We start from the raw sequence: 72,089 nt of genomic DNA on the forward strand, positions 1-72,089 counted from the left end.
CATATTGGATGCCGGGACTCGAACCCGGTTCAACCACGTACAAGGCAAATGCCCCTACCTGCTGTGCTATCGCTCCAGCCCACGGTCTGAAAAATCTTTAATTGCTACCACATTCTGGTGACCCCCCTTCTACATTCAGTGACATCACCATGTATTGAGGTCACACCCCATGAATTGAGCAGCTGTGTGTTCAATTGCTGGTAGAGAAAGTGCTGGAAAGGGAAATAAGTGGGAGTGTGTGTGCTTGTGGCTAAGTGGTGAAGCTAGTGACTCCATAATCCCTTCAGCCTCTCCCCAGTATGTGGACAGAACCTCTGAGGTTGGGCTCTCGGGGATATTGCTCTGGGGGGGAAGAGAGAGAGAAAGAGAGAGGGAGAGAGAAGGAAGAAGAAGAAGGAGAAGAAGAAGAAGAAGAAGAAGAAGAAGAAGAAGAAGAAGAAGAAGAAGAAGAAGAAGAAGAAGAAGAGAGACTTTGGAACAAAGACAATGCAAACATGTGTGTGTGGTTGGGACTATAGTGATAGTGCAGTGGGAGGGCACCCACCTTACATGTGGCCGACTTGGGTTCAATTCCCAGCATCTCATATTCCTGAGTATTGAGACAGACAGGAGTTACCCCTGAGCATTGCTTAGTGTGCCTCCCAAACGACCCCTTCCCTCAAAAACTAAGCAAACCAACCAACCAAATCAAACCAAAACTGAAACACATACCCCCCAAACCTGAGGTGGTTGTGGCTGAAAAACTGAAAGATGAGACAGAAGCCCAAGGGGAGAAAGGAGAAAATTTGGAAACTGATTCCCCCTCCTGCGGTTCTTGGATTAGAAGTTTGGGGTAGAGACACAGACCCCCTCCTTTTCCTCCAACACTGAGTATCTTCGAACACCCATAAAAAAGCTATGTAACAGCGCAAGTCATCAATCTGTACTGCACATGAAGCATACTATTGAATGATGGGGGAAAGAAGACCGTACAGGGGTCATGGCACATGCCCAGTGGGTTTGATTCCCACCACCAACACTTGCCCGGGCACAGCTGGATGTGCCTTCAGAGCCCCTGAGCTCCAATGAGTGGCTGGTCCTCCCCAAGAGCAGAGGGAACTGCTATCACTGGGTTCTAGGGGGTGCTCGGTTACCCAAATTTTCCTTCCAGGAGGTATGGTAGAAATTGGGGAGCACAGTGCAGCCAGTCCACCTGGCTTCCCTTCCCATGCACGGAGCTGCTCACACTCCTGAGCCCTGAGTGCCTGTGTCTATGGGAGAGGAGAGGAGAGGGAAAAAGAGGAGACAAGAGGGAGGAGAGGAGAGAAAAGAGAGGAAAGGAGAGGAGGGGAGAGAAGAGGAGAGAAAGGAGAGGCTAGGAGAGGAGGGCAGGGGAGAGGGGAGGAAAGAAGGAAGAGGAGGGGAGGGGGAGAGGAGGGAAGGGGAGGAGAGGAGGGATGGGGAAGAGAGGAAGGGGAGGGGAGGAGAGGAGAGGAGGGGAGAGGGGAAGAAAGAGGGAAAGGAAAGAGGAAAGAGGAAAAAGGGAAAGAGAGGAGAGGGGAAGAGAGTAAGGGAGGGGAACAGAGGGGAGAGAAGAGAGAAGGTGAAGGGAGGGGAGGAGGGGAGAGGATGGGAGGGGAAGGGAGAAGAGGGGAGGGGAGAGGAACAGGGTCCTCTGGTTCGAAGCTGAGCTTTGGGATTAAAAACTTGGGTATCGGGCCGGGCGGTGGCGCTAAAGATAAGGTGCCTGCCTTGCCTGCGCTAACCTTGGACGGACCGCGGTTCGATCCCCCGGTGTCCCATATGGTAAAAAAAAACTTGGGTATCGGGGCTGGAGATATAGTACAGCAGTGTTTGCCCTGCAAGTAGCCGATGCAGGACCTAAGGTGGTTGGTTCGAATCCCGGTGTCCCATATGGTCCCCCGTGCCTGCCAGGAGCTATTTCTGAGCAGATAGCCAGGAGCAACCCTTGAGCACAGCTGGGCATGGCCCAAAAACCAAAAACCACCACCACCACCACCAACAAAAAACTTGGGTATCCAATGCATGGCTTGTGGCCCTTGAAAGGGGAGCCTCGTGGGAGCCTCAGTGCACATTGTGAGTAGGGGAGGTGAGTGAGTGCAAAGAGAAGGATGTGAAAAGACACAGGATGCAGGAGAGAAATAGGAGAGGCTGGAGCATGGGCAAACCTGGGTCACTGGATGCATAAGGAAGAATAAACACATGAGGACACTGCATGTCTGACCCACAACTGACAGGCTGGGGGCATGAGCCCTGCATGGAGGGGGGCTGGGGGTGCAGAGAGGTGGAAGGGCTGGCAGGGAAGACCAGAAGTTCAACTGACCCAGGCTTGGGTGATTTATTAGTCATTTCAGCTCTGTGGGGACAGGACAATCTTTCTCATTACTCAGCAGAGTAGGCACATTCGCTGCTCTGATGGATAGTTCAGGATGTTGGTTCATGAATAAGAAGCAGAGCAGCCTGTGTTAGCACAGAGGGTCTGCATTTGTGTGTGTGTGTGTGTGTGTGTGTGTGTGTGTGTGTGTGTGTGTAGACCTCATTTAAACAGAGCCTGAACTATAGATTCTAGCTTAAGTCAGTTATTGCTGCCAAGAGGTGAAGGCAACTCAAAAGTTGGGGTTCTGCGTGTCTGCACTGTCACAGCTGGGGTGAGCAGCAAACCACTTTGTCCAGTATTGTGGAGTATGGCCGAGGTGTGACCTCCCCACCACCTAGAAAAAATATAAAGAAACTAATCTGGAGACTTGAGATAATACAGTGCCTTGCACATGGCAATCCCCGACATCCAGATGGTCCCGAGTATAACCAAGAGTGATTCCTGAGTACAGAGCTGGGAGTAACCCCTGAGCACTGCTGGGCATGGCCCAAAAGCCTCTCCCCAAAGGGAGACAAATATAATGGGTTAGGGTAGGAGAGATAATATAGCAGGTAGGGTGCTTGCCTTTTGTTGATCAAACCTAATTTGATCCTTGGATCTACAGATGGTTCCCAGACCCCTGCCTGGAGTGAGTCCTGAGCCCCGAGTCCTACTGGGGGTGTCTCCAAAACAAAATGATGAGTTACAGTGGTATCAGACCCATTCATTGTCTAGGTATGTAAGCATGCTGGGGTCCAGCTTACTGCTTTGAAACAGCATCTCTGTTTAGATACAGAATGTCCACTTTAAAAATAGGCTTCTGGAGCCCGAGAGACAGCACATCGGTAGGGCATTTACCTTGCATGTGGCCAACCCGGGAGAGACTCAATTTGATTCCTGGCATCCCATGTGGTCCCCCAGTTTGCCACGGGCAATTTCTGAATGCAGACCTAGGAGTGGCCCCTGAGTACCATTGGGTGTGGCCCAAGGGCCAATCAATCAATCAATAGTTTAAAAAAGTTTAAAATATAAATAAAATTAGGCTTCTATTAAGACTATTGAAATGTAAAATGCACATTCCTTCCTGGAATAAAGTGACAATAGTCAAGTTTATCAAGTTTTCTGCCCTCAAAGATTTAACTCTGGCTCATCAGAAAAGACAGTTGGGGTGCTGGTTGGCTGAGCCTGGGGAGAGTCTGATCAGAAAACTCACAGCAGTGTAAGGAGTCCCAAGTGCTAATGTTAAAAAATTATCCAGGGGTTGGAGTGATAGCACAGCAGGGAGGGCGTTTGCCTTGCATGAGGTCCGACCCTGGTTTGATCCCCGGCATCCTATGGATTCCCGTAGCATCACCAAGAGTGATTCCTGAATGCAGAGCCAGGAATTACCACTGAGCACTGCTAGATGTGATCTCCCCCCCGAAAAAAAAGTTCTCCAGTGACCAGAGTGGGGAGGGCACTTGCCTTGCAGCTGCCGATCCAGGTTCAAATCCCAGTATCCCATATGGTCCCCAGAGCCCCAGCAGGAGAGATCCCTGAACACAGCTGGGAGTGAGTCTGGAGTACTACCAGGTGAGGTACCAATAAATAAATAAAACAAAAATTAAAAAGACCCAAAGTGATGAGGAGCTCGATAGTTGGTTGCATGGGCATAGCAACGGGAAATGTGATGTCAACTCCCTTGTTTCCTCACCATCCCCACTGCAGAGGGTGCTGGCCATTGCCATGGTGGCAATCCCATCTTATATGCTCGATGTGCCCCAGATACACTGTCCTCACAGAAACAACAGGCACATACAAGGACGCATGTGTCATGAGAAACCTCCTCATTTTACAATGTTGTGATGGAAAAATATGGCCAGCTGGGGGCCTTGGCATCTTTCTCTCAAGGACTATTTTCCTGTCATAGCCACAGAAAACCCAGGTGTCTCTTGCTCCAAACTTATCCTTATACCATTGGCTCCAGTGGGTACTGGTTGGGCACTGGGTGACCGGTGTCAATACCAGTTTGAGCCCAAGTATGATGGCCAGGTGGGACTTGGGAGCAAGGAAGCGGGAGGAGGTGGCACTAGTGTCCCCAGAGTGAAGCCAGAGCCTTGTAAAAATATCTTTTCTCCCAACACCTCCTTGCAATGCATTGGGGTTAACATTTCAAGCATGACACCTCAGGCTACACCAAGGTAGCTGACATCATCTTGGAATCACAAGTGGACAGGTTCACTTGATCAGGGTGGGTTGGAGAAGAAGGAAGGAGTTGGCTGTGGGATGCTGGTGAGGTGGCTTCAGAGTTGTCCCCTTGTCCCTCTGCCCCCTCCCCAAGAGTTGGACACTGGCTAAGGGATGAGGCATAAGGTTCTAGAAGGAAAGTGGGGGCCTGTGGAATGAGGAGGGAACTTTAGAAATATTCATGGCATCTGTCGTGGTGGTGTTAGGGGAATCAAGTTGTAGTTTGGAGTCCAGTTGTGCTTTCACATCATCCTTCATGTTGGCCCAGTGGATAAAGTGATGTTCCACTGAGAGACAGAGGGTTTGTGTGTGGTAAGGTTCTACCCCATGCTTCCTTAAGCCTTTAAGCCTCTCACCTAGGTCTCATTTTTGGGATGGCCAGTGAATCTGTCATAGCTCACTGACACAGCTTACCAACACATCCCACCCAGATTTAACTCAGCACATTTCTTCTTCTTCTTTTTTTTTTTTTTTTGGTTTTTGGGCCACACCCAGCGGTGCTCAGGGGTTACTCCTGGCTGTCTGCTCAGAAATAGCTCCTGGCAGGCACGGGGGACCATATGGGACACCGGGATTCGAACCAACCACCTTTGGTCCTGGATCGGCTGCTTGCAAGGCAAACGCCGCTGTGCTATCTCTCTGGGCCCCTTCTTCTTTGCTTCTATTCATTCCACTTGTTGCTTATATACTTATGATATATATATATACTATATAATATTATAATGTAATACATATAATAACAATATTTATATACTCCACATATCTTACTTTTTGGTGGTTTCTACCCTGATAATCCTGTTTTTTTGTTTGGTTTTGGTTTTGGGTCAGACCAAGCAGTGCTCAGGCATTACTCCTGGTTCTGCGCTCAGAAATCGCTCCTGGCAGGCTCCGGGGACCATATGGGATGCCGGGATTCAAACCGGGGTTTGTCCTGTGTTGGCCACGTGCAAGGCAAATGCCTTACTGCTGTGCTATTGCTCCAGCCCCACCACCCTGATAATCTTAAATTTTTTTTTTCTTTATTCAGGCCCAGTAAATTCACAAAGCTGTTAAAGTGTTGGGTATTCAAGATTTCGACTCTAAACCCACCAGGATTAGTGTCGCTCCACTAAGGGCCCCAGGCTCACTCCTTCTCCCCACTCACCTCCTCAGCGAACTCATTCAAAATGTAGTTATTAAAGTTTAGGCCACATGGTAATACTAGTTGACTCTTTAGGGCTTGATAGAATAGATACCTCACCTTTAATCCATCAAAATGATCAAGACTTGAAGTGCCCTGAAGTTATCACCAGTCCACATCATCATTCCCACTCCCCTACTCCTCTCCTTCCTTTGATTTTCATTGTCTTAATCTGGGGTCAAGGTTTATCATCACTTATTAGCTTTCATTCCCTTGTTTTATATATACCAAAGACAAGTGAGATCACTTGGTATTTGATCTCCTTCCTCTGATTTAGTTAGCTACACAGAATGTCCTTCATTTCCATCAGAACTGTACCACTGTTGCAATAAACAGCATGATTCCATATTTTTTATGGCTGCATAATATCCTTTGAATACAAATAAGTATCACAACTTCTTTATCACCTTCTTTATTGACTTAAAATTGGTTTAAAATATTATTGACATGGGGCCGGAGAGATAGCATGGAGGTAGGACGTTTGCTTTGTATGTGGAAGGATGGTGGTTCGAATCCCGGCATCCCATATGGTCCCCCGAGTCTGCCAGGAGCGATTTCTGAGAGTAGAGCTAGGAGTAACCCCTGAATGTTGCCGAGTGTGACCCAAAAAACAATATATATATTATTGACATAACTTGAATCATCTTGTTCTGCGTCATAAATTGAGAGGAAAAATGGATGGTACCAGGACCAAACAGTCGTATGAACATTGAGTAGAAATAAAAAATGATCAGACTTAAACACCAAACCCAAAGTCAACAACAACAAAATTGATACCCAATCTTCAACAAGCTATATACAGAGGGGACTAGTTATACTAGCTTCCAGGGGACAAAAGAGGGGGATGCTGGGAACTGGGGTGGTGGAGAAAGGACAACACTGGTGGTGAGAATACCCTTGATTCCATGTTATTATGTACCTCCAATATTACTGTGGAAGATTTGTAATTCACGTTGGTCACAATGAAAATTATTTAAAAAATATTATTGACACTGGTATTATTGACACGTGTATATTTTCTTTTTTTTTTTTTTTTTTTTTTTTTTTGGTTTTTGGGCCACACCCGGTAACGCTCAGGGGTTACTCCTGGCTATGCGCTCAGAAGTCGCTCCTGGCTTGGGGGACCATATGGGACGCCGGGGGATCGAACCGTGGTCCGTCTCCTAGGCTAGCGCAGGTAAGGCAGGCACCTTACCTCCAGCGCCACCGCCCGGCCCCAACACGTGTATATTTTCACTTCCACCATCAAATGTCCAGGGCTGTACTTCCACTATAAAGGCCCTTCTGCCCATCCTTCACACACCACCCCCTTTCTGGCAGTAAGCATACTTTTCACTGGTAGCCTCCTATTTGTTCCTCCTGCTTATGTTTATTTTCACACTGGCCTTGGGGAAATGTTAGAAGTGTCTCTGGAATTAAGTCAGAACTCAATATTCATGAAGAAAGTTTTAAATTCAGCATTTTAAAGGAGAATCCAAAGCAAATTTTCCATTCTATGTAGAGTGGTAAAAACGTGGTAGTTGCACAACAAGACGAAAACAACACAAAAATTTGAAAGGACTAATGTGGTCTTGAATACTGGGAGAAAACTGAGTGGAAAGGAGGTCAGAGAGTCATTGCTCAAGGCAGGACTTCAGTCTTATGGCTCAGAGGCCTGTGGGCATTCCTGGGAGTTACAAGAGCCCACAGACTATGGGAAGCAAGGCCACTCTGTTGGGGTACATCTCAAGATACCCAGTAAATCCTTTCTACTATGAATCTGTGAAATAAAAACATTAGTCAGAAATCCCTCAAAGCAGGCTCTGTCACAGCTGGCCTGTCCACCAGACTGGAAGCAAAGTTAAGGTCTGTTTCTAAGCAGGTACAGCTTCAAATTGGGATTCAGAGAAAGACAGTAGAAGGGCACTCTATGGGGGCTTTGTTGCTCACAATTGCTTTGTGGCCAAGCATTAGAGAGCAGGAACAAGGACAACAAAGCCAGTTAATTCCAGCACGTGTTTTCTCATGGAGGTTCATCCGGAATCTTGTTCTCCCATGTGGTGTTGGAATCACTCAGGTATGAGAGACCTGGCCTTGCTGACATGTCCTTTTCTACCCCACTTCACCAGAGCAAGTGGGGGTTTATTTAACTGGCCAGTATGTCCTTTGACATGCTCCCATTGATCTTTAAGTGTTTCCTAGCTTTCTGGAATGACAAGATAGTCTAGTTTTACTTTCTTCACTCAGACTTGGGAGTCCATCTCTAAGGAAATGATCTTACAATGGAGAATAAGACTTAGATGCCAAGATATGGTACCTGTACTTTTTTTTTTTTTTTTATTTTGCCACACCCAATGGCACTCAGAGTTCTTCCTGGCTCTGTGCTCAAAAATCACTCCTGGATGGCTCAGGGGACCATATGGGATAATGGCAATTGAACCTAGGTCAGCTATGTGCAAGGCAAATGCTCTAACTACTGTGATATCACTCCAGCCCAATGCACTTGCTGTTTTTATGGTGTCCCAAAGGACTGTATTCAACCATACTGTGCAATAATACATGAAAGAACAGAAGAAAGGAGGAATGACCTTTTTCAGGCTCTAAATAGAGTACTGTGCCCTTCATTCTGGAACAATTTAGAAGACCAAGGACAGTCAGGCTTTCTCTAATATTTATATGTTATTATATATATTATTTATTTAACACTAAACAGTTAGTGTTTATTTGTGTATGTACTTGTATGTCTATACATGTTCAGTAGGTACAAGTCTGTGGGTCTCTGTGTGTTTGTAGGTTGGAAAAAACACACATGTATTCATGTTAATCTTAGTTTATGTTTTCAGTCTTAAAAAAGTTTTTTTTTTTTTTTTTTGCCCATACCCATTATTGCTTAAAGGTTACTCATGACTGCTCTCAGTAAACATTCCTGATGGTGCTCTGGGGACCTTATGAGATGCCAGGATTGAACTGGGGTCATACAAGTGTAAGACAAATGTACTACCTGCTGTGCTATTACTCCAACCCCTAAACAATTTTAATAGCTAATTTTTTTTGGGTTTTTTTTTTCCGGCCACACCGTTTGATGCTCAGGGGTTACTCCTGGCTAAGTGCTCAGAAATTGCCCCTGGCTTGGGGGGACCATATGGGACGCCGGGGGATCGAATTTCGGTCCTTCTTTGGCTTGAAAGGCAGATGACACCTTACCTCTAGCACCACCTCGCTGGCCCCTTAATAGCTAATTTTTAAATAATTTTTATTGTGACCAATGTGAATTACAAGTCTTTCACATTATATTTAAGATACATAGTGGCAGTGAATTAATACCTAAATCTTTCATTTTCCTGATTACAAAAGATCCTAAAATCATGTACATCCGTTCTTTTTATTTTTGTGTTTATATATACTTATTTACTTCAGTATCAATAATTATTATTTGTAACATTGGAATAACCAGGGCCATACACATGCAAAGAAAATGCTCTACCTTTAAACACCAGCCTTATTCTTATTTATTTGATATGTTGTGTTTTGGGGTCACACTTGGTGGTGCTCAGAGCTTATTCCTGGCACTATGCTCAAGAATCGCTCTTAGTGGTGCTCAAGGGACTCCATATGATTCCAGGGATCAAACCTGGGTTGGCTCCATTGTATGGCGACCACTTGACCTGCTATTCCATCTCCCCTATTTTTATTTTATTATTATTATTATTTTTTTTTTTGTTGCTTTTTGGGCCACACTGGTGATGCTCCGGGATTATGCCTGGCTATGCGCTCAGAAATCACTCCTGGCTTGGGGGACCATACGTCCCGCCAGGGGATAGAACCATGCTCTGTCCTGGGTCAGTCACATGCAAGACAAATGCCCTACTGCTGTGCCACCATTGCAGCCCCCAATTTTTTATTTATTTTTATTTTTTTATTTTTTTTATTTTTTTGTTTTTGGGCCACACCCGGCATTGCTCAGGGGTTACTCCTGGCTGTCTGCTCAGAAATAGCTCCTGGCAGGCACGGGGGACCATATGGGACTCCAGGATTCAAACCAACCACCTTAGGTCCTTGGTTGGCTGCTTGCAAGGCAAACGCCTCTGTGTTATCTCTCCGGAGGAGCCTATATTAACTATGATCTTGCCTCATTTCTGGTGGCCACTGCTGCTGACTCTAGAACCCCTGACCCACACTGTCATCCTGGCTTCAGGTTGTTCTGTATGAGCAAATACATCCTCAACCCTCCCAGCCCCCCAAATCTAATAAGCCTGGGTTTGATCCAGCACTGCATGGTCTCCTCAGCACCACCAGGAGCTACCCCAAATACTAGCTGGGATTAATTCCTGAGCACTGCCAGGTATGTTCTCCCAAAACATACCCTCCCCAAAATGTAATCTTGTAAATTATGGACCTCAAATAGGGCAAAAGTACATCTCCATATCATTTTTGGGGACAGTTCCACATCTGAAAGTGTGGCTCTTCACTCAGGGATCACTCATGATCGTGCTCAGAGGATCATGCTGGGGACTGAACCAGTGTCATCTTCGTGCAAGGCAGACATCCTGCCACTGTCCTATTGCTCTGGTCCTTCTATATAACTTTAGCTCATGAAGCTTCTGAAGCCACAGCAGCAGTATTGTTAGGTCATATGAAAGCTCAATTTCTAATTTTTTGAAGAATATTAATATTGATTTCCCAAAGCTGGATCAGTCAACTTTCCAACAAGCATTGAATGAGAATCTCTTTCTCCCCACATCCACACCAGCACTGTTTGTTCATGTTCTTCTTGATGTGTACACTTGAATTTTGTGCCACAAAGAAGACTCCACTTCTTCAAGTGAGACCAAGTGTCTGGAGTCAGCGAGAATCTATTCTATGCCAGAGGCCTATCTGAATGTTCAGATCTTACTTGCATGAATCTTGCTACAGAAGCCCCTTAGTGGCAATCGGTGAACCATCTGTCTTGCTACATCCCCCATCTGCGGGGCAGGGCCATGTTACTCCAGAGCATCTGGAAAGTTGGGTCAGGAGGGAGTGGGGCTGAAGATAAATGGTCTTTTTGACCTGTGTTACTGGTAATTGATTATCTGCTAGAAGAACCAAGGAGGGAGGACAGGTGAGAGCTGGCGAAACCATCCTTTGACCAGGAATTCGTAAATCCAAAGACTTTAGTGACCTGCAAGACCTCAACCTTTTGGGGTGGGGGTGTTGGAAGGCTCCTAAAATTAGACCATACTGGAATGACACACAGATGTTTTATAGCTCCATTAATCTATCCACAATGATATTAATTGAGCTGTCAGATTTCTAGGGTCCAGGCTGCTGGTCCAAATACTTGGAATTACAGAGAAGGAAACTCCCAGGAGGCCATGACAGCTGGGCTCCATGTGGGATGCAGAGCACACTCTGGGGGTGTGTCTTCCATTTATCTGAGATTCCAGGGCACGGCTGGGCCCATGCAGACTTGAATGATTCTATCAAGAAGCCTGGATGATGAGGAGGTGTAGCCGGCAAACGTATGTACAGCTGGTGCTGTGACCTCAAAATACCAGTTGGTCTTGAATTAAGGCTTTGATGAAAGATGTCAGTGTTGATTTTGGGAAATTCTTGACATATTAATTCAAGAGATGTGCTGAAGCCAGGATTTTGGGGCATAGATTTGGAGATGATTATGTATGTGGGGGAGGAAAAAAAGAGGGCTTGATTTGACACAGGATGGGCCTTGGAGAGGGAGAGGTGTTAGACTTTGCCACCACCTGACATTGGGGGTGGGGATTAAAACCTGCTACAATTGATTTCCAAGGATGTCTTCATTCACTCTGGAGTCCAGGATGGACTCTGTCTGTGGACACAAGGTTTTGGTAACTCTGTAAGAACAAAGTGAGTCCACAGTAAAGGATATGACTCCTGGTGTCTGCTCTGGGGACCAGTTGTTCATTTTGCAGACCCAGCTGCTCTGTGCAGGTTAGTGGTCTCTGCTCCATCAGGCTGTGGTATGGATGCAGAAGCCAATCCTTATGGTTGCAATAGCTCTGTGGCCCTGGGTTCAGGGCATTACTACTAGGAGAAAGGAGCCCTCTCCTGCTCTAGTACTGAAAATGTGGCCTCAAGAACGTGAGTCTTGTTTGCAAAGCTTTTTCATATAGTGTCTCATCTGAGGCCTGCTGCTCTCCCTTGGGACAGGCTGTTGGGCAGGCTGTTGGTGTGTGTGTGTGTGTGTGTGTGTGTGTGTGTGTGTGTGTGTGTGTGTGCGACAGTTGACTTTATGGCTCAGGCGGCTTCTGGGAGGCCTTCATTTAGCCTGGCCACCTTGCAGCTGGTCCAATCAGGTCTCTATTTCTACCCACTAGGGACAGTGGTGACTTTCTGGCTAGAATATGGCTGCCTGCCTGCAGGCCTTGGTGCTCTGAGCTCAGAGAGGAGTCATGTGGCGCCCTGACCCACAGAGGTGAGTAATGCGAATGCGTGTGTCCTATAACCCGGAAGGAGATGGCACTTCCGCTGAGCACCCAGAAGAGCAGCCATTAGCCTTTGCCACCAGCTCAAACCAGAGGGTGTAGCTGTCTCCTGAAGCCCAGGGGCCATCTCTCTCCACCTGGGAGAAGCATTGTGGAAACATACTGGCTGTAGCATGAATGCTGATGGGGGTGATGGGGAGTGAGCAGCTGAGTAAGACAAACACCCCTTTCCCCACAATAGTGAGGGGCTCTCTGAGTCTCTGTGCTGCTTGTGCCTTAGAGCCGAACTAGGATGCTCTGCTGTTTTTTGCTTCCTTTGCAGACCTGAGTAGGGTGGGGTGCTGCCCCCCACCCCCATCTGCTCTGTCCAGGCTGCCTGCTGCAAACCCGAATCTATCTGTTGGGTTGAGGCCCAGGCCTTGACAAGCCTGCCCAAAGCAAATGGTTAAAACGCAGCATTAGACTAGGCTTTGGGGAGGTGCGGGAGTGCTTGTGAAGTTGGATCTGGGGCCACCTCTTCCCTATGCGCCCCTCTGTGCCTTCTCCAGGGTTGGGTTCTGGAGGTGGAGCCTAGGCCCTGCCTCTCAGTTCTGCCACCCGAAGTGCTTGAAATGCTTTTTCTTTCCAAGCCTCACTTGCCCCTCACTGTGTACGCGTTTGCCCCCAATTGTGCCCTTTTCTCCAGAGCTCAGACCCTTAGCTAAAATACATTCTCACTGCGGAGGATCTGTGTGGTTTCTTTGGGGCCAGAGAGTTTCAGGCCAGGGGCTGCTCCCTAGGTCCCCTACCAGTGCTGGTTGGGCCCGCCAGCAGTTTGGTTGGACTTGACATGAAAGCTGGCTGCGGTTCCGCGGGAGGCAGGTTTGTGTTTCTTTAATAAATAAAGAGGAAGGATCCTGAGCAGGAATTAAAGTGAAAGCCTCTCCCCGGAGCCTTTCGCCTTCCAAAAATAGGCGTAGGCTCCGCTAAAGCTCATGCAGCCAGAATTTCCATGGAAAGGTCGCTGGTCAGGAGCAGGAGTGCCAGGGGCTTACACACAGACTGCGCCCCCTTCCCTTCCCCACTTTTCCCTCATCTTCCCCTTTATGCCTCTGGGAGCTTAGAAAACAGATCTGTGGGTGGGTTTTATAGCACTGTCAGGAGGGCGTTTGCCTTACGCGTGGCCGACCCGGGTTTGATTCCCTGGTTTGATTCCCTGGTTTGATTCCCTGGCGTCCCATATGGTCCCCTGAGCCTGCCAGGAGTAATTTCTGAGCCAAGAGCCAGGAAGATATCTGAGCGCCACTGGGTGCGGCCCAAAACAAAAACAAAAAGGAAAAAAGAAAACAGGTCCGTGAAATCTGTTCCTTTGGGGGCTTGAGATAAAGACAGCCAGCATAAAGACTTTTTAAGTAGCACTTTTTATCTTATATTTCTATTTGTAGGGGTCGGGGGCCCTCCGGGAGAGTTTTGGGATGATTTTAGGGTGGTTTTATGATGCAGGAGGGTGGAGAGGGAGAACTTGGTCCTTCTCTTATTGGTTCTGAAGAACATGGACTCAATGGAGTGAACTGGAGCAATTACATGGACCAAATCAGCCAACCTGAGGAAACCTGTCATAAGTAACCTTTTTTAGTTATTGGGGGCTTCAGGCTCAGGTGAACTCATTGCTGCAAAGTCCTGTCTTCCAGGTGTAACCAGAGTCCCATCTGCTGGGGGCTGCACCCATGTAAGGTGGCCCCCTGGATCTTTTCCCATGGCTACCTGCAGCCCTGGCCAGTGGATTTCTCTCCAGCTAAGCCTCCCTGGGGCCCAGCATCTTCTGCTAGTTGTGGCTTCAGGGAAATCCACTGGAGAAGCAAGAGAGAAGTGACCCAAATTGTTTGTGCTGTTTTCTCCTTTACTAGCTCTCAGGGACTTAGAATTTTGTGGAAAAAATAAAACAAAACAAAAACAAAACAAAAAACCAAACAAACCCAAAAAACAAAAACAAAACAAACAAACAAACACACACATAAACAAAAAATATCCCACCCTTTTAGCCTGGGAGGTCATGTTTTTGCTATGGAAACTGCAGTGCTACTTGGGAAAAAGTAGCTTGAAGATTTACACACACACACACACACACACACACACACACACACACACACACACGTTGTATTTGTGTGTGTGTTTTTGTTTATGTGTTGCACCTAGTGGTGCTCTGGGATTTCTCCTGGCTCTGTGCTCAGAAATCATTCTTCTTTGGGACTAGAAAAGTCTTGAGTGTTGTAGAAACTTGGAGAGGTTTGGTGAACGGCTGCTGTCCATGTTCCTTGTGTGTGGGCCCTTCCCTGCTCTCTTCTGGTTCTCCATATCAATGTGCTGAAGGGGTGACCATCCCTGTGTGTATGTCTTTTCTTCCCCCACCCCCAGCCCTGCAGTCCCTGCTTGCTTAGCTCCGTGGAAGGACTCTGGCCAAGCTCATGACTCTGTGGAATGGGGAGACACGTGGATTGAAGAGGCTGTCAGAATGAGGGAGGGAATCTCATGTGCCCGGATGCGAGAAGTTTGAACCCCTCTCCCAACTTGTTTCCTTTCGCCAGGAAAGGGTGAGTTTCTAGCCCAGGTGCCATAAAGGGTGAGTTGTCTGTGGGGATAAGGTTGATGTGGGGTGTGGCCCTACTGCAGCCTTGGGCCTCTCTTTGTGAGGCACACATGCCCCTTCTCCCCCAGATGCTGCCTAGCTCCCACTTCCGAGGGGAAGATGTTGCTGTGGGGACTCAGGCTTTCCCCACTGTGGGTGTGGACAGCTCTCCCCAACCTCCAGGCCCCTTGGTGTTCCGTGGTTCTGCTGCCACTCTCAGTGAACGCTGCATCTATGCTCACTATGCCAACTGCTCTGCCAGGTCCTATTTCTTACTCTTGCCCACTGCCGCTCTTCTCCCTGCTCCATACTGAACTGCCCTGACCCGAACTCCCAGAATGCTAGAGGACACTCACTCCTGCAAGGGGCGGGGGGCATCAGCCTGGTGCTGCAAGAGTAGAGGCCAATGGAGTCAGAGAGGCACCTGAGGAAAGGATCTGGCAGCTCCCAAAGTGGTCCCAGGCTGAAGGCTGAGGGGAATCAGAGGTTGAGGCATTTCTAGAAGATGAGGGGTTTCGGAGGCTTGGGGATATCAGAGGTTGAAGGGTATTTGAGACCGAGGGGCTTCCTGAAGCTCCCCGCAGGGAGTCCACAGCGAGAATCTCTCATGGTTTCCCTACAGGTTTCCCCATCTGCCCCCAGACTGCTCCCACACCCTGCACCCACCCTGCAGCCTCTACTCTTCACCCCTAGATGGCACCCTCCACTGCACACTCAATGCACCCTCCACTCTGCACCCCACACCATACCCCCATCTTGCACTTTTGCACTGCACCCCACACTAGCCCTACACTGCACCCCACACTGCCTGTTTTGGTTGGTTGCTGAGGCGCAATGGGGCCTGGGTCACCCCTTTATCTGTGCATGGAAACACCCCAGTAGGACCATTTGTGGCCCCAGAAGTGATTTTGGGGTGACAGCTCAGTATTTTTTGGTTTCTTTGGCTCCAGTTCAGTATTTCTGCCACATGATCTTCTTCTTGCCCATGCTTAAGTCAGGTCTGGGACCCAAATATTTCAGAACTGTCCCCCTTTTTCAGGGAGCTGGGCTGTCCTAAAGCTTTAAAAGGAGCCATGTCCCTCAGGGACCCTGGAAGCTTTGCCCCCGTACCCCGGAGACTATCCCTGCATCTAGTTCCCTGCAGGGCCTCCCACATTCTGGTCCCAGTTTTCAGGGAAATCCCCTTTTCACCCCAGAGAGTCTTCCGCACCCCAGCATAGGTCGTTTCCCCTTAGCCTGGTCCCTCTGCCATTTGTTTCTGTGGTTAAGGCCTTTCACCCCAAACCCCAGGGCTCCTTGGGTATCCTCAGATCTGAGTGTCACCTGGTGGCTGACTCCTGGGCAGGAACTTCCTCCACCCTCAGTGACTTCCTGCACCCACATGCTCAGCTGGACTGACCATAGCAACAGGGTTTATCTGTGCCCCCCCCCCAATCTCACATGTCTCTGAAAGAACAGAAACAGGACTCACCCCTGCATTTTTTTCCCCTGCACCCTCCCAGGCTCCCCTTCTTTTACCATAATGCTCTTGCTGGACCTTCCTCAGCTTTGCTGGCCTGGTGGGTGCCAGAGCCAGGGCTATTGATCTGTACATTGGGTAGCCAAAACTGGGTATTAGTCTATAAAGTGGGAGCCTGGCATAAGGGGGTGGGAAGCATGGAGAGAAAACGGGAGGGGGGGGGCTGCAGCCATTTGACCTTGAGCTTGTGCCCTAGCTTGAGCTGGGGCCTGGTTGGCAGGAGACTTCACAGATGAAGGCGTTGGCCTGGGCCCCCCCTCTTCCTCCTCCCAGTGCTTGTACTTTGTGGGGGGGAATGTAAGTAAACACCCTGGTGCTGGTGCAGACCCCAGGCCCTGGGCAGAAATGTAGCCCCCGGCCATAGGGGTGCTTGGATTTCTAGTGAAGTCATCTCTGTTTATTTCACTCCAAATACATATTTAAAAAAATTGAAATGAAAACGTCATGCTTAAAACACTCTACAGTAAACAGAGATCTTAAAGGAGGAACGGCTGCCAGCCTGCTTTTTGGGGGAAAGCTGCATCCAATTTCAAGTTTATTTTAGACCCAGGGCCCCAGTGCAGCTCCCTAGAAGGTGCAGTGCAGCTGGGCAGAGCTGAGTTGATGCTTTGGCAGGGCCAGGGCCCCTGCAAATTTGGGATGGGGGGAGCGCTCGGGGCACTGGTGGCAGACCGAGAGACTTGTCCTGGGCTATTTAACAGCCCTCATCTTCCCTGCTGCCCACCAGGGAGCTTGCTTTTAGGGGTCTTTCCTCATCCTGACTCTCCACCAATGAGAAAGTGTGTCCCAAGCCCCAGATAAATGGTTGTGCCCAACCACACAATGCATGTGGGAAGACTTGGGTTTGAGCCCAGGCAGAGCAATCTCTAAGGCAGCAGGTTTCATCTTGACTCCACTTCCCAGGAGGCTAAGGAGCTCACCCCATGCCTGATCTCGGCTCTTTTTACAGAGACTCATCCCCATATGAGGATTCTGGGCAGACTGGAGGGACGGGTACAGAGGAAGACACCCACTTCCTCTGTGCCTGTGACTATGTCCTATTACTGGCTGGAGGTTTTAGGTAACAGGTGTAGATTCTGGGTCCCCTGAGAAGGGAAGTGTCCCTGTTTCCTCACTGCTCTTAGGGTGAGGGAGGGAGCAGGAGGCTCCTTGTCCGAGTGCTGGGTTTAGGGGAGACTCACAACAGGCAGCCCTGGAGTGCTGGTAAAGTCTCCCTGTGAATCTGCAGCAAATGTAGCTCCCCAACTCTGCTCCCAGCCCTGTGAGAACTGGTCTCACCCATGCACCCCTGGGCTGAGGGATAATGCTCTGGCTTGATCTCCCATTGACTTGATTTCACACTCACCTGATCTCCCACTCACCAGATCTCCCACTGGCCCAATCTCTCATTCACCTGATCTCCCACTGACAATCATTCTCACTCTCCTGATCTCCTGCTGGCCCGATCTCCCTCTTACCTAAACCCCCCCACCCCCATCCATTCATACTCACCTGATTTCCCCGCTGACCTGATCTCCTACTCACCTGATCTTTGGCTGAACCCATCGGCTCACCCCATCTCCCACATGTCTGATCTGAAGCTACTGAGCTGGTGGAATTTGCTGTGGCAGCAGCAGGAAGTGAAGACGGTCTTGTGTGCACAAACGTACACGCAGGGCCATGCCTGCACACATGATATAAAGTGTGCGTGTACTTTCTGTGTATGCGCACATCCCATGTAGGGTCATGCCTACACACAGATCCGAAGTATATAGCCTTGTATGTGCATGTGTGTGCACAGTGCTAACAAACATATAGTGTGCCGTGTGTGTTGTCTTTGTGTTTTGTCCATAAAAGGCTGAAGCAGAATCTCTTCTTTGCATTTTCCCCTACTGGGGTCCTGTTACCCCAGCTGAGAAGGGAGCCCGGAGTACTGACTGCCTCAGATTCCACACTACTTGCACCCCACGCCACCCCCCGGCATAGCATCTGGCACCCAAGAGACTCCTGCGAGCTGCTGCTGGCTGAGTGAGGGGCCAATGAGAATTTGAGGTAGTTGCAGGGAGGGCCTGGGGATGTTGGCAGCATAGGGGGGGTGTTGGTGCAGCACTGCTGGGTGCCAATGGGGGGAGAACCTCACATCTGAGGAGAGGAGTCAGTCTCTGATCACTGCGGGAGCTGACAGTCCCTTTCCTACGCCACCCACCACCCGTGGACCATAGGCCTCATGTCTCTACTGGGGGGCCTAGGGTCTTGCTCATGGGGTGTCTGCTGCACTTTCCTGGCTGTGGGATCCCCAGAAGGCTGCTGTTCGCCCAGCCCATGGCTGCCTTGCCTTTCCCCTGGGTCAGAGCTCTGGAATACACTCTGCTGCAGCCCTCCTGTGTTATAGGGCGAAGCCCAGAGCAGTGGGGGGCAGAGCTGTCTCTGTCCCTGTCCAGGGCCCATGGGTAGGCATTTGGGAGATAGTTCCCAGGCATTTCCCAGGCTTGGGCATCTGTGGAAGACCATGCATCTTTGCAGGGGGTGGGGAGGAAAGGGGCTGGTGCTGGCTACTGACCTAGCTCTCAGATGCTGCGGGCCCCTCTTGGGCCTCCTCAGTGTCTGTGGCCTACGATGTTGGTCATCTCCAAGGTTCTTGGATGGTGGGCCCCGCTGGCTGGTGCTGGCCAGGGCTCCACATTTCTCTCTGAATCTCTGGGAGATATTGTGTGTGGCAGGCAGACAGAACCACCTGGTGGGAGGGCATACCTGGGAGCTCCACAAGGGGTCAGCCTAGAAGGATGATGGGGGAACATGCTGGGCTTGGCCCAGCCTCTGGGAGTCATTCTTCAGCCCTTTAGGGCGGATTTTTGAGTCTCACTTGCAGAGTCCTTTTGTCCCATCTCTGGATCTGAGTACATGACAGCGCTGGCTTGGGGCCCCACTGGGCTTACAAGGAACACTTGTCTGCTGCTGAGAACATTCCCAGGCACAAGGTGGGACTGCTTCCTGGGGGCCCCCTGTTCCCCCAAGCCCTCCATGAGGTGGCTGCTTTTCTTTTCTTCTTGTCTCAGTTGCAGTCCCCCTTGTCTACACCCTGCCAGACTAACACAAACACAGACACTTGGGTTGCACTCTTCCCTCAGCAAGGTTGGGGGGCGGGTGCCTGGCCCATCTCCGTTCTTAGGAATCACTCCTGGCTGGCTTGGGGGACCACATGGGATGCTGGAGATCAAATATGGGTTGGCTGTGTGCAGTGCAAACGCCATCCCTGCAGTACTATCTATCACTCTATCACTATCTATCTATCGCCCTCTTTTTTTATTTGAAAATTTTTTTACTCACCCTGAAATTATTCATGATTGAGTTTCAGGCATACAGTGTTTAAACACTGGTCCCTTTACCAGTGCCCACTACCCATCACCAATGCCTCCCACCCACCAGTGTGTTCTATGAGAAGTACTTTATTTTATTTATTTAAAATTTTTTTGCACTGTGGTTTCCAGTGATGATGAGATGATTTCATGTTTAAAACTTTCCCCCTTTTCTTTTTTTTTTTTTTTTTTTTTTTTTTAATTTTTTTTTTATTTAAACACCTTGATTACATACATGATTGTGTTTGGGTTTCAGTCATAAAAGGAACACCACCCATCACCAGTGCAACATTCCCATCACCCAAGTCCCAAATCACCCTCCTCCCCACCCAACCCCCGCCTGTACCCTAAACAGGCTCTACATTTCCCTCATACATTCTCAATATTAGGACAGTTCAAAATGTAGTTATTTCTCTAACTAAACTCATCACGCTTTGTGGTGAGCTTCCTGAGGTGAGCTGGAACTTCCAGCTCTTTTCTCTTTTGTGTCTGAAAATTATTATTACAAGGGTGTCTTTCATTTTTCTTAAAACCCATAGATGAGTGAGACCATTCTGCGTTTTTCTCTCTCTCTCTGACTTATTTCACTCAGCATAATAGATTCCATGTACATCCATGTATAGGAAAATTTCATGACTTCATCTCTCCTGACAGCTGCATAATATTCCATTGTGTATATGTACCACAGTTTCTTTAGCCATTCATCTGTTGAAGGGCATCTTGGTTGTTTCCAGAGTCTTGCTATGGTAAATAGAGCTGCAATGAATATAGGTGTAAGGAAGGGGTTTTTGTATTGTATTTTTGTGTTCCTAGGGTATATTCCTAGGAGTGGTATAGCTGGATCGTATGGGAGCTCGATTTCCAGTTTTTGGAGGAATCTCCATATCGCTTTCCATAAAGGTTGAACTAGACAGCATTCCCACCAGCAGTGGATAAGAGTTCCTTTCTCTCCACATCCCCGCCAACACTGTTTATTCTCATTCTTTGTGATGTGTGCCATTCGCTGGGGTGTGAGGTGGTATCTCATCGTTGTTTTGATTTGCATCTCCCTGATGATTAGTGATGTGGAACATTTTTTCATGTGTCTTTTGGCCATGCGTATTTCTTCTTTGTCAAAGTGTCTGTTCATTTCTTCTCCCCATTTTTTGATGGGGTTAGATGTTTTTTTCTTGTAAAGTTCTGTCAGTGCCTTGTATATTTTGGAGATTAGCCCCTTATCTGATGGGTATTGGGTGAATAGTTTCTCCCACTCAGTGGGTGGCTCTTGTATCCTGGGCACTATTTCCTTTGAGGTGCAGAAGCTTCTCAGCTTAATATATTCCCATCTGTTAATCTCTGCTTTCACTTGCTTGGAGAGTGCAGTTTCCTCCTTGAAGATGCCTGTAATGTCCTGTAGTGTTTTGCCTATGTGCTGTTCTATATATCTTATGGTTTTGGGGCTGATATCGAGGTCTTTAATCCATTTGGATTTTACCTTTGTACATGATGTTAGCTGGGGGTCTAAGTTTAATTTTTTGCAAGTGGCTATCCAATTGTGCCAACACCACTTGTTGAAGAGGCTTTCCCTGCTCCATTTAGGATTTCCTGCTCCTTTATCAAAAATTAGATGGTTGTATCTCTGGGGAACATTTTCTGAGTATTCAAGCCTATTCCACTGATCTGAGGACCTATCCTTATTCCAATACCATGCTGTTTTGATAACTGTTGCTTTGTAGTACAGTTTAAAGTTGGGAAAAGTAATTCCTCCCATATTCTTTTTCCCAATGATTGCTTTAGCTATTCGAGGGTGTTTATTGTTCCAAATGAATTTCAAAAGTGTCTGATCCACTTCTTTGAAGAATGTCATGGGTATCTTTAGAGGGATGGCATTAAATCTGTATAATGCCTTGACTTTCCCCCTTTTCAACATTCCTCCTCTTCCTAGTTGGATGTTTCCCTCTATGCTATTCATTGCTTCATCCCTGTCCTGTCCCCCAGGTCCCTCAAGTGCCCTGTTTCTTTTTTTTTTTTTTTTTGGTTTTTGGGCCACACCCGGTAATGCTCAGGGGTTACTCCTGGCTATGTGCTCAGAAGTTGCTCCTGGCTTGGGGGACCATATGGGACACCGGGGGATCGAACCGCGGTCCGTTCAAGGCTAGTGCAGGCAAGGCAGGCACCTTACCTTTAGCGCCACCGCCCGGCCCCAAGTGCCCTGTTTCTTAGTGAAGACCATTTCTCATGTTCTTGTTTTTATCGTCTTTGGGTATTCTTTATTTCTCCATTATGTTTCTTTATATCCCACGCATGAAAGAAGTTATTCTATGTTAGTTTCTGAAGTGATTAACTTCACTCAGAAGGATACTCTCCAGGTCCCTTCATGTAGCAACAAATTGCACAACACTATCTTTTCTTATGGCTGTGTAATATTCCACTGTGTGGAATCCATAGTCTCTTACTTTGGGGGGATTTGGGTCATACCCGGCAGCGCTCAGGGGTTCCTCTTGAGTCTGTGCTCAGAAATCGCTCCTGGCAGGCTCAGGGGACATATGGGATGCTTGGATTCAAACCACTGTCCTTCTGCATGCAAGGCAAACGCCTTACCTCTATGCTATCTCTCCGGCCCCTTCATAGACTGTTTATACAGTCATCTAGTCTTGGAAACTTGGGTTGTTTACAAAATTTGGCTATTATGAATAGTGTTGCCAGGAATATAGGGGAAAATGCTCCATTTTGCCTTTTTTTTTGTTTTTTGGGCCACACCCGGCAGTGTTCAGGGGTTACTCCTGGCTGTCTGCTCAGAAATAGCTCCTGGCAGGCATGGGGGACCATATGGGACACAGGGATTCGAACCAACCACCTTTGGTCCTGTATCGGCTGCTTGCAAGGCAAACGCCGCTGTGCTATCTCTCCGGGCACTCCATTTTGCTTTTGGACTCCTAGGGTCTATTCCAGAAGTGGAGTTGCTGAATCCAGTGGAAGCTCAATTCTTAGATTTTTTTTTTTTTTTTTAGAAATGTTCATATTGTTTTCCAGAAAGGCTGGATCAGTTTACATTCCCAGCAGTGAATGAAATTCCCTTTCTCCCCACATCCAAGCTGGCACTGGCTGTTTTTTTAGTGTGTGCCAATCTCTCTGTGGTCTGAGTTGATATTTTATTGTTGTTTTGCTTTGCACCTCCCTGATGATTAGTGATGTAGAGTATTTTTCATGTGCCTTTAGTAATTTGTATATCTTCTTTGAAGGTTTCTTTTTTTTTTTTTTATAAATAATTTCTTATTTAGGGGCCTGGCGGTGGCGCTAGAGGTAAGGTGTCTGCCTTGCTAGTGCTAGCCTGGGACGGACCGCGGTTTGATCCCCCGGTGTCCCATATGGTCCCCCAAGCCAGGAGCGACGTCTGAGTGCATAGCCAGAAGTAACCCCTGAGCGTCACCGGGTGTGGCCCAAAAACCAAAAAAAAAAAAAAAAAAAAAATTCTTATTTAAACACCATGACTACAAACATAATTGTAGTTGGGTTTCAGTCATAACAAGAACATCCCCCTTCACCGTGCAACCTTCCCATCACCAATGCCCACATCTCTTCCCTCCCCACCCCACCCCCTCTGGTATTCAAGACAGGCTTTCTACATCCCTCACTCACTGACATTGTTATGATAGTTCTCAGCATAGTTATTTCTCTAACTGCACCCACCACTCCTTGTGGTGAGCTGAAAAAGGTTTTTTTTTTTTTTTTTTTCATCTCCAATATTTTGATGGTTTTTTTTTTTTTTTTCGTCCTTTCTGGTAAAGTTCTAGCAGTGCCTTATATATTTTGGATACTAACCTCTTATCAAATCAGCATTGGGTGAATAATTTCTCCCAATCTTTGTGCTGTATTTGTATCATGATCATCATTTCCTTTGAGGTGCAGAAACTTCTCAGTTTAATGTAGTCTCATTGATTTATGTTGGTTCCATTTGCTTGGCCAGTGGTGTTTCCGCCTTGAAGATGCCTTTAGCTTCACTGTCACAGAGAGTTCTGCCTACATTTTCCTCTGTACATTTTATGAATTCAAACTTGAATTAATCCCGAGTTTCAAGGGATTTTATTTGCAAATCTGAATCTTAAGACAAAGGGCCGGGAGCTGTGCAGACCTGGGTTTGAGTCCCTGATCTACATCAGTGACACGACTCAAATCAGATGAATTTCTGAGGTGAAGTTGGGTTTCTTTCCATAGTCACAGTGTAGAGCGCAGGCACAGACTGTGAGGAGAGCACCAGTTCCAGCCATGGCAACATTCATGTCGAACCACATCCCTACAAGCTAGGAAAGAGCCATCCTATCTCTGTGCTATCTCTCTAGCCCCCATGAAGACCAACTTAAAGAAGTTTACTTCCTGGCCCCCCTCTCCCTACTTGGCAGCCCAATGAACTAACCCTCAAAATAGCTGGCATTTTCTTTTTCTTTCTTTCTTTCTTTCTTTCTTTCTTTCTTTCTTTCTTTCTTTCTTTCTTTCTTTCTTTCTTTCTTTCTTTCTTTCTTTCTTTCTTTCTTTCTTTCTTTCTTTCTTTCTTTCTTTCTTTCTTTCTTTCTTTCTTTCTTTCTTTCTTTCTTTCTTTCTTTCTTTCTTTCTTTCTTTCTCTCTCTCTCTCTCTCTCTCTCTCTCTCTCTCTCTCTTTCTTTCTTTCTTTCTTTCTTTCTTTCTTTCTTCTTTCTTTCTTTCTTTCTTTCTTTCTTTCTTTCTTTCTTTCTTTCTTTCTTTCTTTCTTTCTTTCTTTCTTTCTTTCTTTCTTTCTTCTTTCTTTTCCAGGAAAGGATGATCATGGCATTCGTGGCATTTTGTCTCCTCTTTCTTTATTAAATCAATTCCTAATACAGCATGGGGGGAGGGTGGGGGGAGAGAGGGACAGACAGACAGAAGAGAGAGAGAGAGACAGAGAGACAGAGAAACAGAGAGAGAGACACAGACAGAGAGAGAAGTACCTATCCAGTGGTCTTTTACATATCAAAGAAAGGAAGGAGGGAATTGGGGAAAGCCTTTGTTTTGGGTTAATAGCTGGGTTAAAAGCTTTGTTTTGGGTTAATAGCTGGGTTAATTTCTTTTCTTTTCTCTTCTCTTCTCTTCTTTCTTTTCTTTTTGTTTCTTTTTGGGTCACACCCGGCAGCACTCAGGGTTTATTCCTGGCTCTATGCTCAGAAATCGCTCCTGGCAGGTTGTGGGGATATCATATGGGAAGCCGGGATTCGAACCACCGTCCTTCTGCATGCAAGGCAAATGCCCTACCTCCATGCTATCTCTCCGGCCCAGCTGAGTATCATCTTACAATTCTACCCTTTCTGTTTAGAATGAAACAGAACAAAAAAAGACAAAAGTTACAAAAGTTTTGCTTTACTTTTCTCCACCAGAGGTGGGAACCCCAGATCAGAACTTATAAAAGTGGTTGTTATTTTGCATAGGCACAGAAAAAGTTGGCTGTAATAGCATCAAAGATTAAATTGTATATATCATTCTCAAAACAATCATCTTTTTCCATATCTTTATTTATACATATCACAAGTTTTTCATAGGCTTCTCTGAACATAAATGTTAGACTCTTATCTATAGATACACTTAATTTAAACATTTGTTTTTTGTTTTTTGGTTTCTGGGTCACACCTGGCAGTGCTCAAGGGTTACTCCTGGCTCTGTGCTCAGAAATAGATCCTTGCTGGCCTTGGGAACCATATGGGATGCTGAGATTTGAACCACCCGTCTATCATGGGTCAGCTGCATGTAAGGCAATTGCTCAATTGCTGTGCTATCTCTTCAGCCCTCTTAAACATTCTTACACCAAGCACTGTATTATGAGTCCAAAATATCTGAGTTCCTTTTCCATAAACTTCTCTAAAAAAATCACAAGACACGGGGCTGGAGTGGTGGCACAAAGCGGTAAGGCTTCTGCCTTGTGTGCACTAGCCTAGGACTGACCATGGTTCAATCCCCCATATCCCATATGGTCCCCCAAGCCAGGAGCGATTTATGAACGCATAGTCAGGAGTAACCCTTGAGCGTCATCGGGTATGGCTGAAAACAACAACAACAACAACAACAACAAAATTACAAGACAATTCTGCAGATAGATATATACAGTTTGAAAAAAAGTTTGCTAAAATATTTTTTTTTGGGCCACACCCGTTTGATGCTCAGGGGTTACTCCTGGCTAAGCGCTCAGAAATTGCCCCTGGCTTGGGGGGACCATATGGAACAACGGGGGATCAAACCAAGGTCCTTCCTTGGCTAGCTTGCAAGGCAGACACCTTACCTCTAGCGCCACCTCGCCGGCCCCTGCTAAAATATTCTTATAATGAGCACTGTAATAAGATTCTATAGTATCCAAATTCCTTTTCCAAAGACTCTGTGGACAAAGACATTAGAACATTTTAGCAAACATAGTTTGAGAATAAATTGCTGAATAACATATACAATAAAAAATTATAGCAATTAGAAACAGTCACTAGGGGCCCGGAGAGATAGCACAGCGGCGTTTGCCTGGCAATCAGCCGATCCAGGACCAAAGGTGGTTGGTTCGAATCCCGGTGTCCCATATGGTCCCCCGTGCCTGCCAGGAGCTACTTCTGAGCAGACAGCCAGGAGTAACCCCTGAGCACCGCCAGGTATGGCCCCCCCCAAAAAAACAAAACAAACAAACAAACAAACAAACAAAAAAAGAAACAGTCACTAGGATAATGGAGAACTATTAAAAAATCTAACAACATTATGCATTTCTACAGAACTGTGAAAACTAATATTAAACCACTAAAAATACCTGTTTGCAGTGAGGCATAGAACAAAAGAGTAGCATTAAGATGTTTACAGGTAGAACACACAGTTTAACCAAAACACACTGTTTAACCAGCAATATGACTGATGTAAATAGGATCGAGCACTTAACCTAGAAGAAAGTTGCAGGAGAGGTTAGAAAGAAAGCATAGGGCTTCTTCAGTTGGGCTTGGATCCTCCATCTTCTCCATCTTCTCCTTCTGTGGTAGATTGCTGAAGTTGCCTGGATGTAAAGGCTTTTAGTTCCCGAGCCAGAATCTGGATGGAGGGACCTGCTCATCTTACTGCTGTTGGTCCCCTCCGATAGAGCTTTCTATTTGGTTTCTACCTCAGTGACCTAGATAAGCTGCTGCAGGTTGGGGGTGGGAGAGCTGAGACCTTTGCACAAAGCACCTTTGGTAGAAGAAAAGCAGTGGGCCTTGGCCTCTGGGATGCTGCTCAGGGTCTTCAACTTTCCTCTTTCCTTCACTGTATGCTTCTCTCCTGCCTGAAGGGGTCTCTGCCACAGTCAGAACAGAGGCCATGTGCACCAATGTTCTGGTGATGGGCACTGAACACAGTACAGTTCAAGGAGGCTGCCATTGCGATTATACACCAGAGGATCAAGGCACTCACCATAATTGGGTCTCATTGGGTCCCTGGGTCCTGGGTTGCTATGTGAATGCCAGTTGTTAAATAAAACCCATAAGTTGTGAGATCACTTCAGGCACTGTGTTTCCAAAATCCCATGCAGATGTGTTTGAAGAAACAGGGTAGCGGCAAAGAAATAATTAGCCAAGCTAGTCAGGAAAGGATGATCATGGTGTCTGCGACCTTTTGCCCCATGTTCTTTGCTTAAGCCAAAAGCCAGATCTCCTCTTTCTTTATTTTCTAGCTGGAGTTTTTTTTTGGGGGGTGGGGCACACCCAGTGATGCTCAGGGGTTACTCCTGGCTACGCGCTCAGAAATTGCTCCTGGCTTGGGGGACCATATGGGATGCCAGGGGATCGAATCGTGGTTCGTCCTAGGTCAGCCTAGTACAAAGCAAGTACCCTACCACTGCGCTACTGCTCTGGCCTTTCTAGATGGAATTTTTAAATAAACTCCATTATCAAATGTAGCAATTTGGTATTGTTTTTGTTCTAAGAACACCATGAAAATTATTGAGACAGGGAAGAGTGGCTGGAGAAAACTTGAGAAACTGGGCTGAGCAGAGGGAGAGAGATCCCAGAGTTCTTTGTATGGCTGCCTTAGACTTTGGGTGGGTATCATATGCTTAATGTTGCCTGTTCTGCTGACGGCCCTTTGGGCTGGTGCCAGCCTTTGGCTGTTTCAGATGGTGCTAGAGCGAGCAGCAAGTATATGTGTGATTTGGTCTTATGGTCAGCATTTCTGCAGGAGAGATTTCTGCAAGTGGGATATCCCACTCAGAAAGCACATGATCAAGAAAGGCTTTGGGGAAGGGCCAGATTCCTCCTTCTGAGGTTCCCCATCATCAAACAATATGAATGACCCTTGCCCACAGACTTGCTACACAAATGCTGTCAGGGTTATGGGTACTGCCAGTGTGATAGGTAAAAAATGGTGTTGAGCTGTGGTTTCAGCTGTTGTTGTCCTTCCTGGGAGGTGTTGGGACATTTTTTCCATATGGCGAGAGTGGTTTGCTTTTCTGGAACTATCTTCTCAGTGTAACACTCTCGATAGAGCTTTTGGTGTTTTTTAGTCTCCATTTTAAGAAATTCTCAATATAAATCATAGCTTTCCCCTTGGCTATGGCTTGCCTTTTTGTTTGTTTGTTTTCAGGGATTATTCCTAACTCTGCACTCAGAAATTACTCTTGGCATGCTTGGGGAGACTATATAGGATGCTGAGTATTAGGTCACATCCTGTCTTTACCCAAAACAAAGTTATTTCCCCAACTTCCTCTTTCCTTTTCACCTATCCCTTTGGTATGTAAAAGTCCACCTGCATTTCACTTGACCTTCCCTCTTCTGGTGAATTTGTACTGGTTTAATAAAGAAAGGTCATTATGGCTTGGCATGTAGAGAAACCATGTGGTGAGAAGCCACTGACTCCATGAATCTTTCCTAACTTGCTTGTTTTATTAATTCTTCACGGCTACTCTTCTTCAGACCCATTCACCTGTGCTGGAAATAAGGTGTGTGGGATGATTTTGCAACCAAGGAGCAAACGGGTTTGGCCACATGCAAGGAAAACACCCTCACTACTGTGCAATTACTTTGGCCCCTTGTGGTTTGCCTTTTAAAAGCAAAATACCTGTAAATACATATTTCTAAATAGCCTTCCAGATTGTTTTTTGCCTTTTTGTTAAAAATTTATTTTTGGTGGAACTGTGTGTGTGGGGGGGAGAAAGTGCGCTGACTGGGTTTGGCGTTTCGAGCAATTCTGCAGTGCTGTGTGACTTTACCCTAAGAAAAGATAAAATCATGCAGTTCACTGCAACCTGGATAGGCCTGGAGGGTATCATGTTAAGCAAAGGCACTTGAATTAGCTTTAGCAGAAGAGAAATGGAGGAACCATAGAAGATTAAGAATGAATTCAGGAAGACCCGAGACCATGGAAAACTTGCCTGCTCTCTATACTATTTTCCAAGGAGAGGTGTCTTCTTTTGTACTTGGAAACCTACAATTTGGGGTTCTGGGAGAAGTACAGGGCTTAGTGACATGCTCTTGACCTGACTTGGATCTCCAGCACCACATATTATCCTGAGAATTACTGCACTACTTGGAGGTACATACTTGGAGGCCCCCCTTTTCACCATCAGTAACCTGGCATCACAGGACATAAGCAGCACAACATTCTCAGGTTCTTGAATTGAACTGCTGGCCCAATTCAGTAAGAGTTGCCAGTACAGGCCTGTGTAACTTATGAGACTCAAATGAAAAGAAAGAAAAACTATTTATGTTAAGCTTGTATCATGAGGATGAAAAACAGTTCTGATTATTGTATTATGCATTGTAATTTAAATGCAAAGGACTCACGGAGTTTCTGGCTACTACATATATTCCATTAATTTCAGACTAAATGTTTTCTTGGGATCTTCATTTGGATAACTCACAACATTTCAAATTTATGTTCTAAAAATCTTACTGACTTGGGCCATGCTAGGCTGTGTTTGGGTTTATTCCGTTATGTGTTGGTTGATCATATGATGCCAGTGATGGAATCTTCTTATATTTAAAACATGCTTCAGTCTATTGAGCTATCTCTGGCCTTTTAATTTATGTTTAAAACAATTAAAATTTTCCTATCAAGTCTTTTATTTTTTAATCTCAGAAAATGGAACCATCATTTGTAAATTTGGGCCTCTTGATTTGCTCTTAGTTTTTCCCCCAAGTTCATCAGCAAGTTGTATTATTTCTGTCTTCTAAATACATATCTGATTTATGTAAAATAATTTATTTTTACTTGTTGTGTTACACCAGGCAGTTCTCATGGCTTTCCCCCGGCACTGTACTCAGGAACCTCCCTGGTGGTGCCAGAGATTGAATCTAGATCTACTGTGTGCAAGGCAAGCACTTTACTGTCTGTCCTCTCTCCCCGGCCCAATGGTTTTTCATTTGAGTTGCCATGTGGTAGAGGTGTTCTCTTTACTGGGTAAATTTCTTTTTTTTTTTTTTTGGTTTTTGGGCCACACCCGGCACTGCTCAGGGGTTACTCCTGGCTGTCTGCTCAGAAATAGCTCCTGGCAGGCACGGGGGACCATATGGGACACCGGGATTCGAACCAACCACCTTTGGTCCTGGAGCGGCTGCTTGCAAGGCAAACGCAGCTGTGCTATCTCTCCGGGCCCTGGGTAAATTTCTGAACTTTTGTGTTGCTAACATTTTCTGGGGTGAACCTACTAGATAATATAATTGCAGAGCTAAGCAAGGTCTTTCCCTATAGTGTGAATTCAGGTTTTTCTTTCATGATTCTTTTATTTTTTTTATTTTTTGGTTATACCCAGCAGTGCTCAGAGGTTACTGCTGGCTCTGTGCTCAGAAATCACTCCTGGCGGTACTTGGGGGGACTATAAGGGATGCCGGTTATTGAACCTGGGTCATCTGCATGCAAGGCAAACATCCTCCCCACCGTGCTATTGCTCTAGCCACTCTTTCATAATTCTTGATGGTTCCATCCTTCTCTCAAGGAGAACATCAAAGCTGACTTTCGGGGACTCTGTACAGGCATGCTCTTCCAGGGTCTGCCTGCTGCAGCCCTGCTGATTTGACCTTAGTTCTGATGCTGAAAAGTGCCCAGTTCTACCTGGAAAGTTGGCTTTGAAGTAGATTGACTCCGAGTAGTGGCTTTTGTTCAGTCAATAAAAGAGAGAGAAAGGACTGGCAGTGCAGAGAAGGCATTTAAGTGGGGGAGCAGTGAAATTCTAGAGGCTGGTTGAAGCCCATTTATTGGTTTTGTTCCTTGTAGTGGAAGGTGGAGGGTGGAGTGTGTGTGTGTGTGTGTGTGTGTGTGTGTGTGTGTGTGTGTGTATACACTCAGAGAGCTATAGTTATTTTCCCTCAATGTCCAAATGCCTTGTAAGCACTCAAATACTGATGCTTCTGGGAAAGATTTTTAGAGGAAATGAGATTGTACTATTCTAGTCTTCCCTATAATTATTTTTTCTTTAGAAAATTCTACCTTAAAAGCCTAACTGTGAAAGATATTCTCAACACTCATTGTCATAAGCCATCCTTTCTCTGCCCTAACTGTGCTCCCCAACATGAAAAAAAAATGGAGAGTGAGGAAGTCATGGCAGTTGTTCTAGCCAGATCTTTTTTTTTTTTTTTGGTTTTTGGGTCACACCCGGCGGTGCTCAGGGGTTATTCCTGGCTCCAGGCTCAGAAATTGCTCCTGGCAGGCATGGGGGGACCATATGGGGCGCCGGGATTCGAACCAATGACCTCCTGCATGAAAGGCAAACACCTTACCTCCATGCTATCTCTCCGGCCCCAACCAGATCTTGGCTCCTTGGACCAGGAGGACCAGGACAAGGGCATACGTTTGACCGGGATGAACTTTTCTGAGCCCTCTTGTGGCCTCATCCTCTCCCTGAACATATGTGCTTTTGGGAATTGGCCTGGGTGGGTGAGGCCCTCTGCCTGAAGGTCTTGCTTTAGAGATATCATGGGGAAGAAACAGGTACCTCAAGGCAAGGCCATCACACACATGCTGTACACCACATGGTGCATGCCTCATAGCACATTGTATCGTATGCATGCTACACATGTGCAGTGTCTGGACCAGGGCATTGCTATGTACACACCCCACAAATGTGCATACTTATCACACGTATCACACATGACACACACATGCATTGCTCCTGCCCTATACATTACATACACTACAACAAATTGCACATGGAATTCAACTGTGTTGTGGATGCCACACAATGCATTGCTCATGCCCTGCACATTGTATACACATGCATTGGACATGCCATACAACTGTTGTAGATACCACACACATGCATTGCACAAGACACACATGTTGTGCATGCCACATACCTGCCTTGGACATACCACACACATACAGTACAGACCACACAAAGCATTGTACATGGTACTTACATGCATTTTATACCACACACAACGCATTATTCATACCACATAGGTCATGTGTTATATTATCTACATGGATAATGTCTGTGCTTTATCCATAACACACAGTACATTGTCTGTACCACACAGTGTATTTACAGTAACATGCCCCATGCATGTGCATTGCACACACCTTGGAGTGGGGAAGTCCATTCCCTCAGGCTGCATCTGTAAATTTGCATCCTGCATTTCTCCCTCCGTGACTCTGGACACAGTCACCTTTTGTCCACCTGGGAGATAAGGTTGAGCGAGCGCATGCTGGCGGGGTGGGGGTGGGGGTGGGGGAGAGGCTGCATCTTGGATTGAGTCACTTTCTTGTTTGTGAGGCTTTGTTTGGGTTATGAAGCTTTTTCTCAACTGTACCCCGCGATGCCATCAGCTTCCTCACACTTGCATCCCTAACAGAGGATGTATAGTCCTTGGGATGGTGCTTAATGAGGCAGATACTCCAGTTTCCTTCAGCACATGTCGGATCATTGTCTACAAATGTTAGGAAACTCCTAGTTCCATCAGTCGCACACAGGAGCACCATGTTCCCATAAACTGCAGAATCATGGGGGTAAGTTTGACATTTGGCCATCAAAGCTTGGGCAGAAACCCATGAGCTTGAGTATTTTGTTAACCATGAATAATATCCAGAGTGTTCTTTATTTCGGCTCAATCCTGTTTCTATTCTGATCATTTTTATTCCTTAAAAATACTTTCCCACATCTCAGTTCCAAGAGTTACTTCTAGTTGTTCATTTTAGCCTGAGCTGTCTCCTTCTCAAAAAGGCCCTGTTAAAGCTGTTATTAATATGTAGTCACATTATTGCCACTAGGAGGTTTTAAAATTTGCTTCTTGCTAATCCTCTGGTGGTTGTCAGCAAGGTCTACTTCCGGGGTGGGAGCAGTTTTTTTCTGGCAGGAAGATGTGGTGCCTGTGGATGCCTTGGCCTCCTTCACTTCTGACTCTACTTCCAGCTGCCTCCTTCTCCTTGCTTCTGGCTTCCTCCTGTGTCTGCTCTTGCACACTAGTTCATCCATTTGGTCGAAACCATGCTTTTTATCCCATAGTTCTTATATTTCTACAATACTGGCCTGTTACAAATGCCACAATATACATATTTAGAGGTGGTATATCTTCATATAGTTATGAGTATTTTTTTTGTTTTTGTTTTTGTTTTTGAGTCACACCTGGCAGCTCTCAGGTGTTACTCCTAGCTCTGCACTAAAAAATAACTCCTGGCAGGTTTGGGGGACCATATGTGATGCTTAGGATTGAGCCCAGATTGGCCAAATGCACAGCAATTGGCTTCCCCACTGTGTACTACTTGTTTGGCCTCCGAGTTACGAGTTTATGTACAACTGTACATTTATTAAGAATTATAATGGGGCCGGAGAGATAGCATGAAGGTAAGGCATTTGCCTTGCATCCAGAAGGATGGTGGTTCAAATCCCGGCACCCCATATGGTCCCCGGAGCCTGCCAGGAGCAATTTCTGAACCTGGAGCCAGGAGTAACCCCTGAGCGCTGCCGGGTGTGACCCCCAAAACAAACAAACAAACAAAAAGAATTATTACTCTAGTGGTGGGGTGCAAGAACTTTGTACATAAGCACCATATATGTTAGCACTATTGTAGCAATCTTTTTTTTTTTTTTGGAGGGACCTGATGGTGTTCAGGGGTTACTCCTGGTTCAGTACTCAGGAATCACTCCTAGAAGGCGCAGAAGACGTATAGGATTCTGGGGCTCAAACCCAGGTTGGCTTCATGCAAGGCAAAACCCTACTCACTCAGAAGAGTTAGGAATTTTATACCCACATAGAGGTATAGAGGTGTGAAGCTAGCCACCAGGAACTAATATTGTAAACTACTGCTAGCTCAACTAAAAAAAATGGAGAAAGGGGGAGAGAGAGAGAGAGAGAGAGAGAGAGAGAGAGAGAGAGAGAGAGAGAGAGAGAAAGAGAGAGAGAGAGAGCATAAATTTCCCTCTCTCCGGCAGCAATGGCTGTAGGAGAAAGTCACAATCATGCAGGTAGCTGTACAATTACCAGAGTCTCTGTAATTCACATATTTAGTTCACCCCTGAAGTCTGTGACTGTCAAATGGAAGTGCCAGGTAGACCCCAATCAGAGCTGGTATTCAGGGGAGTGTGGGGCGTGTGTCCCGAGGTCCCAAGCCATCCACTGGATGAGATCATCTCTGAATAAATGTGGCGAGGAAAGAGAATGATGGCCAAGGACCGAGCTCTGGGATCCTTCAACACACAGATGTCAGTGCAGGGTAGAGGGCTGGGAGAAGCAGCCAGAAACTGGTGAGGAAGACCCAAGTGGGTTGGGCTTCCTGGAAACCAAACAAAAAGTGTTTTCAAGGAGGATCGGAGATCAGAGAAAGAGCAATAAACACCGTACCTGGACATTCGTACAGCATATGGCAAAGTTGCTAGTGAAATCCCATCTATAAGGAAAAAGAGAACTTGAGCCTGATGGAAAAAAGTAAACTGGATTTAGAACTGACTGCCCAGTTTTATTTAGGGAGCTGGTTAATGGACTGTTAACTCCAGCAGTATGTCCTAAACTTTCAAAATCCTTGCTCTTGAAAACTCCTGAGGCTCCTACAGTTTGTAACAGGAAGCCAATAGTAGTTCCCACAGTATAAAATAATATCAGGATATGGCATGTGCTTTCCCATCTTTCCCATTCTCTGGGCCTCCATCGGAGGAACCTGCAATGCTCCCAGGGCCTCAGGCTCCACTCACAGTGGGCGGGCTGGGGTCCAGTCGAAAAAAATCCAATCAATGCTTTGGATGTAGACCCAAAGCAGATCATCGTTTTCCTGCACTTTTTATTTTATTTTATTTTTTAATTAATTTTTTATTTTTAATTGTGAGAGCAATGATGCAAAGAGGACAAGGTAAAGTTACAGTGAAAGGACAATCACCCATAAACAGAATTCTCAGAAGAAATCCCCTTGCTGACGCCTAAATATTGAACTTACAGTCAAAGAACCTTAAGAAAATAAGGCAGAACCCATGTACAATTACTTAGTCCCCAGATTGTAGGACATTATAACATTGCTTAGCAGTACACAAAACAATCTAAAGCCATGAGATTTATGTGATTCCTTAAACATTGAAGGCATAGTATTTTTTCTATATTTTCATGCACATGCATATTAGTTTAAGTTAACATCAAAAGTTTAAGAGGTTATTTTTTTTTTTTTTTTTTTTTTTGGTTTTTGGGCCACACCCGGTGACGCTCAGGGGTTACTCCTGGCTATGCGCTCAGAAGTCGCTCCTGGCTTGGGGGACCATATGGGATGCCGGGGATCGAACCGCGGTCCGTCTCCTAGGCTAGCGCAGGTAAGGCAGGCACCTTACCTCCAGCGCCACCGCCCGGCCCCAAGAGGTTATTTTTTTAAGGGTTAGTCAAAAGAGCACGGTAAAAACGGTGTTATAGTGGCAAATATTGTTTGCATAGGCCCACCAAAATATGGGGGACATGGAAAGGAAGAGCCTTGGTCTAAATACAAGGAGACCCTACCCCTGAAGTTTCCCAGCGTAAGACCAAATCTAGGCTCCAGGCAAACTAGTTTATTCAATCCAAGTCATTGTCTGTAGTGCCAATACAGTTTTATTTTTCACGCAGCCTCTATTGTTGGCATCAGGTTTCTGTTTTAAAGATCCTGGAATCTGCACATCCTACATTGAAGTCAGGCTAGTGCGGAGTATCTTCAAGTTTCACTTCACAATTAAGGGACAATACAGAAAGCCCTGTCCAGTAAGCAGGTCATTGTTGTTGTTAAGTCTTCTCAGTGTTAAGGGAAGTCTCTTTTGAGTAGGTCGATGTCAGAGCAGTAGTAGGGTCTTCCTGGTAGAGGATTGCCTCCAGGTGATGTTATAGACAACCTTGGATGTTTCGTAGATGTCTTCCCTAGATCAGGGGTGAATGGAGAATGCCCATTCTTCTGATGCCTGTGCCGGGTCTTTATGTCAATGTTCAGGGTGTAAGGTCCCATTGCACTACAAGATTTGTGTGTTCCCATCTCTAGTAGATAAGAACTTATTGGTATGTATAGTATTTTCCTGTTTTAGTGTGCCTATGCAAACAGAAATAAAGCCACGTGGCACTATCAGAGTATATGGGGGTATAAGAACACGTCCAACAATACCTATGACTTAGTTCAAACATAAGCATTAAACTGAGGGACTCTTTCACCAAATTCCCTATTGAACAGTTCACAAAGAGAAGAAAACTTAAAAAAAATGGGGGGGGGGATCGTCACTGTATAAGAAAATATTCAGCAAAAGTTATAGCCGTCAAAGAAAACACACATAAAATGTTGAAAAGACATACGTGTCCTTTTTATGCCTTTTGGAATAGTTGGGTGGGTGTTAACTCCAGGGTACCACTTTGGTCTATGACTTAGGACTCTATAGTACTTAAGTTAAAAAGGGTAAATTGGAGTAATGATGATAGGGGGTAAGTTAAAGAGAAAAATGATCTTTTTGTAGGTGTGTGCGAAAGGGCAGAGTACAAAATGGACATTCTGCATACATAAAACATAATTCCATGATAGTGAGTACTATTAATGTATCTTGAAAATATAGACTGGTAAGAGATTACCAGTGACTGCTTCAAGAAGCTGGGAGGCCGGAAGTTCAGAGCCCCACCCAGACCCTCCCTAAGGAGCCAAATGGGGGAAAGCCTAGGGTACCTTCAAGCTCCACCAAGAGACCCAACTCGCTGGCTTTCCCAGGCATGTGGCCCGGGGAAGCCCTGGAGATCTGGAGCAAGGCAGTAGAGGGGTACTGGGGTCACCCAAGTCCCGCCCCGGCCTGGTTAAGAAGGCCTCTGGCATGGCGGAGGCCTGCCGGACCCCATGCTGCTAGAGACTCCTCCTGCACTTTTTAAAGCTTTATGAGCAAATATATCTCACAGATGGCCACAAATATAGAAAGAACGTGAGTAAACACTGGCGATTCCCTGTTGATTGGGGAACATGGAGAAGGTGTCATGAGGCTGCAATATAGTCTTGACTTGGTAAATCTTGAAGAATATGATGATAAAAGACATGTCATTGATTTTAAAGCCACGTTGCCCTCCCCAAAGGAGTAAATACCTTAAAAAATGGTTAGTGAACATTTTGAAAAAGAGGTAGTCTGATGGAGTCTGTCTTAGTGCTTTATCCCACCCAGGACACAGTCCCAATAGGGTGGAGAAAGAGACCAGAGAGCTGCTTTGGACCACAGTGAATCACAATAGCCACAAATATAAGCAGAAAGGACATCTGGACAGGTCAAATATATATTTCTACTCATTTATGTGTTTGGAAAAAAATGGGCCTATTCTTTATATATCTGAATTCCTTCCTCTGGAATTGGGGGCAAACAACATCCCTATTACTGTCTAGTTCAGAGGAAATCTAGAAATGAAAGTGGTCTCTAAAATGAAAAGTGCTAAGAAAACACCAGTTGTCCTAGTTTGGACAAATGTTGCTCTCAAGGCACTGAATTGGATGATGGCACCTTTGTCTTTATGCTAGGACCAGCATACTCAATATCCATCTTTAGATGGATACATTTATTTAGTTGTTTCTTTTCTTTGTGGGGGGAGTCATACCTGGCAGTGCTTAGGGGATACTCCTGGCTCTGCACTCAGGCATCACTCCTGGAAGCTTTAGAAGACCAAAAGGGATGCCAGGGATTGAACTAGGCTGGCTGTATGCAAGGAAAATGCTTTATCTGCTGTGCCCCTTATCACTCTGGCCCCTATTTAGTTATTTCTTGGGTTTTGGGCTACCTCCAGTGGTGATCAGGGTTTACTCCTGGTGCTGCTCTCAGAAATTATCCCTGGTGGTGCTCAGGTATAATGAGATGATGGGGATTGAACCTAGGCTGGTAGCATGCAGGGCAGTCCCCGCTCCCCAGGACAAAAATGGACTGTGCGCCAAGACTAAGAGCCTTGGCAGTGTTTGGAGAAAAGCAAACTGAGACTCAGGAGGAATGTCTGAAGGAGCCTGGGTGACAGGACAGGGTGGAGCAGACTGTCTTCAGACAGCACCGGGAGGGGTGAAAGGCACTGGAGGGATTTAATTTCTTCTGTGCATTGTTTAGGAGCAGCACCAGGATGGGACAAACAGAGCTAGATTGGTAGCAGAGAGTGGCCTTCTCCTAGAGACATACAGGGTGCAGCAAAGCGGGGAAGAAGCCAGGGGTTGAAAAGTGGCATGTGCTCAGGGCACCTTCTGCCAGGGAAGAGAATTCACAAGTGACTGGTGAGTACAGACACAGTGACCCCCAACCCCTCCCAAATCTCAGTCCTGCACCCCGGAACAGCTTCCCTTATCTTGCTCTAAAGCCCTGTGTCAGGTGATACTCATGGCCTTGACTCATCATGAGCTGTCAGGATGGCACAACTATGTTCTGTAACCTTGGATGGCCAAGACCATTACAGTACTAACGCCCCCTTTCAGTCCTTCTCTCCTCTTCCTCCACCTCCTCTACCTCATCAGCTCTTTGGCACTTCTTCTGGCTGCTTACATGCCTTATAAACAATTTCCCCCAGAGAGACATCAACCCAGGGGAAGGGATTTTCTGAGACCGTACTTCCCCTTTTAGCCTTCATCCCACAGGCTGGATGCATTTTGATGCACCAACTGGGGCACCTTTCTGCCCTCATCATAGCCCTGTGCCTTGGTGCCATCTTTTTTTTTTTTTTTTTTGGGCCACACCCGTTTGACGCTCTGGAGTTACTCCTGGCTATGCGCTCAGAAATCGCCCCTGGCTTGGGAGGACCATATGGGACGCTGGGGGATCGAACTGCCGTCCGTCCTATGCTAGCGCTTGCAAGGCAGACACCTTACCTCTAGTGCCACCTTACGGGCCCCCTTGGTGCCATCTTTTCCTTTGCACTGGTAAGAGATCAGAGTTTGTCTCTTCCTTTCATATCTTTACATTAAAATGTCTCTCACAATCCATGTAGGCACAGATAACTGAGAAGTCTCAAGTGGTGGAGGAAACATTGGTCTCTGAAAGATTCATTATTTGAAGACCAGAGCATCTGCTGTTGGCCCAGGAAAGGGGAAAAAAGAGAGATCTGCTTTTAAGTCAAATAGACTCTAAAAATCATTTTATTCATTTATTTAGTTTTTAAAATAATATCTTTAAGGACCATGATTACACACATGTTGTAGTCGGGCTTCAGTTATGAAAAGAACATCCCCACCTCCAATGCCCTCCTTCCTCACTCCCTGCCTGTATTTGAGACAGGAAATTTTTTTTGGCCACACCCATTTGATGCTTAGGGGTTACTTCTAGCTAAGTGCTCAGAAATTGCCCCTGACTTGGCGGGACCATATGGGACGCCGGGGGATCAAACCATGGTTCTTCCTTGGCTAGCACTTGCAAGGCAGACACCTTACCTCTAGCGCCACCTCACCAGCCTGGAGACAGGAATTCTATTTCTCTCACTCACTACCATTGTCATGATGGTTGTTAGTGTAGTTATTTCTCTAAGAGTGGTGAGCTCAGTTAGATAAATTTATTTTTATTTAATTACTTTCTTTAAACACTGATTACAAGGTTGTTCATGATGCAGTTGGTTTTCTTTTCTGTTCACAGAAAATTGTTTATGATTTTCAGTCATATAGTGTACGACACCTTCACCAATACACATTTCCCACCACTAGTGTCCCCAGTTTCCCTCCTGTCCTTCCCCTTACCTTTTCCTTTGCCTGCCTCTCGGAAAGACATATTTTTTCTCTCTCTCTTACTATTTCCCATTTTTTCCTTTATACACTATGTTTCAATGTTGTTGTTGAAGGGTTATCCTGCATATCACTTTCCTTCCTTTCAGCACCTTGTTCTTATCTAGAGTGGTAGTTTCCAACTTTCATTGTCATCGTAGTCCTTATTCTGCCCTAACTGCACGCCCCCATTTTTTTTTTTTTTTTTTTTTGGTTTTTGGTTTTTGAGTCACACCCAGCAGCACTCAGGGATTACTCCAGGCTCTATGCTCAGAAATCGCTCCTGGGCAGGCTCAGGGGACCATATGGGATGCCAGGATTCGAACCACTGACCTTCTGCATGCAAAGTAAACACCTTGCCTTTATGCTATCTCTCCAGCCCCAACTCCTCAATTCTTTGTGGCAAGCTTCCTACCATGGATCTTGGCCCTCGTCTCTATTGTCTCTGGGTATTATTACCATACTATTTTTTTATATCCCATAAATGAGCGACATCTTTTTATGTCTACCCCTTTCACTATGAATCATTTCTCTGAGCATAATACTCTCCATATCCATCATGTATAAGATGTCTTCTTTGATCTCACTTCCCTGCCTTCTAGCCTCTTCTGCTGTACAGATCTTGTCTAGCATCTTATGGTCTGCTTGGCATTTTCACCCCGCAAAGCCACCAACAACAGTGAATGCTTCTCTTAGGATCTAGCTGCTGGGTCACTCCATCGGTCAGGCCAGAAAGGAATTTTCTAGTGCAAGAGTTTGTTGTGATGGAAATCGTGACTGATGGGGAGCAGCATGGCTATATGCCAAAGGCTTTTTGGTCAAGCTTAGGGGAAGATGTGGTCTCCTGCTGTCCCCTATAGCCTTCTCTCTCCTTCCTCCTGGACCCCAGGGCTATCCCTCGCTGCCTGCCCAGGGTGCCATCGAGGTGGGTGCCGGGGAGGAGTTTAAAGGGGACTCCAGGCCTTCCCCACCCTGCACAAGTGGGGTGTGCTTAAGGAAGTTGATGGCAACTTTCCTCCCCACTAGTCCCCATTCTCAAAATTTATATATAGATTAATAGGATATCATAGAGTTTAATCCACTTTGCATTATACAGAATATAATTTACTGTCCTTCCCTCCTTGGGTCACCACTTTTAGGCACATTTCTAGTTCTTTACCCACTCATTCCACCACCTATTACCCCACATTTAACCTTTTTACCATCAGTTCTTGGCTCCTCACAAGCAGATCATTATTCCTATGCAAGCCAGCTGCGAAAGAGCTCCCAAAGTGGAAAAATAGAGTCTCAGACTGAGAAGAAACCAATATTCTGTTGCTATTACTTTCAGTGGCCTCCTTTCCTCCCCCCACTCATTGTGTACATGTGCTTGCTACCTTACTTGGTTTCTGAGAAGTCCCCACTCAAAGACATTTCCTGATATGGAACTGCTGGGAGCAGTTTTGAAGGCTTCAGAAGGCCAACTCACAGACTTAACACTCCCCCAACTATTTCCAAAGAGATCAAAGGGACATGTATATCTCCCTTGAATATCTTAAGTGTATTCCCTTAACAGCTATAACTCTTTTTTTTTTTTTTTTTGGTTTTTGGGCCACACCCGGTAACGCTCAGGGGTTACTCCTGGCTATGTGCTCAGAAGTTGCTCCTGGCTTGGGGGACCATATGGGACACCGGGGGATCGAACCGCGGTCCGTCCAAGGCTAGCGCAGGCAAGGCAGGCACCTTACCTTTACCGCCACCACCCGGCCCAACAGCTATAACTCTTATTGAATATTCTCTTATATAGTGACAATTTCACCCATTGTTTCTTGTTTGTTTGTTTGTTCTATTCAATAAGGAATTCTGTCAGAAGAGCCTCTCTGTTAGTTACCGGAATTGTTGGACTTGTTCCCTCGGCCCCCATATGCACCAATAATACCTTGTGGCAATGTTCCCTTTTGCATAGGCACATTGAAATGGGATATATTACATATGCAAATAAGTTCTTATCTAATAGAGATAGGAACACAAATTTTGTAATGCAGTGGGGATCTTACACCCTGAACATGGTCATAATGACTTGACTCAGGCCTCATAGGAACAGGCATTGCCCATACACCCCTGAACCATGGATACCATCTACAGAAACATCCACAATTATCTATAACATCACCAGGAAGCACACCTCTACCAAGGAAGACCCTACTGCTGCCCGGGCATGGACTTATTCCAAAGAGGGTTCTCTTAACAACCAGACGACTTAGTAACAGCAACAACCTGCTTGCAGGGCAGGGCTCTCTGCATTACCCGCTAATGGTGAGGTGAAACTAGAGGACGCTCAACATCATCCTGTCTTCGATGAAGAAGATGCACAGAAAGCAGAATCTTTAACTACAGAAACCTGACACCAACAACAGCGGATCTGCGAAAAAAATGTTATCAGGACCACAGAGAATAAATCAGGGCTTGGACAGCTTAGTATGCCTGGAGCCCTGAGTCAGTCTTGTGCCAGAAAATTTTAGGGGTAAGGTCTCCTTGTATTTAGGCCAAGGCTTTCCCCTTCAATTTCCCCCATATTTTGCTGGGCAAATGCAAACAACAATTGCCACCCACACTGTTGTTACTGGTTTTTTTTTGTTTTTGTTTTCGTTTTTTGTTTTTTGGGTCATACCCAGCAGTGCTCAGGGGTTCCTCCTGGCTCCACGCTCAGAAACTGCTCCTGTCAGGCTTGGGGGACCATATGGGATGCCAGAATTCGAACCAATGACCTTCTGCATGAAAGGCAAACGCCTTACCTCCATGCTATCTCTCCGACCCCAATTTTTAATTTTTTTTTAATCATGTTGCTTTTGGTCTTCCTGAAACAATTACATTATTTTCATGTATTTTCATCAATAAAAGAAAAAAAAGAAGAAGAAAAAAAAAAAAAGAAAATCATGACTGCCAGAAGCTTACCCAAACTCTCAAAATAGGAGACTTCTGCCCCAGAACAGCTAGTATATAGGGGGATAGAGAGGAAAGAAGGCTTGCCCCTTTGTGCATGGACATTCTTGAATATATTAAATGTGATTTGGATTGTGACACTTTGGTGTAATTCCCAAGTGGTGGTTCACTCGCCGCTAAAATGATATTTAAGATTTATGATCTAAACAGATATTTTTAGAGACATGTTTATTTCACATGCACATGCCCACATCATAGGTCTCTGAACGTCACCTGTCTCCATTAACTGTGGATTGTTGCCTTTGCTCTTGCATAATCTCATCTCACATTTGAAGGCTAAACTAGTTTCTGAAATAACTTGGACAGAAAGGACTTGAAAAAAAATTGCTCCCAGCCCCTCCTCCAGACTTCCATGAAAGACTTCCAACAAGACTGGAGAAGGGTGGAGAAATAATGTGTGTTCATTTCATTTTTTGGTGTTCATTTCATTTTAAAAATTGATATGTTGGGCTGGAGAGATAGCATGGAGGTAGGGCGCTTGCCTTGCATGCAGAAGAAGGATGGTGGTTCAAAACCCGGCATTCCATATGGTCCCCTGAGCCTGCAAGAAGTGATTTCTGAGCATAGAGTCACGCTGCTGGGTGTGACCCAAAAACCAAAAAAAAAACAAACAAAAAAACCTGATATGTTTTCGGCCTCTGACATATAATTGGGCAGGTGATTAATTTTTAAGGGCTTAATAAATTAATCGTATCATGAAAGAATGCTAACCAAATTTAGGTTTCTAACCAGTTTTATTCTCCCAAAATATAAAAACAATGGAAATAAAACCTGAAGCAAATCTACTCACTTTTGTTGCAATGTCCCAGAGAATTAAGTTTATCTTATTGGATAAAAATGAATTAAAATTTCCAGTTGACATGGTCTTTGTAGGCTCCAGACATAATGCTATGAAGGGCTGGGATTAATAACCTGGTGTTTGAGACCTTAGTTCTAGAATCTTCCCAGCATGTCACCAAGAATGAGAACCATTTTTGACATTTTGACTTGAAATTAGGCTTGAAAATTGCTACCCTCTTGGGGCGAGTTTAACATCAAATGTTGGGCAAGCAGAAATGACTGCTGATTTTCATTCTTTATGTTTAATTCCATGGGGAGGGTGAGCTAGTCAAACATTTGTGTGAGCTGGTCATTATTTGAAATTTATTTACCAAAGTGGCTGACATCATCATCCTCCCTGCGCTAAATCAGTCAGTCAACAGGTTTTTATGGGGTCCCCACTGGGTTGCAGTAATGGACGGGGATGATGTATTCAGTAGTACAGGCGAATGCAGCAAATTAGACATGAGCTGGGCTCAGGAGGCCTTCACTGCCATTTAAGGAGACAAACACACACACACACACATCATCATCATCATCATCATCATCATCATCATCATCATCATTGTAAGGAACAGGACCAAATGACTTAAGTCTGGACGGCAGGCCCAGTTGGGGTTTTTGGGTTAGTGGTGGCCGTAACGAGTGGGAGTGTCTGGGCCTGGGTCAGTGGAAGAAAGCTAGGGTTTGGGAGAAGATGAGAGCAGTTAGGTGAAATGATGAAGGTGTGGTTTAAAGAGCAGAAAGTATGGAGGTCTGTTTAGTTTCTGCAGGGCTTCAGACCTGGGACTTGGAAGACATAGGGGATCAAGAAGCCCCATAGATAGACAAAAAACCCCCCACAGAGAGCCCAGTTGTGGGGCTGCTCAGCGCCTTTTCCTCCTCTTTCGTGGCTAGTGCCCATGCAACAGGGACTCAAGGACTCAGGCTGAAATTCATGTGTGCCTTCTGCATGTTTCTCAGCCAGGTTCCCCATTCCCATGAATCCCAGGACCTCAGCTCCTGAGTTCTGGAACATGACTGAAATAGTCACATCCCTTTTCTTGGGCCTTTTGCTTCATGGATATTCCCTTGAGGGGCAAATGTGAGCTTCATGGAGGTGTGGTCATCTATGTCAGGACATGGCCATCTGTGTGGGTTTGGTCATCTGTCGGGGTGTGGTCAGTTCCAGTCTTTGTGATTTTCAGGCTTTCTGGGTGAATGTTGGGGATTTTGTACTCCTTTCCTGGGCAGTACCCACTTAGATAGGGCAAGAGCGGACTGTAGGTGCAGGAAGAGACCAGTGTGTGCTGGTCTCACCTGATTACAGTGCAAAAACTAGTTGTCCATTTGGCCTGGGCATGCCATTTAAATCCTTCAATGCCCTAGTTTTCAGTTACAAGACTTCTGGTTCTTCATCAGCCCCATGATTTACAATTTTCTGGGGCCTGCTCAGATCTGTACCATCTTTGTCTTTTGTATTGCTTGTTCTTAGTCCTCATTTGGTTTATTAGGGTGTCTATCCCCTATGGGCTAACATCCAGGTGGGCTGACACTGCATGTGGTGAGTTCAATTTTTTTTTTAATCTAGTGACTTCTCTGAAACTGTTTTGCAGTTTTGAGTAACTCTATCTGCTCTCAGCTGCACCCCCGCTTTGACCTCTAAAAAAGAATGAGAAACTTCATCTCATTACACGGCAGAAGTCCTGAGGATAGAACAAACCTGCATGGTTTGGTGGGAGGATGAAGGTCCCCAATATCTGCCTCCAAGGCACTGTGTGTGCTCAGCTAAAAAGATGTCCAGAGGTAGACGTAAGATGTGATTCCTATAGACTCAGAGACTCAGGCCTAAGAATAGACGAGAAGAAGGACTTCTTCCTGTTGGGGATGAAGAAGTTGAGGCTAAGATACACAGTAAGATGATGTGAAGGCACAAAGAGGTTGGTGGGAAGTGGGTGTGTTGAGGTGTCATGTATTTTGATCCCGAACTCACCTTCTCATGTCACAACTGAATTTTATCCATACCACCAGGAACAGGAGCATGGTGGATGGTCCAACAGAAGACCCAGGTCAAAGTGTTCTCTTCATTCTTTGGACACACTAAGCCAACAATGCCCTAATGTCTATTATTTATTTCTCTATTTACTTTTCATTTACAAATAGGGTATGTGACTCAATATGGAAAAGATAATGTATTTAGGGGTGAAGATGAAAAGAGGAAGTGAAGAGTGAGGAAGAGGTTTTAATAAGTGATCCTGACAAGTGATCTTTAATAAGTTTTTTTTTTTTTTTTGTTTTTTTTGGTCACACCTGGCAGTGCTCAGGGATTACTCCTGGCTCTACACTCAGAAATCACTCCTGGCAGGCTCAGGGGACCATCTGGGTTGCTGGGATTTGAACCAACGACATTCTGCATGCAAGGCAAATGCCTTACCTCCATGCTATCTCTCCGGCCCCAATCTTTAATAAGTTTTAATAAGTGATCTTTCATTGGATATGCTGAGGAGGGTGTGAAGCATGGTGGGAAGATCTTTCCAAACAGGAATCTCAGTGAAAATTATGAGAGTGAGACAGGAGAGACATGTAGAAGAATGTTGGGATGTCCAGAGAACTAGATGGTCAATCGTACTGACTGCAGAAGAGTATTGAGGAAATGGGTCTGGATAGGCAGGATGAGGGCAGATTAGGAAAGCTCTTGGAAGACAAAGGGGATGACAGATAGATTTGGTCTTTGTTCAGTGGACATGCTTCTACTAACTCTTATAATTGCCTCTTATCAAATAAAAACGAGACATGGTGATTATTAAAATATGAATTTATACATATACAAGGAAGTTTAAAAAACACACAAATGACTTTCACCTGGTTATAACACCCATTACCATTAGTGAATACTATTCTTGACACCTCTCTATGAGCACTGAAAAATATATTAAGAGAAACAAATGCATCTTATTCTAGAAAATGCATTGTATTCGAGTGCTAGGAATAGCTGAATTAGCATCATCTCCACCCCAATCTTCAATCCATGATTATAAATCCATACATATGCTAGTGACAATGTTTAAAGATAAACTAGGAAAGTAAATTAATTAAGTCATCATTTTTGGCAGAGGCAAGCCAGATATAAAGGCAGTAGTATTAGGCCTATGCAATAAACTTGAGCAGATGTGGTGATGGTCTTGGAAGATGTTAGGCTGGATAAAAGGATTAGAGGTGGAGGTTTCAGTGCCCATGTAAACACAGGAAATGTGGCACTGGGCCTGAAAGAGGTGAGGAGCTGGAGCAGAGATTTCTGCTCAGAGTTGAAACCCTGGAAATAAGGGATGATTCCTTTGGTAAGAAGAGACTGGTAAAAACCTACTCACTGGTTCAGGTGGCAGGACTAGGAAACTTGGAACATTTTAGAATTTTGGGTAGAAAAATGTGGGGGAAATTAAAGCCTTTTGCCACCACAAATTATGTGGCGTTGGAATTTACATGAATAAATGTCAGTTGAAACCTGGAATCTTCAAGTTGAGGAACGGACAACCAAACAACTTCCAGACTGAAAGTAAAACAAAAACGAATCTTTTTTTTTTTTTTTTTTTTTTTTTTGGTTTTTCGGCCACACCCGTTTGACGCTCAGGGGTCACTCCTGGCTAAGCGCTCAGAAATTGCCCCTGGCTTGGGGGGACCATATGGGACGCCGGGGGATCGAACCGTGGTCCTTCTTTGGCTAGCGCTTGCAAGGCAGACACCTTACCTCTAGCGCCACCTCACCGGTCCCAGGGTCAAGGTAATAAAGAAGGGGAAACAAAGTAATTAAAACAATTCATCATTAGAGAACCAGCAAGCATTACAATTCTTTTGCACCAGAAGGACAAGAGCAACCTCTGCATTAAACACTGTGTGGTAAGTGGTTATCCAAGGGGAGATCAGTACACAGTAGAGATTGCTTTTTGGGGCCGGGGGTAACCCCTGAGCATCAAACGGGTGTGGCCCAAAAAAACAAAACAAAAAAAAGAGATTGCTTTTTTAATTTTTTTTTTTTTTTTGGTTTTTGGGTCACACCAGGTGATGCTCAGGAGTTACTTCTGGCTATGTTCTCAGAAATCGCTCATGGCTTGGGGGACCATATGGGATGCCGGGAGCTCGAACTGCAGTCCGTCCTAGGCTAGTGCCACCGCTCCAGCCCCAAGTAAAGAGATTGATTTTAACAAAAAAAGAGCACCTCCAAATGCCGGAGTGTTGTGGATATTTCGATAGGGGAGCCTAATACCAGATCATTGACAGCTGAAAAAAGAATTAGTGAATTGGAAGACATAATGGAGAAAAGGATAGAGAATGCCACAGAGAGATACAGAGATGAAAAAAAAATGAAGTGCATTGTAAACACAAAGAAAAAGAAATGGAGAGGGAATGATGCCTGAAAAGAGATTGGTTTAAATTTTCCCAAACTGACAAGACAAAACCAAACCTAACACCACTTATAAGCTTGAAGACTCACACACTTGTACATACTAGGATGTATATGATGTATTGCTGAGGAGTGGGACACAATCATCCTGTGAGATGGGTTGTTGAGGATTTTCTTAGATACATACAGAATGAACTGTCATTAAACTAGTCCAGATGGGCTCACCTATCTACATTGGGGTTACATGGTACAGCCTGTTGAACCAGCCCTCTATGGTTGGCTGTCATGGACCAAGACAGCCTTACTGAACTGGTAAATTTTTTTTTTTGGGTCACACCCGGCAGTGCTCAGGGGTTACTCCTGGCTATCTGATCAGAAATAGCTCCTGGCAGGCACAGGGGACCATATAGGACACCGGGATTTGAACCAACCACCTTTGGTCCTGGATTGGCTGCTTGCAAGGCAAACACCACTGTGCTATCTCTCCGGGCCCTGAACCGGTAAATATTTTACTACCAGATCACCAAGATAAAGGTCATCTTTGTTTGGCATGCTCACTTGCTTCTGGAATGTAAGTGCCGTTCTCAGGTCTCAGGCAACAAGGTGAAACCGTTTGCTTCATGACTGTGCAGTGGGGAGCAGATAGCCAGATCTGGCTCTTGAATGTGGGTCTACACTGGGTTTGCTGCACAGCTAGCTGTTCAAGTGGAACTCTTGTGAAGAGTCAATAAAAGTATATTGTATGGTAGTGTGATGCTCCACACCAGCCACTCCAACAGTCTTTGTTAATTATGGGCACAAACCAGAGTCTCTCCCCAGGTATTGTTAGTCTCAGAGAAGAGGTATTGGCAGTACTAGTAGGGCAACGGCAGAACCTAATCTACGCAGTAATGAAGGAAAAGGTCACATTAGGGGTTAAGCATGTGGCTTGGTGGTAAAGTGCTTGGCTTCCATGTATGAGAACCACTCTTGAACCTCAGAATTGAAAAAATGAAGTCAAATGGAAAGTTTCTGTTTAGATTTATTTCTTTTAGTTTTTTGTTTGTTTGTTTGGTTTTGCTTTTGCAATGCTAGTGATAGATCCCAGAACTTATATGCTTTGCCAGAGAGCTACCTCATTGATTTCTTCTCTGACCCACTAGTAGACTTTATTGAAAGGGTCAAAAATACAGTTGGAAACATGCAGAAAGTAAAACAGAACCAAAGGATTTGGCCCTTCAGGATGATTCAGCTCAGGAGAGGGGAGGCGGGCACTATCTAGTAGGGCTCAGGAACAGTTACCCTGAGGGCTTCCTCACTTGCCAGCTCCCCTTCCTGCTTTTCCTGCTTCCTTGCCCAGTCTTTTCCAACTGATTGACTCCCAGAAATTCCAAGAATGCCTGTCCTTATCAGCTTACATCCAGATAGTGGAGAGGAGAGAACCCAAGAATGTCCGAGGAAGATCCCGGTCAGTGCTTCCTGAGTCTGTGTCCACTTGTGGGATGGAGTTGATTGCAGGCTAGGAAGTGAACAGTTTTCACTGGACACTGATGTACCTCACTCATCTCCACTCTTCAAAGGAAAGAAGTGAAGGAGCATCTTTTCACTGGAGGTGCATGACCAGCCTCAAGACTTTGCGAGAATTAAGCTCACTCCTCACCAAGTGCTGGGCATCATTTGTTACCTTGACACTGTTGTTTTTTTTTTCCCCCAAGTCCAGAAATATGGCACTGGTTGGCTTTGTAACCTCCAATAAAAATGATCGCCAGCATGTTTTCAGAGTCAGCTTAATTTCAACTAGTTGTCACTTCTTTACTCCAGGAGTCTGTATAGAGCTAAGCATTTGAACCCTGGGAGAATTGCTTTTCCAGAACGCAGGTACCCTTGTTATCTCACCAGGGAGATTGAAAGACTTCCACTGGTCTGGTATGGACCACGTTTATGAGAAGGTTCACTCCAAATGCTTTTTAAACTCACTTTGCTTCAACGTTCTTGTGTTATGTGTTTTTTGATTTTGCAAAGAGACACAGCGTTTGAAAGCCAAATGCCTTCTTGTCAGCACACTTAATGAAGATAATACTAGCCTGGCTCACTGGTTAAGTGACTGTTGAAGCTAAGGCAGGCTTTGACACTGACTCTGCTAGTGCTTGTGCTCAATGGGTGGAGAGGAAAGACCATGGGACAGAGGCAGAACCAAGCCACCCCCTACTGGATCCTTTCATCAGAGCCCAGACACATTGATTTTCTAAAGCAAACTCTCCCATTGAAATCTGATCTTTTACAAAATAGGGACATTCCTCTTATTTTGTGTTGAATAAGCTTGTAGTAACAAACAAAGTTTTATTTTTTTTATGATTTATGGGTTCAAAATCACCAACCTCGACATTTGTACCTATCAAAACTATAAATGAAAGGAGTTGGCATGAATAATTTAATGATTTTCAACATGAATACTTTGATTTTCAATTCTAGCAGGGCAAGAAATAGCCTTCTGGTTTCTTTGATGCTTTGCTTTTATATATATCTGTATCTATCTATCTATCTATCTATCTATCTATCTATCTATCTATCTATCTATCTATCTATCTATCTATATCTGTTTAAGGTATAACTAGCAAACCAACAAAAATATGGAATGGTTCACAAATTTGTGTGTCATCTTTGTGCAGGGGTGTGTTAATAGTCTCTGTATCATTTTAATTTTAATATATGTGTTGTCAAAGTGAGCTCTGCTTTTATGTTTTCAAACTTTATTTAAATACTGTGGTTGACAAAGTTGTTCATAATACACAGTATGACCCTCCACCATTGTTCTGTCACTTTCACCCCTCAAGCCAGCCCCTGAGCAGGCACCAGCTAATTTATTTGATACTGCTTGTTACCAAAAAAAAAAAAAAAAAAAAAAAAAAAAAGTGAAGTGGAATCATTAAAAAAATAGTTCAGTGAAAGAAAGTTTGTGAAAATTGTTGTATCTCACTATGGGGTTATTAAAGTCATTGCTTGGGAATTTACTGAGCTGTGTATGGCTTTGAAATTTTTATGTTAATTATTTTTGCTTATTAAATTTAATTGACTTTTTTGGGCATACTCAGTGATATTTGGGGCTTTCTCTTGGCTCTGTGCTCAGGGATCACTCTTTATGGATCTGGGGGTACTGTAGGGGGTACTGGGGATTGAACCCAGGTAGGCTTTGTGCAAGACAAATGCCCCACCCATTGTACTATAGCTCTGGCCCAACTTTTTTAAAGGCTTTTATGCTACTTTTTCATCTAATTTTCTTTTCTTTTCTTTTTTTGGGCCACACCCGGCGGTGCTCAGGGGTTACTCCTGGCTATCTGTTCAGAAATAGCTCCTGACAGGCACAGGGGACCATCTGGGACGCTGGGATTCGAACCAACCACCTTAGGTCCTGGACTGACTGCTTGCAAGGCAAACACTGCTGTGCTATCTCTCCAGCCCCTCATCTAATTTTCTTTGCTTCTACTGGGCTGTCAGTATTATGGAATTTGGAGGTTTTGAGTGGCCACATATGTGACTGTGAGCGCCAGGAACACCAGGATCTGTGTACCTGAGTGTTTCATTGGCTTGGTGTTTCTTCAGGAAAGAACACGAGTTGGGAAGCAGTAAAATTGGGCTGCTTGTAAGGCTGCAGCTGTAGGTCATGGGTGGGTACTGCTGCCTGGGCCTTGGCAGGGTGCAGACTCCTAAGAGCAGCCCAGAGTTTTCAGCCTGCTGATTCCTATACCTGTGAAGTTCATGGATTTGGCATCTCTTCTGAGATTAGTTGTGAAGCTGTGAAGCTGGACCATTTATGTTGATGTGGCTGCTAGGGCCTCTAGCATTATGAAGGGCTGGGAGAGGCACCTGTCCCCATTCTGAGAAGATCCAGAATTTTCAGCCAAAATCTGGTGTACCTAGGTGTTTGATTAAATTGGCATTTCTTCAGAGATTAGTTGTGAATCAGTGGCTGTGGAATTGAGACTTGCTCTTTGTTCATTTAAATTTTTTCAGTTCACAGGGAGCACAGCCTGGCAAGTGATCTCCTCAGTTCTTTAAGAATCAAAAAATATTAATTCTTCTGAGTAGTAATGTCTCCTCTTCCATGCAGAATTTTATTTGTTCAGGCTCCCCATTTTTGATTAATTTAGTTAAAGGTATGCCAATTTTGATTCTCTTTTCAGTTTTGGTTTTGCTCTTTTTACCTTCAGCTAATTTTGTTCTTTTCCTTTTTCCTTGTTCCTGTTCACTTGAGAACTTGACCCCCCCACCCCCATCGTATGCATTTGCTATTGTAAACTTTCTTCTTAGGACTGTTTTTACCACATCCTATAAGTTTTGGTATGCTGTTTATTCATTGTAATTCCTCTGAATATTTTAAAACTTATTTTTCTATTAATTTCTTTGAGCTGTGTCACCCCACTGTTGATTATTTAGGCGCGTGGATTTAATTTGCACAGCTTGTAAACCACTTCCCTATATGAATAGAATGGACGCTAGAGCCATTAGAGCTTGATGCTTGGGAAACTGCATCAGGTGGAGCTGTCTACTAAACTCCCAGGCCAGATGGTATCATTGGCTTCTTTCTGCAGATATAGAGCTACTAACTGGGCTTTCTGCCTGAGGGCAGCTTACTGAGAGACTGTAGGAAGGTAGGGAGAGCAACACAGTGAAACTGATTTGTTCTTTAGCCTCTAAATTGCCTTAACACCTTGTAAAACTCCAATTGAACACACACACACACACACACACACACACACACACACACACACTCATATCTATGCCTCATCTATTTTATTTCATTTTGTCTCTGGTCATGTGTGCTAAAGTGTATGATCCTCCCTCTGGGGTTGCTGAAGAAGAGGGAGGAAATAGCCTTAGGTACAGCAGGGGCGTTTTCTGTTTTATTTTTTTCCCTTAAATCTTTTTTTTCTGAGTAGGAAGCTGTAGACCAAGTAATCTCTATGGTCATTTTCTTTGTGGCTTTTGGGTCACACCTGGCAGCATTTAGGGGTTACTCCTGATTCTATGCTCAAAAATCGCTCTTGGCAGGCTCGGGGGACCATATGGGATGCGCAGGGCTTCAAAGCACCATCCTTCTGCATGCAAGGCAAACGCTCTACCTCCATGCTTTCTCTCCGGCTCCTAAGATTATCTTTTTTTGGGTCAGACCCGGCAGCACTCAGGGGTTACTCCTGACTCTACACTCAGAAATTGTTCCTGGCAGGCTCGGGGGACCGTAAGGGATGCCGGGATTCAAACCACCGTCCTGCATGCAAGGCAAAAGCCCCACCTCTATGCTATCTCTCCGGCCCACCACATTTTGGATACTATGGCTTTAGAGTAAGTATTGAAATTTTGCTTTCTAACTCCACCAATTTTATTCTTCATGTTCAGAATGAATTTGGTTCTACTAAATCCGTTGCCTTTCCATTTCTTTCTTTGTTTTAATTTTTAAATTTTTTGGGTCACACTGGTGATGCTAGGTGTTACTCCTGGATATGCACTTAGAAATAGCTCCTGGGTGGCCGGTGAGGTGGCGCTAGAGGTAAGGTGTCTGCCTTGCAAGCGCTAGCCAAGGAAGGAATGTGGTTTGATCCCCTGGTGTCTCATATGGTCCCCCCAAGCCAGGGGAAATTTCTGAGTGCTTAGCCAGGAGTAACCCCTGAGCATCACATGGGTGTGGCCCAAAAAACCAAAAAAAAAAAAAAAAAAAAAAAAAAGCTCCTGGCTTGGGGGATCATATGGGATGCTGGGGATTGAACCGAGGTCTGTTCTGGATCAGCTGCATGAAAGGCAAATGCCCTATCGTTGCGCTATCCCTTAGGCCCATTTTTTTTAAATTAAAAAGTGGTTTATTTTTATTTTTGAAGCATTCTGATAGGATTTTGATTGTTTGATTTTTTTTCTTTATTTTTCTTTTGGCTTTTGGGCCACACCTGGCAGCACTCAGAGGTTACTCCTGGCTCTGTGCTCAGAAATTGCTCCTGGCAGCCTCAGGGAACCATGTGGAAACTGAATCCAGGTCTGCCTGAGTCGGCCATGCACAAGGCAAACACCCTACTGTTGTGCTATCTCTCCGGCCCCTTGTTTGATTTTTCTTATTTTGAAAGTCTTCTTTTCTCCCCTGGGACTTTAGTAGTTAAAAAATTGTCTTGGCCTTCTTATGAGACATTCCTGAAAGCCTAATGTCTAGTTCCCATGAAATACTCCCTTATCATGCAGTTAGCACAGAAGACATTCACACTATGAAAAGAACATGGAAATGGTCCTCTAGTGGGACTGGCACATAAACTCTGGCTGTCTTTAATCATGGAGAAGACAGTGTTGGATAGTAGCTAAGTCTGGAGATTCGAGAGGTAGGGATGGGTAGGGGTGGGTGCTAATTCTTTCACTTGGTGTAGATTGGAGCTAACTTCTTTGGCCAGTTCTAAATCTCTCCAGGGAGAGCTTGATAAAAATGTGGGATTAAGAGGGCTTTAATCACTTTTAAAGTCCTCTACTTGTTGCTCTGTGAAAATAGCACTCATCTATCATGTCCAGTTCTCTTTCTAAGTCTCTTTATCTTCTCTTTTCCTGCCTCTAAATTGGTCTTCAAATTTTTTTTTTTGTCTTCAGAATTTTAATCCTCATTAAAAAGCAATGTCCTCTACAGATTAGAAACATAGAGTAAAGATATTTGGGTAGAAAGTTGGAAATAAAAAAACACCAAAGCCTTCAATTAATCAAAGTGATTGGAATGTGCTGATTATGATTAATTATCGGATAAAATGTTCAGACAACCTCAGAATGTTTCTCCTGGTTTGACTCCAGTGTTAATTCGTAGCCTCATTTCTGAATAGCAGCGTCTCTGTGGTGCATCTTTTACGACTTAGCGGAATCACTGAGTTTCAGATTTTTCTTTCTTCTTCATGCTGGCAGCCATGGACCAATTAATCTGAAAATATGAACATTTGGGGAGGATATTCTTCAGTGACTCAGCGGGACAGCAGATGGCCAAAGGTTTAATGTTTATTTCAACTTATTTCCATATTGAATTCAAATCCAGGAGTGTTTAAAAACATTTTTTATTTTCTGCTTGAAAACATCATTTGAATGATAGCTTCTTTGACAGGCATGCAGGCATGCCCTTTCAGGGCAAATGAATGTGGGTGGCTCCTACTTTATTTACGGATGGAGAAGATCCTTACGAAAGTTGGTCTCTACTACCCTTGATTCATGTTTCCTTTTCTGTCATATTTCATTCATTAACAAACTTCTCTTCAGTGTTCATAACTGCATTATGCTACATGTTTTTATTTATAAATAAAGAAAGGACAAAAGGGTCTGTAATCAAGGTTTCCCTCAAAAGACTTAATGTTATTAAAACATGAATTTTCCTATATAACTTCTCATTTTTTTTTATTGTTCAGTATGCTTTGCGTTCTAACCATGATAACCAATGGTACAACTGGAACTTTTTTTCTAGGGTAATATGAAGATTGTTTAGGGAAGCTGACTTGTGAACTCTTAGAGGCAACCTGTTGAGATGATGTAGGCCATAGTTATGTGCCAGAGCCACTCTAGGAAGCATACTTGGTCTTTCCAGGACTTTGGGGATATCCTTATGAGTGCATTATTGTGGTTGTAGAGTTTTAAGCTAACTTTTTCTTTAAAAAAAAAAATAACCTGGGGCTGGAGAGATAGCATGGAGGTAAGGCATTTGCCTTGCCTGCAGAATGTTGGTGGTTCGAATCCCGGCACCCCATATGGTCCCCCAAGCCTGCCAGGAGTGATTCCTGAGTATAGAGCCAGGAGTAACTCTTGAGCGCTGCTGGGTGTGACCCAAAAGTCAAAAACAAACAAACAAACAAACAAAAAACCTGTGGGGCTGGAGAGAAAGCACAGCGGTAAGGCATTTGCCTTGCATGCGGAAGGTCACTGGTTCAAATCCCAGCATCCCATATGGTCCCCCGAGCCTGCTGGGGACAATTTCTGAGCGTTAAGCCAGAAATAACCCCTGAGTATTGCAGGGTGTGACTCAAAAACCAAAACAAAAAACAAACAAACAAACAAACCCCCCCAAAAAAACCCCTGTGATATTATGACTTTGATTGTTTCCAGATTCTGGCTCACTCTTTTATGGGATATAAGAAAATAATAAAGATAATATGGCAATAATATCCAGAAATAGAGACAAGGGTCAGAAGGACCAGTCCATGGTAGGAAGTTTGCCACAAATCATGGGGAGTGCAGTTAGGCAGAGAAGGGACCACTATATCAATGAGAGTTGGAAATGTCTACTCTGGACAGGAACTGGGTGCTGAAAGGAGGAAAGTCATAGGCATGATACCGTTTCAGGAACAGTATTGTAAACCACAGTGTGTAAAGGGGATAAGGGGAAAGAGATAGAGATAGAGATAAAGAGAAGGAGAGGAGAGGAGAGGAGAGGAGAGAAGAGAAGAGAAGAGAAGAGGAGACTTATGAACAACTTTGTAACTATGGTGTTAAATAAAGTAAATAAAAAAAAAGTGACATGTAGCCCCATCCTACCCTCGTGGGGTAGCAAATGCTGAGGATAAAGGAAGAGTAACTGCTACTAACCTCCAACCCACACAGGGCCCATTACCAACCTAATTGTGGAGGAGGGTGGGTAGCATGCAGCACCTCCTCTCTGCAGAACACAACCTTCAAACCAAGGGGAAAGACAATGAGGTTAGCAAGCGAGGGCAGGAAAGAAGGAGGTAGCGCTGGGGAAGGGTAGGATGATCTGACCTGATGGAGGTGATAAAGGTCTGGTTCCTGGGGGTCCCTTCCTCCTAGTGGAAGGAGAAGCAAGTCTGAGGCTTTGAGGAGAATAGCCAGGGAGGACTTGGGAGAGACCTGAGGCCACACCCCAGCAGAGTCACACATGTCCACCCTTAGAGGGCCACAAAGGGACCTCCTGAACGCTCCTAATAAGACCAACTTATGACTCAGAGTATAAAGATCATTTCTCCAAGGCTCTTTCCTCTTTCCCAAGTTCTTCACGTGACTTCTGCTTTCAGGAAAACACAGTGTTGATCCGATTCATCCTGCACACCAAACCCTCTTTTGTTTTGTTTTTGGGCACACCCAGTGGTGCTCAGGCCTTACTTCTGACTGCACTTGGGAATCATTCCTGGCAGTGCTCAGGGGACCCTAGAGGATGCCAGAGATCCAACTTGGGTCAGCGTCATGCAAGGAAAATGCTCTCTCCGCTGTATTATCGGCCCCACTGATTCCTCTTTATACATAGGACCCATTAACAAAGAAGTGGCTGGGGAATTGTCTCGGAAATTATAACTGCTCACAGAATCTTTGAAAATCTAAAATTTCCCTTCATAGTTGGCATGCCCCTGTTGTCTAAACCAGAGTCCTGGAAGTATACAACACTATTTAAGAGGGTGGGAGTTGAGGTTGAGGGTGGTTTGGCACAGAACCATTTTTCTTTTTTGGTGCTCAAGAATTACTCCTACCTCTTTACTCGGGAATCACTCCTGGGGAGCTCGGGAGACCCTCTGGGATGCTGGGAATCAAACCCACGTTAGTCACACGCAAGGCAGATGTCCTACCTGCTGTGTTTCACTCTTGCCCCAGTTTTTTATTTTTGAACCGATAATGGTGACAAAGTTTCTTCTAGTCCAGTGGTCGGCAACCTTTTTTCCAACTGAGCCAAATCTCGCCAAAACCACGATTGAAATTTGTTTTGAGAGCCACACAGGACACGCACTGACAGAGGCTAGGAGCAGAGTCCTGACTCCTGCTGCGGCCGCCCGGCACACAGAAGAGCCAAATGAAAAGTGGAAAGAGCCGCAGGTTGCCGACTATTGTTCTAGTCTAAATTTTATTGATTTTAGGGGTTTGGGGTCACACCCAGTGGTGCTCAGGGTTTACTCCTGGCTGGTTTCTGGCAGGGTTTGGGTAACTATAAGCTGTGGCAGGGACTGAACGTAGGTTGTCTGTGTGCAAGGCTAATGCCCTCCCTGTTGTACCATCTCTCAGACTGTAGATTAAACTTTAAACAGCCTCCTCTGACCCTAGGCTCTCTCCTCCTCTGCTTCCTCCTTTTCCTCTTCTTCTTCCTTCTCCTCCTCCTCCTCCTCCACCTCCTCCTCCTCCTCCACCTCCTCCTCCTCCTCCTCCTCCTCCTCCTCCTCCTCCTCCTACAGTTGAGATGCTTGCTGAGCCCAGTTTATGTGAAACTCCTGCTAACTCCTTCTAGCGGGATCAGTCTTTGACACTGTTAGTGCAGCCTCCCCACCCTGCAGGGTTTCTAGAGGGTGGATTCACCAAGAGTTACTTCCACTGGGTGTCTACTAGTCACTCCCAGCTCCCTGTCTACCCTGGGCCCCTGGTCCAGGTTCAAATCTCAACTCTTCTCGTATTTGGAGTGGAGGCAGAACTGCGATAATGTGGAAGAATACCCCCTGCCCCCACCTTGCCTACCTTTTGCCTACCTCTGGTTTTCTTGAACAAGCAAAAGAGATCGGGACTAGAAACCATCCCTTGGGCTGCTTATCATGGGTGTGGCAAGGAACCCTCGGGGTGTCTGGATGGGGAGGGAATTGGCACCCCCCGCCCCCCCCATAGAATAATTTAGTAACATCCACAGTTGTCACTGTGAACACCAGCACCCTTTCTAGGTTTAAGTTGTCTCTAGGAGACTGGGAGCTGGCTGACAGATAGGGAAAACTGAGACGCCTGTCACTGAGGTGGGAACAAGGCTGGGATCCTCAGCCAGTCGACCTGATAGGGTTGAAGTGAAGAGAAAGGAGCCCAGTGGCAAGTGTGTGTGTGTGTGTGTGTGTGTGTGTGTGTGTGTGTGTGTGTGTGTGTGTGTGTGTCTGAGTGACCCCTGGGGGAGAGGAAGGAGGGTGACCAGGATGAATGAAGCAGGACAGTACAAGTTGTGAATCCACAACTGTTCCTCTCCATGAGTCACGATTAGTCATTGTTATTGCCTCAGGAGGACTGCCCTGAGGGCTGAGTCCCTCTACCCCTGTCAGGACAGCCTTAGAGTTTCCAGAGATCAAGACTGTGACTGAAGCCTCACAACAGACTCTTTCCAGAACAGACCTGGTTGTCAGACAACCCCAGACACCCCGGTTAGTGCTAAAGCTGCGGTCACTAGTTTCTTGTTTCTCGGGGATAGAGAATGAGAGGAACACATCAGTCACTTGTTCTCACCGGTATCCCAGCACTTCATTTACCAAGAGGTTAGCACTCCTGTGACTATGAGAATTGGAAGGGACCACTCTGGACAACAACTGGGTGCTGAATGGAGATAAAGTGTATGCATGACACTCCTTCAGTAACAGTATAGCAAACAACGGTGTCTAAAAGAAAAAAGTGGGGGAGAGTGGGAGAGAGAGAAAGAGAGAGGAGAGGAGAGAGAGAAGAGAGACAGAGACACAGAGAGGTAGGGACAGAAAGAGAAGTAAAATATTTGCCCCAGCGGCAGGCAGCAGGGAGGTGGGTGGGAAACTGAGGACATTGGTGGTGGGAAATGTGCACTGGGGTAGGGTATTGGACACTATGACTGAGATTCAATTATGAACGACTTTGTGTCTGTGGAAAAATAAAATCAACAAAACTTTATTATGAACAACCTTGTAACCACGGTGTTTAAATACAGTATTTAGAAAAAAACAGAAATAAGGATTCAGAGATAGTGAGGAGATGTGAATTTTGTTCCCCTCAATAAGTATTTGTGCTGTCACAGTTTTTCATTAAATTAAAACAACTACTCTTTCATGTTCCTTTATTTGACACTGATGACACGGTATGCTAAGATGGCTTTCGAAAGTTCAAGAGGCAACAAGCAATTCTGTTCCAGACGAAGACATTTACTTTAGTGAGTTTAGTAATTTTTCTTTAGTCAATGATTATTCCTGTAAATATAAACAAAACAGTGGAATACAATAGCATTCCTGCATTAAAGAAAATGTCAGCGGTGACCTCGGTGTAGGACCAGGGTTTCCAGCTGCTCCCTATCAGCTCTCTTCGCTTCCTTCAGTAAGTTTTATCGCTTTCAGAATTGCAATTTCCAGCAGCTCATGACCTGTCCTTATAGACCTTCGTTTGTTTGACTGGTTTTGCGGCCACACTCAGCGATGCTCTGGGGCCACTCCTGGCTTTGCGCTCAGGAATCTCTCCTGGTGGTGCTCATTGGACCACAGGGGATGGGATGTGCTGGGGCTGGCAGACTGCAAGGCAAGCGCCCCACCAGCTGTGCCACTGCTCATTGCTTATGTAAATAATGTATCCCACAGCTGTTGTCTGATTGCTCGATTGGTCCTGCTTGATCTTAATGAAAACTCTAAACAGCCAACCACACCAGATTGCCTCTTCCTTGCACCACCCTGATAGAATGCATGAGAGGGAAAGGCATCACTTCTGCCTTGACCTCAGGGTCTTTGCACAGACTCAATTATCCAGGCCCTCAGACCTGGAGGAAAAGTCTCTCAGGCTCCGAACCACACCTAACTCTGGGCTCTTTTGCAGGACTGTCCTAAAGGCAGCAGGGAGATGTGAGGTTGGGTCAGCCCAGCTCCTAAAGCCCAGCTCCTACGTGCTGGGTAGGAGGCAGAACCCACCCTTCTCTGAAGTCTCGCCAGTGCTTTCCTTTTAGTGCAGGGCACCCCTGTGCTCACCAGGGCCTGTTACAATCGCCATAGAAACGGCTAGCATGGAGGGTCCAGCGCCAACATTGCACCAGAGCACCGGGACTCAGGAGGAGGAAAAGATGAGCTGTGAAGGGGGTGGAGAGCACCGATTTCTTCAAAGCCATGAATGGAGAAGGAGGAGGAAACCAAAACAAACCAACAAACCAAAAACAAACCAACATCTGAGAAGGCCTTGGGCTGAGAGAAAGAGATTAATTTCTCTTATCGTTTTCTTTGGTGGGGCCACACTCAGAGTTACTCCTGACTCTGCACTCCTGGTGGTGCTGGGGGGGGGGCACCCAATGGGATGCTGAGGAAGATCAGCTTTGTGCAAAGCAAATGCCCTCCCTCAGTTCCATCTCTCATGCCCCAAAGGGGTTCATTTGCGCGTGAGGCTCATTAGCGAATGTGCCTGGGCTGAGCACACCAGAGAAATGCTCAAAGCTTCTCCATGGACAATTGTGTCCGATTCTGCTGTGGGAGGTGTGCAGTGGGCAGTGCGAGTCTCCTGGGGAATAAGAAGCCTTCTATCTGGGGTCAGTGCAGCCTGAACAACTTCAGGTACTGTTCTCTTAGCAGCCAGACAGAAAAGGCTGATGTGCCCAGAACAAGCTGGCTCCTCTCCTGCCTTGTCAGCGGTGCCCATGACCTCGGCGAGACAGGGGTCCTCTGTTCCCAGGACTGTCTCTCCTGCCTTGGGGGAGAAGGTCCCATGGGTTCTTCATGGTGCTGTCTGAGATGGGGTAGGTGGAGGGAGGCGGCGCTGGGCAGCAGCTCCCAGGAAGCAGAAGCAGGAGATTCACAGTGAGGGAGCTGGCAGCGCTCTGCGCACCTGGCCAGGAGTTTGGGGATGTGTTGCTGGAGGGAAAGATGAGTTTGTTTAGTCTACCCGCGGGCGGTCCATCCAGTGCATAAAAACTCCCCAGGCTATGACTGCCACCACCCTCTCTCCTACCGCTCACTCATCTTTGTCACTTGGTGTCTTTCCTGCTCTAGACTCAACTCTAGGAGCCTGGCGAGGCCTTTCTGGGGTGTTTGCCTTGCATGTGGCCAACCAGGGTTTGATCCTCGGCATATATGGTCCCTAGAGCTCATCCGGGAGTGATTTCAGTGTGCAGAGCCAGGAGTAAACCCCAAGCACGGAGGGTGTGATACAGGAAAACAACAACAACAACAACAACAACAACAACAACAACAAACCAAATCAAAGCACACAAAAGAAAACCCATCTTAGTGTTAAGAAAAGACAGGACTAAATATCCAAGCTAGAATCAAATAACAATGGAATCACGAGACCTAAATATTAATAACCAAACTTAAAAAGTGCCTGTGATGATAAGCAGTTTGGGGTGGTGGGGTTGTGGCATGGAATAGACGCTGAGGACATTGATGGAGGGTGGTTGACACTGGTAGTGGGATGGGTGCTGAAACATTGTATGTGTAAAACCCAACTAGGAATAATTTTGTAAATTATAATGGTTTAAATAAAAATAAAAACTGCAATAGAGTCTTGAAGAAGTATCTTAATACCTGAGAATTAAAAAAAAGAGTGATGAAATAGAAAATGCTCAAAAAGATTTTTCTAGGTGCAAGCTTAGCTTTTCACTCAGTTATTTAAGAGTGTGTGTGTGTGTGTGTGTGTGTGTGATTTCCCCCCCCCCGCCCCCCCAATTAAGGGAGAAAAGAAGGAGGAGCAGGAGGGAGAAAAAGAGGAAGAGGAGAGAATAGAGAGGAAGAAGGAGAAGAAGCAAGCACACAGGTTTTGTCATTGAGCTGCAAATTGGACGTGAAAAGCCCTGGCCTCACTTGGATCAGAGTTTTATGGCCACGCTATAAACTCTGGAAATGCAGCTTTATAATGGAAATGTTGACAGATGCTGCCCTCGGACTTGGCCCAGTTGCCTGCTGAAACAGACCGTGTGATTTATAGGACTCACCTGTTAAGCCGTGTGGGAAAGAAAATTTCCCCTCCTTTAAAACTCTAATAACTTGATTAACCTTTTGAACTATTCCTGAAGGGGGTCCTCGTGCGTCCTGATGCTTTGAGGCTCCCAGCAGCCAGGCTGGATGTGCAGATAACTTTGGGGATAAGACAGTGGAGTTCATTAGGCTTGTCCTCACTGGCCAGCTCTACCCATAGAGGGCCAGAGGGCAGCCTTGGGGTGCGGGTGGCCCACAGAGAGCAGGGGACATGCTCAGGTGTTTTTGCAGGGGCCAGTGTCTGTGTTCACTGTCAGCAAGAGATCTCTGTACGGGTTTCTCTCTCTTGGTGCTCTGCATGGGATTTTGTTGTTTTGTTTTGGGGGGTCACCCTGGCAGTTCTTAGAATTTATTCCTGGCTCTGTGTTTAGGGATCACTCCTGGCAGGGTTTGGGGAACCATACAGGGTGCTGAGGATTGAACCCAGATTGGCTGCCCTCTAGGCAAGCACCCTTCTCACTGTCCTGTCTCTCTAGCCTCTTTCCTTGTGCTTCGTGGCTTCTTCCCTCTGTTGGCTGGGACTCCCTGACTTCCTCTCAGCAGCTTTCTGTCACCGGGCTCCCTGTCTTCCCTTCAGGGTTCGATTTATCTTCTTTTCCTATGAGAACATCCTTCCCTGTGCCCTCTGTTCTCAGCTTTCTTCAGGATATCCCATGCAAATCACAGGTGGAAACTGCTTTGGTGAGGTCTACACATTATGCAACGAAGGGGCTAATTGGTAGGATGGGGTGAGGGGGCACAAGAAAGAGAAAAAGATGTAAGATCAAAACCAGACCATCCTACACTCCCCTCCTCCCACCCCTAGCTCCAGGCTCCTCATCCCTGTAACGTTCTGGCTCCTCTGTTTCTTTTACTTTCTAGATTCCTAGAAGATCTCTTTTGGGGGAGATCGGCATTTCCTCTGTCACCCTGGGTCACTCTGAGAACTGTTTTTTATCAAAGATCTTTTCTTAGTTGTAGAAAGATGCAGTCCCCTTGAAGAGGATCTTCCCCATAGAAGGCCAGAGTAAACATTCTGGAAATCAGAGTAAAGGAGGCATGCAATATGAGGCATTTAGACAAGTCACAAAACCCACAGGCTTTCTCCATCCTCAGGCCTGAGGGGCAAGGCTAACAGGGACCTCATAGGAGTGGGAAAGCACCAAATCTTGAGGTACTTCCTGGAAGGTTTATTTTTATTTTGTTCTTAATTTGGACAATGGTCATCCTGCTTTTCCCCTCGACCTTCACACTGTATCCCAAAGGGACCCTCTATCAAGAGGCCTGGGATGGCGGTTCATCTGTGGTGACCAGCACATCCTCACTCTTATTCTCTCTCGCCTGACTAGGAGGGACCACCACTGTTGGAGATCTGAGAAGGACGCATGTCCTCCTGACTGTTCCTGCCTCTGCCCTGGTTCCCCTGAGTGATTCTGTGTTTCAGGGCATGTATGCAGAGGTCTGGTGTCCATTTGGGGGCAGGGCAGTGGGGGGAAGTCCCTACTCTGGTTAGATAACTGGAATCATGGTCTCTGAGGGTCTTTGGGAATCTGGAACATTCTAGACGGTTCCACAGTCACTTTGCCACTGCTGGCCCTTGGGACCCTCCGTACAGATCCCCGCTGTGAGCTGGGCCTCTCCTGCTCTGTGTGTCATCTGTCTCCTGACATCTGTGTGTCAGTGCTGCTCTTTTTTGGTTAACACTGACTGTTCTATTTGCAGGCTAAGGGCCTGGCATCTTCAAGACCTCCCCGACAGGGTAGGATGGTGCCTGGGCTCCGGATTGGAATTTGAAGTTTACCGATGACTGGACCATTTCTCCATAGGAACTCGGGTTCCCATCTGTGGTTTGAGATCATCCGCCCATCGCTCATGCTGACACTCCTCTACATTTCATAGAGATGTCAAGTGAGGCTTCACGAAGGAGAGGGTGAGTCTGCCAAGGGGAGAGTGAGGTGGTGTTGTATGGCCAAGAGTGAGAAAGGTCAAAGGCTGGCTCTGAGTCTTTTTCAGTGATGACTAGACATGGCTCCTTCCCTGGAACTGATCTGGTGGGAGTGCCTTAAAGGGACCCAGAAGGCTGCACTGGCTTCCAAGGGAGAGATAATCTTCTTCCTTTCCTCTTCCTCCTTTCCTCCTCCCTCCTCTTCCTTTTCTCACCTTACCCTTTCATAGTTCTGAGATGGGAAGCTTTTGATCCTCTTTTCCTACCCCCTTTTTAAATTTTTACTCTTCATCCTCCCTAGGGCAATACCTGAGTTCTCTGGATGAATGTTTATTCTGGTGCTGTCTATTTAAGGGCGGTGGAAATGGTGAATATGTACAAAATACAAGGACTCAGAATAACGAAGACAGAGTTTGCATCTGTCTTACAGCTCACAACAGAACAGCCGGGAACAAAAATTCTTGTATTCGCTCTTTCTTTTTTTTTTTTTTTTTTTTTTTTTTTTTTTTTTTGGTTTTTTGGTCACACCTGGCAGTGCTCAGGGGTTATTCCTGGCTCCAGGCTCAGAAATTGCTCCTGGCAGGCACAGGGGACCATATGGGGCGCCGGGATTCGAACCGATGACCTCCTGCATGAAAGGCAAACGCCTTACCTCCATGCTATCTCTCCGGCCCCCGTATTCGCTCTTTCACATTATCATTCTTAAATTATCAGAGAAATCACCTACTTTGCCAAGACCTCACATTTTTTAAAATTTAATTTATTTAAAGAAAATGCTTTACGGGGCTGGCAAGGTGGCGCTAGAGGTAAGGTGTCTGCATTGCAAGTGCTAGCCAAGGAAAGGACCACGGTTTGATCCCCCGGTGTCCCATATGGTCCCCCCAAGCCAGTGGCAATTTCTGAGCGCGTAGCCAGGAGTAACCCCTGAGCATCTAATGGGTGTGGCCTGAAAACAAACAAACAAAAAGTAGTTAAAAAAAAAAGAAAATGCTTTACATAGTTGACATAACTGATAATAATACATTTTTTAGGAAGACCAAAGGCAACATATGTTTCTTAATTTATTTTTTTGTTTCTTTGGGTCACACCCGGCAGCACTCAGAGGTTACTCCTGGCTCTATGCTCAGAAATCGCCCCTGGCAGGCTCAGGGGACAACATGGGATGCTGGGATTCGAACCACCGTCCTTCTGCATGAAAGGTAAACGCCTTGCCTCCATGCTATCTCTCTGGCCTTTTTCTCTGTTTCTTTAAAAAATAGAAAGTTGAAAGAAAAACTAAAGAGATGGAAGAGAGGGGCCGGGCGGTGGCGCTGGAGGTAAGGTGCCTGCCTTCCCTGCGCTAGCCTAGGACGGACCACGGTTCGATCCCCCGGCGTCCCATATGGCCCTCCAAGAAGCCAGGAGCAACTTCTGAGCGCATAGCCAGGAGTAACCCCTGAGCGTCACAGGGTGTGGCCCAAAAACCAAAAAAAAAAAAAAAAAAAAAAGAGATGGAAGAGAAAGGAGAGTATTTTTTGAAAACTATTGACTCACATTGAATTCAATGAAGCACCAGTAGAAAGTTTAGTAAGTTGCTCCTTTTTTTTTTTAAAGGATAAGAGTTAAAAAGATACAGCAATAACAGTTTAAGAGTAGCAAGTGTTGTTTTTTTTTTTTTTGCATAGGCCCAGCAAAATATGGGTAAAATGGAAGAAAAAAAAAAACAACCTTGTCCTAAATACAAAGAGACATTATCCCTGAAGTTCTCTGGCATAAGACTGACTCTGGGTTCCAGGCATACTAGGTTGTCCAACCCCTTAGTCATTTTCTGTGGTGAATTTTTTTTCACACATTAGCTGTTGTTGTCCGGTTTCTGTAGTGCAAGATTCTGGTTTTTGTGCCAGAAGAATTCTGGTTTCTGTGTTTCATCAAAGTCAAGATGGGGAGCGTCCTTCAATTTCAACTCACCATCAGATGCAGAGCATCCTGCCCTGCAAGCAAGTTGCTGCTGACGCTGAGTCATCTGGGTGTCAAGGGAACACTCCTTGGAGTAAAGTCAATGCCAGAGTAGTGGTAGGGTCTCCCCTGGTTGGGGTTTGCCTCCTGGTGATGTTGTAGAAAATTGTGGTTGTTTCTGTAGATGAAGACCTCACATTTTATGACTCAGACCTTACTTTGTTTTCTTTCTGTCCCTTTTCCTTTTACCATTCTGGGTGGTTGAGATCTCTTGGCTATGATGATGAGCACTTTTTTTTTTGGCTTTTGGGCCACACCCGGCGGCGCTCAGGGATTACTCCTGGCTGTCTGCTCAGAAATAGCTCCTGGCAGGCACGGGGGACCATATGGGACACCGGGATTCGAATCAACCACCTTAGGTCCTGGATCGGTGGCTTGCAAGGCAAACGCTGCTGTGCTATTTCTCCGGGCCCAATGATGATGAGCACTTTTATTTACTGATATATTCTATATACCAGGCTGACTTCAGAAGCAAAACAAATTATATTTCTATTATATCTTTCAAGAGCTCACTTTGTATTTTATGGTGGCAAGGGTAAGATAGAAGGAAAAAACCTTCACCCAAGTATCAGTCGTATAATCTGTTAAGTGTTAAAGATGGTCCACCAAAAGGAATTTGCACTTTTCTGTTATAGGTAGAGAAAATTGTTGGCTAATTCACCCAACTTTTTGGACAGTCAATCATTTGTCCCTATGAGCTGAACATGCTGTGGATTAGATGCACAGCCCCAGGCTTTTGTTACTCCTGAGATATCAAATCCCCTGAAAACGCTTGTCTTAAATGCCTAATGATGGACTGACTTTAGACCTGATTTCTGGTCTTTTCTTCAGTGTTCTTTCCTTTTTCATGTTCATGTTTCATGTTTCACATTTATGTTGCATTTTGTTCATGTATTGGGAGAACTCCTGGGAAATTTTTCATTGTTTTTGTTGTAACAAGATGCTTTGGTAAATATTCCAGATTGTGTTTTCTCTCTTAAGGACCCAGGGAAGATTTTCCTAGGCTCAGCATGAGAAACAGGGCCACTTCATTTCATCCCATCCATTCCATCCTGTCTCATCCCATCTTATACCATTCATTCTTTTTATTCCTCCCCACCCCACACACAATCCAGCTCAACCCAGCCCAATCTAACCCAGCCCAAACCATCCCATCCCTTTTCCATCCCATTTATCCCAACTCATTCTATTTCATCTCATCCTTTCCCACTCAATTCATCCCAGCCAACCTGATACATTTCAACCCAACCAATCATCTTATCCACCCAATCCCTTTTCATCTCTTCCATGCATCCCAACCCATCCTTTTCCATCTTACCCATTCCATTCACCCTATCTCATCCTATTTACCCCATTCATCCCAACTCATCCTATCCATCCAATTTATTCCAATCTATTCCATTTATCCCATTTATTCACTTCATTCCATCCATCCTATTCCATCTCCTTCCAGCCCACCCAATTCATCCCATCTCACCCCATTCCATCAATCTGAACCCATCCTATCTACCCCATCCTTTATTATATCATACAAGCCAACATATCCATCCTATCCAGCCCATTCCTTCCCTTTCTTTTTTAAAAAAAGTGAAGCAAGGGCCCGGAGAGATAGCACAGCGGCGTTTGCCTTGCAAGCAGCCGATCCAGGACCAAAGGTGGTTGGTTCGAATCCCGGTGTCCCATATGGTCCCCCGTGCCTGCCAGGAGCTATTTCTGAGCAGACAGCCAGGAGTAACCCCTGAGCACCGCCGGGTGTGGCCCAAAAACCAAAAACCAAAAAAAAAAAAAAAAAAGTGAAGCAAAATAGTTTTTTTTAATAAATGGAGAGACATATTATTGTTTTTTTTGGGGGGTCACACCTGGCAGTGCTCAGGGGCTACTTCTGGCTCTATGCTCAGAAATCACTCCTGGCAGGTTCAGGGGAGCATGGGATGCCGGGATTCGAACCACCATTCTTCTGTATGCAAGGCAAATGCCCTACCTCCATGTTATCTCTCAGGCCCCAGAGAGATATATTATGAGGGGAATGAGAGATCCATGTCCAAGTGAGTGGGTTTAAAAACAGTGATGTGATCGAAGGCCAGTTTTCCCACTCCAGAGCTTCGAAATTAGAGCATTGGCCCAGGCACAGGTTCACAGTGGTGTCCAGCAAGGCAACAGCTGAAGTGAGACACTGTACAAAGGAACCTGGGGCAAGTAAGCTTAGTAGACCAATTGTTGGAGGTCAAGTGATGGCAAATTGTCCCAAGACCTTCGTGGAATCAAAGTGAGCAGGAAAGGCAAGACTGCATCAGCTTTGTCCTGAAGATGCTCATAGTGAGAGCCAGACCAGACATAGATTCTGGTCCCTCTGGGCCTCCAACTCAGCCCACTCTTTCCTAAATTAAATTAAAATGCTGGTCATGGAGCTAGAGAGATAGTAGGATGGGGCATTTTTTTTTTTTTTTGCATTTAGCTGACTTGGCACCTGAATATGATCCCATGAGCCTACCAAGAGTGGTTCCTAAGACCAGAGCCAGGAGTAAGCTGGCTGAGTACAGCAGGGTATGACCCCCCAAAAAAACGCAATAGAATGCTGGTGAGAATTCACTAAATAAATTTTGTGGCCCTTTAGTGAGTTGTGATCCACAGTTTGAGAAAGGCAGATTCAGTGCTTTCCCGAGTACTTTAATTTAGACATCCTTTTTAATCAAGCCTGGGTAGCACATTCATGACTGGAGATATTTGAGCTCCTTTTACTGAGCTCAATCCTACTTCCAAATAGACCTTGTCCAGCCTTCTCCCAGTCCTATCTTTTTAGTCTCGTGCCTGGCAGTGCAATCCTTAGTTTTCCTGGCCAGCCTTCACATTTTTGAAGAGAAGATGCTCCCCCAAAGCCCCTCATCCTATTATGTTTCATTGTGGCTCCAACAGGAGGCTTGGTGACCAGACATCAAGCACTGAAGCCAAGTATTAGACCAGGGTGATTACCAAAGCTCCCAGAAGCTTTGGGGTAATTTTAAGGAAAGTGTTGCTTTTTTTTTTTTTTTTTTGTTAAACAAATGTGCTCAATTTAATGGAACCATTGCCCCAATTCCCTACTTTGCTTCAGCTGTGGAAACTCTGGCCCCTGTCCTGCTGCATATGGGCTGTACTCAAAGGTGGTAAGTGACAGAGGGGCCATTACCTAGATGACATGAGAAAACAAAGTTCTTCCCCCAAGGTAGTTAGCACACGGCACAGATGGCCACAACCTAATGCGCTCCAGAGAAGAAACAAGTGAAATCATTCACTCAATTGCTTTCATCCTGGGCCGGCAGGGTGGTTCTCGCCTTTCCCCACAGAATGCACCCACCTCCCAACTCTGCCATGCACGCGCAATTTCATTACAACAGAGTCCCAGTCACCTCTGGCTTTCTTAAACGGGGGATTCTTGAAAGATTGGTTTTTCTGTTTATGGTGACCAGTGCCAAGTCTCCAAAGCAGAGACACTCTCCTGCCTTCAGCATCTATTGAACTGAAATGGCCATGGCATTCCCATGGCCCCTGGCTCTATGAGCTCAGAAGAATGACTCAACCTGTACCAGTTAGGGATCGAGTGTTTCAAGGGAGTTCTGCTAAATTGACAGAGATCCCTGGCTTCATGATGTAGAGTTCAACACACAGTTCAGAAAGACTTCATAATCATTGCATGCTGTAATGGGAAAGATTCGTTGTTATAGGGACCAGAGAACAGGACTTACCGAAGTGATGGAGAAACCCTCTGTTGAGAGGGGAGTGAGGGTTTGGCTTGTTTTGGATTCCTTTAATCAAAAAACCAGAAGCACAAATCTGCATTCTTGAAGGGAAGCTTTGGGGAGAACGATGGGCTCCAAGATTGGCTAAGCCTCAAAAACCTAGTTTTTGAAAGGACAACTGGTTTCTTCTGTCATTCTTTAGTTGGATCCCACAGAATTATTCCTGAGACTTAAGAATAAAACATGGATGCTTACCCAAGTCCATGAGGATGACTTGAAGTAAGAATTGACCTTCATCTTCTGCTTTCATTGGATTTCAATTTGGGGGTTGTTATTTTTTTATTTTTATTTTTTGGTTTTTGGGCCACACCCGGTAACGCTCAGGGGTTACTCCTGGCTATGTGCTCAGAAGTTGCTCCTGGCTTGGGGGACCATATGGGACACCGGGGGATCGAACCTCGGTCCGTCCAAGGCTAGCGCAGGCAAGGCAGGCACCTTACCTTTAGCGCCACCGCCCGGCCCAATATTTTTGTTTTTTTGTTTTTGGGTCACACCCGGCATCACTCAGGGATTACTCCTGGCAGGCTCAGGGGACCATATGGGATGCCAGGATTCGAACCGATGACCTTCTGCATGAAAGGCAAATGCCTTACTCTCCATGCTATCTCTCCGGCCCCATTGTTATTTTTTTTTCAGATAATTTTTTGAAGGTAGTTTCATTCAGGAAATATTTTGAGAAAAAGAGAAATCATCCTGTGAACATTTTGAAAAAGTGGTGTTTTTTAAAATAGCTTTCTGTTTTTCTTTCCCATTTCTTGTTGGCATCATACTTTAGTCTTTCCTGGTTTAGTCTAGCCTTGCTTATACTTGATTTCTTTATTCATTTGAATTCAGACATTTTAAACTGGAATTTCAGAGAGAAGTGGCAACCAAGAGCCTTCCCAAAGGCTTGGCTGGGCTCCATGCTTTCTGCATAAGAATGCTAAGGCAGGGAGAGGTGGGAGTGGTGGTGGGGAGAAAGTCCTAGGAGATCCTGTCTCCAAAGGGATCCCTTTTCTTGGGATGGGCGAGATGGGATTTCTTAGAAGGCAAATATGACTGTTAGCAGAGGAAGATGCTCTCAGGAGGGGAAACTTCTAATACACAGGAAGGAACCAGATTACCTGGTATTTAGGAAGAACAATTAGTCTCCTGCTATCACCAGCTTATTTCACTCCACCTTTCCCTTTGGATCTGAAAAGGTTGGGTAAAATCAAGGTTTGGACAAACTTCTGGTGGGGGGGGGGGGCTACAGAATGCTGACTAGAAGGATGAAGTTCCCTTACAGGAGAGTTTTCCGTGGCATTGGTGATATAACACCCCCCCCCCATATAAAACCACCACCACCACCACCACCACCACCACCACCACCACCACCACCACCACCACCACCACCACCACCACCACTACCACCACCACCATCACTACCACCACCACCAAACATTCAAGATGAAAACTTTCAGGAAAAACCAGGTATAGATGACACCTCTACAGTTGGATAAAGAGCATCCATAGGAATTAACAGTAACATCCTGTTTCCAGATGAAGAGCGGAGTGCTTCTTCCTGGAGCTTGGAAACCAGACTAGCTTGTCCATTCATCCCTGTTCAGTCGAGCACTGGAAGTTTTTGTTACTACGGCAGTAGGTTATGTGAATTCATACAGGTTGTAAAAGAACAATTACTATGATTTCTACCTGCTAGTGATGTTATTTTTTACATAGGAAATCCACAGAATTTCTAGTAAGGATTTTCTCAAAGTTATAGGGTTTGAGATAGAAATATGAAGATCAACTGTACTTCAAAGTATCAGCAATGACTATCCATACATGGAAATAAGAAGTCTATTGCCTTTTACTATTGCTGAAAACATTGCTTCACTGTTAATC

At 45.5% G+C, this 72,089-nt stretch overlaps 1 non-coding gene across 1 annotated transcript; it reads right to left on the minus strand.

Annotated features, from left to right (window-relative positions):
* Positions 1-50,510: 50,510 nt before the first annotated feature.
* On the minus strand, positions 50,511-50,616 carry LOC126009851 (U6 spliceosomal RNA). The gene has a single exon (XR_007496037.1). It is a non-coding gene; the product is annotated as a U6 spliceosomal RNA (small nuclear RNA).
* Positions 50,617-72,089: the final 21,473 nt, after the last annotated feature.

This window comes from Suncus etruscus, chromosome 5 (assembly GCF_024139225.1).
Source record: "Suncus etruscus isolate mSunEtr1 chromosome 5, mSunEtr1.pri.cur, whole genome shotgun sequence".
Classification (NCBI taxonomy): domain Eukaryota; kingdom Metazoa; phylum Chordata; class Mammalia; order Eulipotyphla; family Soricidae; genus Suncus; species Suncus etruscus.